Here is a 69532-nt window from a genome sequence, read left to right as displayed (position 1 = left end):
ATGGTAGTTGCAGATCAGAAGGAACTTATGTTTAGTAATAATCCACCAATAAACCAACCTTATATTAGTAATTATAGAAAGAATTAAATGGCAATGATCCAAATGTGCCTACAATGCCTTGTATTTAAGGAGAAATTTTGAATGTTTGGATGTCTTCTATTACCTGGCGGAGGGGGCATGTTTTATTGTGAGATTGGTCAAAGAGTGGAGATTTTGTCACAGAATCAAATGCAGTTATGAACTATTTTCTGTGTATATCTTTTATGTTTCAAATGTTTGATATCAAATTTTGCATATACCACATTTCAATGTTGCAAACTTGATATACGCTCTATGAGTGTTGAATGAAACATGACAGTCATATGTTACGGTGGAATTTACGATCCTAAATGGGATGGCATAGTCATTTTCATACATATTTTTCTATGTTGCAAGTGTGATCTTTTGTTGATTCTGATGTTAATTTTTAATGTTACGACCAAGATCAATTCAAGTAGCCTTTAATGGATATTCAATGAACATAATATACAAATCATGGATACAAATGGAATATCATCATCTCATGCTACAGCTTGTAAGGAGATGAATACGTATTTTGAGATTAAAAATATACAAATCATGGATACAAATGGAATATCATCATCTCAAGCTGTAGGTGCCATCTCCTTAATATACAAATCATGGATACAAATGGAATATCATCATCTCAAGCTGTAGGTGCCATCTCCCAAGAGATCACACTTGAACCATACAAGAGTTTCACACACAATTCACATAATTGCAAATCAATTCAAGTAGCCTTTAATGGATATTCAATGAACACAATATACAAATCATGGATACAAATGGAATATCATCATCTCTATGATTGCCTCTAGGGCATATCTCCAACAAATAGGAGCAATGACTCGTATTATGGTTTCATAGAGGAGATCTGGGAACTGTAATACAGACCGCTGAACATCGGACTGTTTCGTTGCCAATGGGTGAAGCTTATTGGAGGTGGTGTAATGAAAGATCAGTATGGAATGACAATAGTGGACCTAACCAAGAGTGGATACAATGATGAACCATTCATCATTGCCAATGATTTGCATTAGGTTTTGTATGTGAACGACATGTCTAACAAACCCAAGAAAAATTCAGAAGATAAAGAAAAACCATGGGAGCCAAAGCACCACATAGTTCTTCTAGGTAAAAGAAAAATCATAGGAGTCAAGGACAAAATAGACAAATCAGATGATTATGATCAGTTTGATAGCATGCCTCCATTTGCTTTTGAAGATGACCAAGCATCGTGCTAGCCAAAGAAGGGGCTCCATACTTACACCGTGATCATGACCAAGGAACTTTCATCAAGAAAAAGTTTTTAACGTTCCATTGTAATGCACTAAATATGGTGCACCTTTATATAATGGTCTATGGCCATCAAAACCTTTGAATTACATTGTAATGCTCTAGGTGAACCTTTATTCGATCATGTAAACAATGTTAACTTAACCACATACATCAATTGCATTTTTTTCGCGTTGAAATTATTTAATTGAAGAGTTTGTTAATGATAGTGATGCATTAAAATAATTATTTTAGACACTTAATCAACTAGAATAGAATTAACGACTGATTTAAACTTATTTTAAATATAACTACTAATTTAATATATTTTTGCATGTTCAAAATATGCAATGTTGTTATTTTTCTTTAACTAAACTAGTGCAAAATAACTTAAAATATACATAAATTCAAATTGCAAAAGAAGTAGGGAATGAAAACGGGGCCTTTAGTCTCGATTGCAAATTCCAACCAGGACTAAACGGTTGTTTTTCATCTCCCGCGCGAAAAGCATCCTTCAACCGGGAATAAGGGACGGGGGGCTTTAGTCCCAGTTGCAAAGTCAACCTAGGAGTAGGGGGTGTTAAAGCATAAGCCTCCTTCTTCCCTGCCTCGTCTTCCTCACTTCACTGCTGGATCTACCACCCCGCGTTGTCTCTGCTCGTCTCCGTGTACCATCCGCCCGCCGTCTTTTCCGACCGCCATTCCGCCGCCCGTGCCCTAGCCTCCGTCCACACCTCGACCGCCGTCCACCCGCGCACCGTCCGCCATCTGTACCCCGGCCGTCATCCACCATCCATGCCCCATTCGCTCATCCCATTGTGGCGGAACCGTCCAACTTAAACTGGTTTAAATGCGCCTAATTGCTGCCGACGCAGCAATTATCCGAAGAGCACTTAAAACAGTATAAGTCCGATCGTCCGTCGAGTGTCCCTAGGACTCCTCGAAAAATCCACGTCGTGTCTCATAGCCATACATTAGGATAGTATCCGCGATGGGATAGCATCAACAAATATTACACTTTTACATACATACAAGAGGTACGAGTTAATATAGAACATAGTTTGAAGCAAACTTAATAGTGCAGCATTAGACAGAGTTCTAGGACTTAAAACATAAAAGGTTCAAGTGGAGATGAGCATTATAAAACTTCTTCTAAGGGTATTGTGAGACTCATAACAATACCCTAGAGTTTCGGGGCCTCCTCCTCAGTGGACTCCTGCGGTGCTTCTGAAAAGATAGCCACAAGAGATAACCCTGAGTACGGTGTACTCAGCAAGTCTTACCCGACTAACCAATATAATATTTTTTCTTGGAAGTACATGATAGCTTTTTGGTGTACTTGGCTGATACATTTTTGCCGAAAAGCTTACTACAAGTGATGCCTTAGTTTTATCTTTTATTTGGGTTAAAGTGCTACCTAACCATTCTAGATGATGAGAAAAGATTAAATGCAACAATAAGGTATTAAGTCATACATCAATTATTATCAGAAGGATATAATATTCATGGATTTATGCTACGATGCTCAACAGTGATCAAGTGCATTCATAACCGAGAATTGCAGCAATCCGGATCATATTACATCCTGCAGGAGAGTACCCTGATCACCAGTTATATACGACTGTCCATGTCGTACGTAACGACTTTTCGATTAGCAAAACCAATGATTGGGAATAAGACTACCCGGACCCAGGGACGCACCCCCACATGGGACCCCACGTCTGGCCCGATCACCATGTGAGTTTCAAGCTACACCCCTGCCAATCTCCAGCATGTCAAGCCTGGGTACGAAGTATTCCCGATCAGAGAGTTTACTAACCTACTAAGCTTTACTGGTCCCATACCCAGTAAGTGATCAGATGATTATCACTTGATCAAAGGTTAAGACAACGAATCGGGCCTTAACCAAATTAATCTAGCAGACAGAACTACATCCCTAGCTTCTGTCCGCTTCTCAATTTCCAAGTCATCCTTCCATAAATAACATGCGTGACTCAAAAGTTTTCCTTAAGGTTGGTAAACCAAGCATTTAAGCAACTAAGCATTTCTAGACTTGGGTTATCTACTAAAGGTTTGAACAAGTGGCAAAGATGTCCTTAAAACAAGGTATGATCATGCACAAGAATAGGTTTCAAGCAACTCCAAGCTAATTACAGGACACATGAAATATTGACTTCAAAATAATAGGTGTAATGCACCGGGGCTTGCCTTGTTTGCTTAAAAAGTTAGCACTGTCCGAAGGGTTGGCCTCGCAGGGGACCAATTCAAAGATTTCCTCAAACTCCGAAGATCCTTCTGAATATTCCGAGTAATCTCCTTCTGGTGCTTCGGGGTCTATAGCACAACATATGCAGGGGTTAGGAATGCAATTTTTGAATAAAAGATTATACAACTTTCCTTCATGATAAAGTTGCAAGCCAACAAGGACTATACAATTTATCATGATAAAGTTGCAAGCCAACACACAAAAACCCGAAAAGATTAGCCCACAATTTTTATTTCCTTAATTAACCTTACTTAAGGCCTTTCTTTTATTTTTAGAAAAGGTTACAATTATTTTCTAACTTGAAAACCTAATTTCCTATGAGTTATGAATAATTTGTGATTATGAAAATGTTATCCCATATTTTATGCATTTTATAAAGATTAAGTATTTATTTAATCACCTTAAAAGAAAGGCATTAAATAAATACCCAAATTTTTATTATTTTTCTAGGGTATAAAAATTTTAATGCATAAAGGAAAATAAAATAAGCCTAACAAAATTGGTTTCACTAATTTTGGACACTTCTAGAAATTTCTGTGATTTAAATGGTGAGATTCGAATTTAAACTAATTATTCTATAAAGGAAATCTAAATTTTCCCGAAAAACTCCCCCGGCAACTTTTCTCACGTGACCTTACTCTACCCCCTCTCTTTCACGCTGGGCCCGCGGCGCAGACCCACCCCCTTCTCCTATTCCTTCTACCCGCCGGCCTACTTCTCCCCCGGCTGGGCCCTACTGGGCCGATTCTTCTCTCTCCTTCTTCTCTTTTCACCCGTGACGGCCCAACGGCCCATTTTTCTTTTTCTCTTTTTCCGCACGCCGGCCTGCTGGACCTCTGGGCCTCCGGCCGTTTTCTTTTATGGCCGACCAACACCGGCTCCCTAGGCCTCCGAAGCGCCGGCCCAACTGTTGTCTGCGCCCGACCGGCCTGCTCCCTCTCCTTCTCTTCTCCACTGACGCGCGGGCCCCTGACTCCCAGCACCTTCTTCTTCCTCCCGCCAAAACCGGCGTGACAAGGGGCGGCACGGCTCGCCGGCCGGCGCCCTACCGGCGACGGGGCTAGGTCGGAAAAGCACCTCTGCGCCCTCACGCACCCGCGCGTGGCAACAGCTCCTCGGGAGATGGCCGGAGCCACTCCCTCCACGGCGGCGGGCGGCGGCACCTACGACCGGTCGCGGCTACGCACGACGACGGCGCAACCTACCCCAACAACTACTACTACACCATCCTAGCATCCCAAGGACCTGCCTATGGCTACCCAAGAAGGAAGAGAGCAAGCGCAAGGGGGTGCTCACCGTGAGCGGGAGGTGCAGCGACAGAGGACAGAAACTACGGCAGGTTCTAGCACGCCGGCGGGGAAGCTGGGCAACAAGTGGCTAGGGGTGTTGGTGGGGTATGTGTGGAGATGTGGACGGAGGGAATCGATGAGAGCGGCGGTGTGGTGGGGGAATTTTACCCGGCGGCGGCGGCTTGGACAGAGATGCGGCGGCGGTGAAAAGAGCGGCGGTAAAATAGGCGGCGCGGGAGCGGTAGATATACAAAGGTTTTACTGCACGCATGGGCGACACCATGGTCTACTCGTAGGCTTGCGTGGTGAGGAGGTGGCGTAGCTGCCGCGCTGGCGGGCGACCGAGAGCGGCGGCAGCGACACGTCCTGCCTGCTCTGCTGCTCTTCCCCTTTCTTATCTCTTGTGCCCGAAAATTCAAAGCTCCATCACAGTCGATTTCAAATCCGACGGTTCACAAGTTGCTTAAACAAAGTTGTAGATAAACTTGAATCCTTCAACTTTTATTTTGGCTGTACCCCAGGATAAACATCCGAGCACAGTGAAATTTGAATTTTCCTTTCTTCTTCAACTGAATTTCTCTGAACTCAAAGTTCAGTTCGTCAGTTATCTGACAGTGCCATTTACCTCACTTTGTGAATGAGTTCAGTGATCCAAATCCTTTCCTTGTAGTCCAACTTCTTCCCATTTGTGTTCTACCATCTTCAAGGTTTCCATTTTGCACAAAAACACCTACACCTTTTGATCTACATTCCTCTGAAATCAACTCCAAAGTCGGCCATATACTGCTGTTTTCAGACTTAGCCATTTTCAGCAAGGCTGCCTACTGTGACAAAGTGCCGACTTTAGGCCTCCATTTGAAATGGTTCCCTCTACTATTCCTGATCAACAACACTCAATTCTAGGAGTCCAAAGTCCACACTTTAATATGGTATAGTTGTTAGGATCCGCTTATTTGAAAAATTCAACAGAATCTAATTTCCAAAAATGAACCTGATGCTGTTTTTCTGAAATTGCTGTTGTCGGATGTTGTCGGACGGGGAACAGTAACCTTGTTTCTCATTTTCTTTCTTTGATTTTCTTGAGGTATTCAGGACCAATCCTGGTCCCAATTGATGATCTTTAAGTTCTAATCACCCTTACACCTTCATTCCATATTTTTGTCGAATTTTTCTGAATTTCGAATTCAAAATTCAAATTTCGGTCAAATTTGACCCGAATTTGATTTTTGGCCAATTTCTTTTTCTTTTCTTCACGAATTGCTTCCATTTCTTCAAAGTCACTTTGATGACTAAAATGGCAGGTATTACACCCATCGCGCACCCCGGCCACCGTCACGCCGTCCGCACCTCGCCCGCCACGCCACCCTGCCGCCCGCCCGTCAAGCCGGTATGGGCACGCCCCGCGCCCCTCCTCCCCGAAACAGGGCGTTAGCCCGGGGCTTGCTGTTGCCAGCACCCTTTTCATGACTATTTTTAATGTGTAATTACTATTTTTAATGTGTAATTTGTATAAATTACATTTAATCCTTAGAAAATTTGTATGAACTAGTTTAAATACTTAAAAAATTGTACAAATTAGTTTAAATACTTAGAGAAATTAGTACAAATTAGTTTAAATACTTATAGAAAAATTGTACAAATTAGTGTAAATATTTAGAAAAATTGTATATTTCAAAAGTTTCTTTTAATTGTATATACATTTCATTAGTGTGCTATTGATTTTAGAAACTCGTTAGTAGTTGATGTGAACAAAAGGTCATTTAGAAAATAAACAATCATGCACCTAGCCTTTTTGGCAGCAATGTCCAAATATTAGGTATTTTATGAATTTATGGTCGATCAAAGTTATTTGCAGGTTACTATGAGAAATCTTATTAGAGCCATTTCAATTTTCTATATCTTGCATTTCAAATTTCAAGAGCAACTAAGACAATTTTAATGTTTGGATGTAAGCAACGATGTATTTCACAAGTATCTTATTAGAGACTTACTATGAAGATTTATCCTTCCAAATTAATGGGTCTCCATTATATTTCATGTGTATTTTCACAAGTTTCTTTTGTACGTTCTATGATACAATTTTCAATTTAATGCATCTATGATTACATGTGTGTTTAACAAATGTCATTATTAGTTGAGATGGGAGACCAAGAGGATGCAAGGTATATAATGGAGCAGATTATTACTAGCTGTAGTGGCTCCAATGTTCCAATAATCTACACCGAGGATGAGGGTAGCCAGGCGGACATGTTCCTCAACATGTCTAGTGATGGCAATGATGATTTTGAGCACCGCGTTGATGACAATGCGGAACAAAATCTTTCCGTGATGGAAGGTTCCGGCAAGGTATATATCATTTTCATTGTTTTACCCCATCTATAATTTCATATTCAATATTACTATGTACTAATTAAAGAATCTTGAACTGTTAGCTCTCTAGATCGATGAAGGGAAATAAGCCGTTAGGTCATACAAAGGTAATGGAGGGAAGGCTTCACATCACCGAAGTGACAGAAGAGGGCCAACCAATTTCTCCCAAAAATGTGGCTAGAAATTTCATGCGTCAATGCAGGGCTATTGTAAGGGACAACGTGCCCATCAGCATTAGACAATGGAAGGGTAAACAAAATGATCCATACGTACTCCTGCGAAGGATATGTTGCGGGAAGATGTCAAGAAACACTTCACACTTACTGAAGGTGTCAAAGAAAAAGTTGTGAAAGATTGGACACTGAAGAAGATGGCAACCCAATTCCAGACCTTCAAGAAAAATCTGGATGCCAACTTTATCAAGAAGGGCCGAACTCCAAATTTTAATGACCAATCAAAGTTAAGGGACCGTTGGAACTCATTTCTGGAATACAAGATAAGTGAAGATAGTGTGAACAAGGTTTGTGTCAACTCAACAAATGCCTAGAAGAAGGAGTACCGTCATCATCTAGGGTGAGGTGGTTACATGAGTGTAATTCCAAAATGGAAAAACATGGAACAAGACCTATTAGATCGAGCTATTGTACTAGCGACTATTGACTGGCCTGATCGATCGAAGAATTGGTATTATGCTCATAGAGGCAACCTGAGCCATGAGGATGGGACACTTATGTTCAATGAAACAATATGTCAGAATGCCAAAAGGCTTATCCAAAACATTAAAGATTCTAAAGGGGAAAAGTTGAAGGTTGATGGAGAGAACGATGAGCTCACTTTAGCGCTCGGGAATCCCAAACACCCAGGATGTTGCCGAGGCTTCGGGGTCGTTCTGTGGAAGTTTGCTTTCCGTAGGGACATCAACACATACAGAAGCCGCAAGAGAAGAAAGGAACAACAAGAGGAGAGCTGACGGCGCATGTTAGAAGCTAAAGTGCATTCACAAGAAGTAAGAATGCAGGAAAAAATTAATCGACGAGTGGTCTATAGTTACTGAGATGGCCCAATCTGGAGCACTGCTGGATCCCAACATCATCATCAGCCCTTCTCAACGCCGAAGTAGTTGTGCGTCCACAGGGGTTCCCGAAAAGAACATGCCAAGATTACCCGTGGTTGTGTAGGACAATCAACGGTACCTTGTGGATGACATCACTCAGCGCACCTCATGTGAGCTGTATAGACCATTTCGCAACATCACTGTGAAGGTATACATATAAATAATTTATGCAATTATCTCAATTGATTTATCCACGCCTCGGGAGTTTAATAACTTCTTTATTTCTCCTATATGTACAGGTGGCATACGGAAGTGCTTTACCAATCCTGCTAGGGTAGACAAGCCATGGCATGGAGATTCCACCTGGCTACTCCAGCGTTGGTCCAAAGCAGATTTGTGATAGTCAATATGAAGACCTAAAGCTCAACCTCTCGGGTGGTGACGGGGAAAGGAAACTAGAAGATGAACTTCACGGTATCATTCTATGGTGCAAACACAACATCATCATCCCCGGCAAGGAGGCATCATTGCTCCCCATTAATCCCTCACGACCACCAACTTCTTGGAACTGAAGACCATCATCTCTAGCAAATCCACCTGCAGGACCGTTGTCACCAATGGGACCGTCGCATCCAGCTCGATTACCATCTCCATCTCTATCGAATCCTGGTGGTGCAAGAGACGATGACCAAAACACCCCTCCCCGACCACCGTCGCTGGGACTAAACTCTGGTGCGAGCAAGGAACCTACAACACCTCTCAAGAAGTCACGACCACCGCCTTCCAAGCCAAGGCAGTCAAAGGCGAAAGAACCTATTAAGAAAATAAAGAAGTCTGAACCAATTCAGAATCTACCAGTCGATATCACTACTCAGGAATTGTGAGAGTCATCGCAAGCAACGGTGAGGGAGTTCTTCCTAGCATGTGCTGAACAAAGAAAAGCAAAGGAGATGGAGCCAAAGCCCGTAGATCTAGCAAAATTAAAAAAATTTATTGGCATAAAAAAAGAAGTAAAGAAGACTTTACTATCGAACTACGAGCGTTCGTTAGTTAAGTCTTATCAAAAGAAAAAATGAGGAGAGTCGTCTTCCAGTCCTACTGTCCCCCAGCTCGGGGAGCAAGCAAATAAAGACACTCAAGCTATAGCAGCAATGCCCTTAGAACAACAAATCCAAGTTGTTACATTTATGGAATATACAGGTGTGTCGCTTGCAGAAGTTGTAAGGCAAGTTGAATTGCCAGCTCTAGAAAAGATTGTACCTAAATGACCCTTTGAGTAGGAAAGCCTCTAGTAAGGCTTGAATTGGTACGGAAGCTCTCTACGAAGATGTACAAATTCCATCAATGGTACATGGAGCAGTCAGCCAAGGAAAGGCTCATGTTCGCTCTTCGTGTTAAACCAATTGTGTTTTTTTGGCAAAGGTGAGAAACTCCTGTGGTTGCAATTAAAGGATATATTTGAAGTGTACCATCAGGTTGCCCTTGATGTCGCTCTCATCAGCACCAGGGTTCTGTAAGTGTCTGGTTATCAAAATGTAAATTTTGGCTCAGATTATTATTTTGTGTGTGTGCGTCGCCCTACTAACTCTGTCTTGCCTTTTATGTAGGATGCCAATTCAGAGGTGCTGTAGAGAATCGTACTTCAACATTGGCTTCATGGATCCATCGCTCGTTAACCAAGATTAGATAGGGGATCAAGCAAAGCCTACATTGGACGCAATATATAATTTCTTGAAGAAAAAAATTACAAGCAATACATAGTACTGCCATACAAATTTAAGTAAGTGTGGGTACCGTCTACTTTCATTTTTCTTTTCCTTACCTAATTAATGATAGTTAGTTCTAACATGAATATTTATGTACACAATTTCCATTGGATTCTCCTAGTAATTATGATTGATAAAAGCAACGTTATTGTGTTCGATTCATTGAGGAAACCAACAGCAGAGTACAATGACATTCAAGACATGCTAAACATGTAATAATTATGTACCTTTATCTCTATGCAAAAGTTTGTTTCCTAAATTTTTAGCTAACACTATATCATTCAATATTTTAATTCGCAACGCATGGAAATGATTTTGTAAAACTCAACTATGTGAATTCAAAGAAAAACTTACATTCAATACAACTTTCCTAGTACGTATGAAGTTTGCACATTTTATACATTACTTGTTTTTTCCAAGTATAGTGCTTGAGACAGGAACAAGGTAATAATTTATGTGGATACTACGTCTGGGAGTAGATGAACAATTTTGTGCATGACAAGGTGATATCATCGGAAAACATACATATACGTAAAATAAACTATTAATAATTAATCATTTTCTAGCTCCTTATATTTAATTGTTCATGTAACATTCACATATGTCCAAATTACAGATGATGTGGGTTCAAGAAAAACTCTTGGAGAAGGAGAGGATTTTGGCAATCCAAAAAGGTCTGATAAGATTTCTGCTGGACAAGGTGATAAATCCTACGGGATAATTTTATTACGACGGACATTCAATAGCCGAACCGAGCAACACCACGACGGGAGGATCCTAAGAATGAAGAAGGCAAATTATTGTATATATAATAATTGTATAAATACTAGTTTGATGTGTATAATATACTAAGAATTGTAAATATATAGTACTATCATGAAATATATGTACGACTTGCATACAATACAACCATATACGTGTAAGTAGTGTACGCTAAGGATGTATACGTATATATATGTGAAGCAACAATTAGCATTAATAGGAAAAAGTATTTAAAAAAAGTCTTAAGGGGTACATGCATGGCACATGCACATACCTCCTTTAGTCCTGATTGGTTTAGCAACCGGAACTAAAGGAGGTCTTTAGTCTAGGGTGAATAATCCGGGACTAAAGGACCACCTTTTGTCTCGAATACTTAGTGCCAGTTGAATTTTCGGGACATATAGCCCTATCCAACTGGGACTAAGGGTGGATTTTCCAGTAGTGTGGTCAAAACTCCAATGCCTTCATTTCACTACTGTGGGATCTTCCAATGCTATAAGGTCTGACTACTCCTAGAAAACTTCAACTGCAGTCTGCATTGTGCTGACGAAGCATCGGATTTCCAGTGCTGCATAGAATCTAGCACCTCATCACTGCCAAAACTCTAATGCTCTCAAAAATGATGCTGTAGGGTCATCCGGAGTATGAATCTTGACTAACTCTATACCAATTCATCTGCTATATACAATTTAAAGCTCCGATAGGCCATTATAATGTTCATTCCTAAATCCTTTTTCTTGATTTGAATAGGAACATTTGGGTGCTGCCATTTGGATGCCATGACATGGACACCGTGACTTGGACACTAGGACTTGGATACCATCAAAATATTTCTACGTTTGTTCATTTTACCATGGCTTGGATCACTGGAATACCATGATTTAGATAGATTGCCGAGGCAAATTGCCGCCACCACCTTGCCCACCACCACCGCTGGGCAAACCGGCCGCCCCAATGTCCTTTCTAAGCCTGCAGACATCGGAGAACGCCAACCCCAACCCCGAAGCCCTAATCGCTCAGATTCTCACCAGAGCGGATGGTGGTGGTGGCGTGGCGCACAGCAGTCACAGTGCACTAGGGTTCTGAGGTAGGGGCTGGAGAAGAAGTTGATCCAACGGCCAGTAGCAGAAGCACGAATCTTAGACACCGGAAGATGACTTCTATTATTTCTTCCGAAAGATGGATAGGATCCCTGAAGTTCATCCATCCAGGATGAAGGGACTTTCATGAGCACGGGTGGGTGGGCCTCGCCGGGCTTTCCTTGATATTCATGCACAGCTGCACTTCTAACATGGAGGCCACATGCTTCGCCGCTGCCTTTGGGTTCCAACGCTCACGCCCATGCTGCCTGCTGTTTCTTCCGATCCAGACCAAATGCCCAGAATGCGCACCCAAAAAAGGACCCATCTGTGCTTGATCCATTCCATTTCTTGCGTGGTAGGTTGCTTGGTGAACTGAGTTGAAAGACGTTGAATCTGTTCTTCTAGTGCTTACGTAGAATGTGGACGAATCGACTGTTATGCCATCATATTTCAATTCAATAAAGAATATCATTTTACCAGTTTCTTAAAGTATTCACTATTCATTATTCACGTGTCAGCATGCGTGATTCACATTCATATCAAACAGTTGATGTAAAATCCTTATGACTTCGTCAAGTTGTAATAAGTATCAACGCTTGTCTCTATCAAGTATCAACGCACTCTGAAGGAGCTGGTAAGCTGTCCAGGTGTACATTCATATCAAACAGTTGATATTTAATAATCCGCATCTTTTGACTTGGTAAAGAAGAATACTAAAAACTCATTCGCAGCACATTGTTAATTATCATCTTTGACAATTCAGGTTTGATACTTTGATGTCATTAAGGCACATTATATATATCTTGCCTGACAAATTAATGGGTTACAATGACGTGCATAATCTTCGACGCTTGTTCACTGGTGATGGTGGATGGTTATTAGGTGGCATCTCTGCAGTACAATTTGCGCATATAACAGTATAAGGGGGCAACCTTGATTCCCAAACCAATTGAAATTTCGTAGGCAGAATCTTGGAGCCGGTAATTATATCTCCAAACGACATCTGAGGCAGTCCACCTTCTGATTTGTCAGTAGCATAAGTCGGAACGATTTACTAGACAGGGATGATAGAGAGAACCCGGTGACATCAACTGAACTCCCATCTTTCTCGAGAAGAGTTTTAGGATGCTCACCAAATATGGTCAGATTTTAATGTTCATTTGGAAGCTAATATCACTCTAAATAATTCCAGGACACCAGTCCAGAAACTAATGTTCATGTTGTTCTTCAGCACGGATGCGTACACATTTAACATAATGAGTGACCCCACCGTTGCCAACTCCTTCCCAACTAAACCTAACCCTGGGTGGTCCATCGGGTTTGCACTTCCAAATGCGAGCACCTTGAACAGGTAGCTGTACTCCTCTCGTGACAAGCTGTTCATTCGGATCGGGTTAACTGTTCCAAACCTGATGAGTTTCTCAAGCCTGCTTATGATGATCACCTTGCTTCCTTTACCTGTTAATGCTACTAATGAGTAAAATTTTATCCATTCCTTATTACACACATCAGAGACAAATTCAGTGGTAACCAAAGTCCTGACACATTTGAAGCTTTTGTGGCCAATTTTCTTAATATCATCTCCACTGAAATGTAATATAGAAGAGTAGTATGACCGGATCCTGTCATCACTACAGATATTGCCAACTAAAGTTTTCTTGCCAACCCTGCAACCTCCAATGATAGGCAGCACGGTTGGAGCTCTAGATGGGTTGTCCTGCAGCAAGATGTTGATCACTTGCTGTTTCTCAACCTGGCGACCAAACATGAAGTTGTCGATGTATATATAGCTACTATAGGGGCTGTGGAACATGCGTTTGCATCCCGTTAAAAGCACAACAAATTCAGTTATGTTAGTAACAGGGGTCTCTAAATTTTGAAGGGTGCTTTGTACTTGACAGCAAGCTCCTCCTCTGTCTCTCCGATCTTCAACACGGGCATGTAGGTGTCCAAGACAACATAGCCTCGAAACATAGCCTCTGTCAGAGTCTTGAGCTGTCCCTCGGCCTCCTCAACGATAGTATGAGCTCTGAGAAGGAGATGCTGCAACTTTTCTAGGTTTCCCTTGAGACACTATCGGAAACAGGAACGTTGCCGAGTGTAAAATCTTAGCCGAGTGCTTTATGTCGGGCACTCGGCAAACACACTGTTTGCCAAGTGTATACCTGCAGACACTCGGCATAAATAATACACTCGGCAAACGATAACTTTGCAGACACTCGGCAAACATCCACACGACACTCGGCAAGATTTGACACTCGGTAAATCTCCATCACGTGGCTCGCACGTGCACCGTCCGTTAGGGGAGTGGGCCGGCCGTTAGTACTTTGCCGAGTGTCCGACGCGGACACTCGGAAAAAAAGAGGGTTGCCGAGTGCCCCGTCCAGACACTCGGCAAACGTAGAAGTTTGTCGAGTGTCTTCCACAGACACTCGGCAAATGTTTCCACAAACACTCGGCAAACGTAGAAGTCTGCCGAGTGTTTGTGTTGAGACTCGGCAAAGACAAAAAAAAAATTTCCACCTCTGCCCTCCACACTTTTTCTACTCCCTACATACGACATTTGATAATGCATCTTAAAAGTTGTTCTATTTTTTGTCTGTTTGCTATTTTTAATGAATTGATAGCATTAATAGGAATTTGTTTATTTGAGTCAAATTTTAACTGCAAGTGATTGAAATAATGGATTAAAATTAGTGAAAAAATCATATTCATATTATTGAATCCGGATTGAAGTCTCAACCAGGAAATGAAAAGAAATTTTGAACATTTTTTAGGAAACACGACCACGAACGTGTGGTTGAATGGTTGTTAAATTCTAAAAAAAGCAAACGAAGTCTAAAAATCACAAGATTTGTCAAGATGTCATGATATTATATGTGGAGGCTGTGGTAAAAACTTGAGAAGGTTTCACCCAATTTCTGACATATGATGCTTACAAACCGACACATCTCCTGAAAAGATTCATAGAAGTTAGAAAGGATCCCATAAGATTTGGAGTCCAAGTGACACTTGAATTGGGTTTTGACTTCAAAACTTTTTGTATAGGCAACATACAACATAGATTGGTTCATGTCAAATTTTGGAAATTTTTCAAATCCGTTTAATATTTTTTATTGATTAAATGCAATTATAGATTTTTAATAGATATAAATTCAATTTGAGCTATAACTGCATGAAATAATGGAATAATATCAGTAGAAAAATCATATAACCATTGTTGAGTGAATTTGACACGGTTTTTCCCAAGTATATTAGAAAAAGGTTAGTAAAACATGTTATTGGAGAAGTGGACATGAAATGTAAGTATACTTTGCCGAGTGTCTAGCGAAAACACTCGGTAAACGTAATGTTTTCCCAAGTGTTTTGGCTAGACACTCGGCAAAGTAGGTACACGGGCCCACTGGCAGGCGCGTGTTCCGATTGAAAATTTGTTTAAAAAATTATAACTTAACTTTGCTGAGTGCCCACGATCTGGCACTCGGCAAACCTTCTGACTTTGCCGAGTGCTAGATCGCGGAAACTCGGCAAACCACCTGGCAGGCGCGTGTTTGGATTGAGAATTTTGGAAAAAAAATTAAACCTTCCGACTTTGCCGAGTGCCAGATCACAGGCACTCGGCAAACAACCTGACTTAAGTCTCGCGACCTTCTATCTGACTTGAACTCTCAGACGCCCAAACACATTTCTGCTGCCGCCGACGCCCTCCGCCGTCGCTGCCCGCCGCGCCCCGTGCCCTGCCACCCCGCGCCCCGTCCTGACCCCGACGCCCCGCCACCCAGCGCTCCCGGCCCGCCCATCGCCCCCGGCCCCGGCGCCCCCGGCCCGGCGCCCCACCCAGATGGCCACCCCGCCCCCGGCCCCGGCGCCCCCACCACCTGGCGGCCCCGCCACCGGTGCCCTCGAGCCCGGTGCCCCCGCCCCCGACGCGCCTGCCGCCGCCGAACGTCCCCTCGCTTCTCTAGGCCGGTGTCCCTCACCCTCCCGGTAATCAATATTTGTTTTTCAAGTTACAAAATTGGAATTAGAAATTAGTTTTTCTAGTTACAAAATTTGAATTAGAAATTAGAAAAGGGTAGAGAGGTGGTAGGATGAAATAGAAATTAGAAATTACAAAACTAATTAGTAATTAGGGAAGGATAAGATAGAGAGGTGGTAGGGCTTTTGTTTTAGAAATTAGAAAATGATGTTTGACTTGGCAATCTAAGGTATAAGAACTATATGTGGAAGTCGGCCATCGTGCCGTTCGGTTGCTGTAGATGTGGTCGTCACTTTGTACGATAGCAAGGTGAGGCATCCTATACCTCTCTTTCCGTATGAAGTTCGTATATCACGTAACCTAGTTAGGCATCTCCCGTTCGAAAGAGATACAATTGGAAATATGCAGATATTTGCATATTTATAACCGTATCTGTTTCGAATTGTCCATATTTTTTGGACAGCCCGAGGATGTGTAGGTGGGTTTAGTTTCCATGGTCTACTCCGACCCAAGATAGAGTTTCGGCAGCACCTTCCTAGAGTTCCGGCAGCATCGAAGGGTCGAGGGAGGTGTCGAGGTAGGGGTGGAGGCAGGGGTGATGCACTAGTCCAGGAAACAGAGCAGGCACAGGTCCTGGGTAGAGGCAGGGGTGATGCACTGGTCGAGGAAATAGAGGAGGCATAGGTCCTGGGTCGAGGCAGGGGTTGAGGAAAGGGTAAAGGGGTGAGGTCCCGTCGCCTGTACCTTCGCCCCGGTCATCTGAGGAGGAGGAGATACCTTCCGCGCACACCTCTAGTGACGAGGTGGAGGTATAGGAGGAGCAAGCACAGGAGCAGGAGCAGGAGCAGGAGAGGGAGGAAGGGGAGGAGGCAGGGGATTCGCAGTCTAAGATTTGGTTGCGAGGTCCCTCGTCCCTACCGAGGCAACTGATCCCTCTTAATAGACGCCCACTGATTCAACCCACTGGGGCAAAGTAAGTTCCTTTACATATTCTTAGTACTTTTGATATGTTGAAAATTACAATAGAAACTAATAATTTATATTAATCACTTGTGTAGGAGTTGGATTAAGCTCAGTGGGGGTGGCCACAACCGCAAGGTCAACAGCATCCTTGGTCTTTTGTGTAGGCTACACTTCCCTGGTCTAGTGGTCTTCGCCGGACAGGAGGAGCCGGCCTACACATGGGACCACCACGTCGCCGCCGCCGACATCCGTGATCGTGACCACTGGACATTCGCGAACAAGACGGAGCGGGTGAAGGCCAAGCTGTGGGTAAGTATTCGCAGCACTACATTGGTTAATACATCAGCTTCGCTGGACATTCTTGCAATAATAATTGTATGCAACGTGTCTATACGCAGGACTTGTATAGATGCCAGGAGGGATTTGAGGCTAGGGCGGCCTCCGTCACTGAACAAGCCGCCAAGAAGCTCGTCAAGGACATGCACTACGAGGTACGGGTTCAGGCCATCATCGACTTCTATGCTGAATTCAGAAGGATGAAGGTCAAAAAAGAAGAGGCAAGGACAATGAACCTGACCAAGGAAGAATTCATGGTGGTACGTACAGAAAATTAATATTTACTATTTCTGTTAATTTCTTTTGTTATATGTGACACACTTGATGATGTAGGTACCTCCGTGGTGGTGCCGAGCCTATACCCGGTGCTGGGAACAAATGGTGGAGGTGTGGTTGCAGCCTGGGTGGTTGGAGAACCACCTTGCTTGCCGGTAGCGACGTCTGCAGATGCCATATGCATCACACCATCAAGGAAGCCTGAGCCTTGATGAATACAAGGAAAAATGGGTACGTGAATTCATTTCTTTATTCTCACACTCAATACTGCATACTTTCTAATCCTTTTTGCATTTTTGCTACAGACGTCATCACATGATGGCCAGGAGTGCTCCCGGTTCAAGGCATGGGTTATGTCCAAAAAGGGCAAGGTGACGGTCGACATCGACTTCAACCCGGAGGACCCGCCCGAGGCGTACAGCCATCCTAGCATCCACAGCCACGTCATCGAGTACACATCAATGGCAAGGGAGGTTCATGGTCCAGAGTTCGATCCGAGCTCTCAAGATATTGATGCAGAAATTGTAATGAGGTTGGGAGGAGGCAAGAAGCATGGCCAGTATTGGATTGGAGATAGCGTGATAGACACTGCCAGTACTCCTAGTCTCTCGCAGATCCGAGCAAGGAGCACGGACTCTAGCCATGCGATATGGGCACGGCCGACCAATGCACAGTTACAGATGCAGGCTCTGCAGGTTATTTCTATTTGTTTCATCTTTCGTTGATTTTTACGTACCTTTTGCTTTGCAATAAGACATTGGGATGAAATATTGTAGGCCCAGGTGGAAGTAGAACGGAAGCGATGGGAGGACCTAGAGGCGAGGATCGAGGCGGATCGGCAGCTAGAAAGGCAGAGGACGGAGTCGATGTTCCATTACATGCAGAGTGTTTTTCAGACTTTAGGTCAACTCCACCACCTATGCCACTTAAACTATTCCCGCCACCTCCACCTCCTGCAGCTACTCCTGTGAGTCACTCTCAACCTTACAATTAATCTAGAATTAAACTAGAAACTACAAGCACTAGAAACTTGCACTAGAAAAGTGACTAATGCAATCTCTTTAACTTTGTGCAGAATCAATCGGCAGCATCCAATGCAGAATCATCTTGGGGGCAGTGGCCACCTACACATCCTCCTCAATGACTTGTTTGAACGATTATTGTGTTAAGCAAACTTGTGAATTACTTGTTTAGACTAGAACCTATCTGTACTTCTAAATGTTATTTGTGTGCTTGTGATGCAATCTATATGCCTGTGATGCTTCTATGGTTGTTTTTTGAGAGAGGTCCTTTATACATAACGAATCTATTTTACAGGTGGTGGAAGGACACTTTGCCAAGTGTTAACACTCGGCAAAGAGGCTAGTTTCTGTTATTCTGTGACTACTTTGGTGAGTGTTTGGACACAACACTTGGCAAAGGCGCCATAAAAAGCTGGCGGAAGCGACTTATTTGCCAAGTGCCATGAAACTGGCACTCGGCAAACACCACAAGTTCACCGAGTGTCATGACTGCGACACTCGGCAAAAGTTGAATCTTCGCCAAGTGTCTGTGAGGCAGCACTCGGCAAAAGTTAGACTCTTCGCCGAGTGTCTTCCATCTGGTACTCGGCAAAGGTGCCGTTACCGTGACAGTTCGTCAACGCCTTTTTACCGAGTGTTTTGTTTTGCCGAGTGTTTTTTGGCACTCGGCAAAGCGTTTGCCGAGTGCCCAACTTTTGGCACTCAGCAAGCCCACTGTTTGCCTAGGGAAAGTTCGCCAAGTCCAGTTCGCCAACTGTTACACTCGGCAAACTCTTTGCCGAGTGTTTTTTGGCCTTCGCCGAGTGCCTGGGGCACTCGGCAAACATCCTATTTCCGGTAGTGCGATGTGTTATTCTGTAGTCCAAATCCAGCCTACGCGAATCCTTTTTGCTTTCGGTCTTCTCCCTGGTTCCTAAGAAAAACAAGAGTGCACGTGTCTCCATGATCTAAATATGATGGACATGAACTCAACACTGTACCCACCTGATGGTTGAGTCGACGTGCAGGAGCGCGAGTAATGAGATCAGAAATTGGTACTTGTGTCCGTGTGGATGTATTGTTAGTGTTGATGTCCTCATCATCTTCCCCTTCTTGCATTTGAGTCGTCTTTGATTTAAGCTCAGCTTCCTCTCCCAAATTGGAATGATAAAGGTGGGACTAACCATAATGTCTATAGGTAGATCTAGCCTACATGCATTGTCATTAATTTTCTCTAGCACTTTAAATGGTCCATCAGCCTAAGGTAGCAATTTAGATTTTTGCAATTCAGGAAACATTTCGTTTCTCAAATGCAACCAAACTAAATCTCCAGGTTCATACTTTAGGTCCTTTCTACCTTTATCACCAGCAAGCTTATATTTAAGATTCATACGCTCTATGTTTTCTTTAGTTGTTTCATGCAGTTTTAACATCAATTCAGCATGCTTAGTAGCATCAAATTTAGTTTTTCAGAAGATGGCAAAGGTATTAAATCAATAGGAGTACGAGGGAACAAACCATAAACAATCTGAAATGGGCACATCTTTGTAGTAGAATGCATCGAACGATGATAAGCAAATTCAATATGAGGCAAACAATCATCCCACATCTTAATGTTGTTCTTTAAAACAACCCTTAACATAGTAGATAAATTTCTATTCACATCTTCAGTTTGACAATCAGTTTGGGGATAACATGTAGTAGCTTAGTCCCCAATTTTTCCCATAAAGTCTTTCAAAAATGACTAAGAAATTTGGCATCACGATCAGAAATAATTGTGTTGGGCACACCATGCAAACGAACAATTTCTCGAAAGAACAAATCAGCAATATGAGTATCATCATCAGTTTTATGACATGATATGAAATGTGGCATCTTAGAAAATCTATCAACAACCACAAACACACTATCACGTCCCTTCCTAGTCCTTGGCAATCCCAACATAAAATCTATAGAAATATCTTCCCAAACAGCACTAGGAACAGGTAGAGGCAAATACAAACCATGCGGATTTAACTGTGACTTAGCCTTTTGACATGTCATGCAACGAGCAACAAATCTCTCCACATCTCTTCTCATCTTTGGCCAAAAGAAATGACCAACAAGTATGTCCTCCATTTTCTTTGCTCCAAAATGCCCCATCAAGCCACCTCCATGCGCTTCCTCCAGCAACAACAAACGAACGGAGCTAGCTGGAATGCATAACTTGTTAGCTCTAAACACAAACCCATCACTAATGATGAATTCGTTCCATCCTTTCCCATCTTTATAATGCCGCAACATATCTTTAAAATTAGCATCATGAACATATTGGTCTTTAATTATTTCTAATCCAAAGATTTTGTAATCATGTTGATTCAGCAAGGTATATCTCCTAGACAAAACATCAGCAATAATATTCTCTTTCCAATTCTTGTGCTTAATAACATAAGGAAAATATTCAATAAATTCAACCCACTTGGAATGTCTACGGTTCAATTTTCCTTGACTACGAATATGCTTCAAAGATTCATGATCATAATAGATAACAAACTCTTTGTGCGACATGTAATGCTACCATGTTTCCAATGTGCGAACAAGAGCATACAATTCCTTATCACAAGTAGAATAATTCAGAACAGGCCCGCTCAATTTTTACAAAAATATGCAGCAGGTTTGCCTTCTCATAACAAAACACACCTAATCCAATTCCACTAGCATCACATTCAAGCTGAAAAGTCTTATCAAAATCGGGAAGTTGGAGCAGGGGTGCATGCGTCAACTTATCTTTTTAGCATGTTGAAGGAGTTCTCTTGTACTTTGCCCCAACTAAAAGGCACTCCCTTCTTTGTAACGTCATTCAAAGGTGTAGCAATGGTGCTAAATTCCTTCACAAAACAATGATATAATCCAGCAAATCCTAGGAAACTCCGCACCTATGTGATAGTCTTCGGTACAGGCCATCCCTATATAGCTTTTACCTTGGCTTGATCAACCTTAATTCCCTGTGGAGTCACAACATAGCCAAGAAAAGACACTTGATCGGTGCAAAACGTGCACTTCTCAAGGTTACCAAAAAAACATGCATCTCGCAAAGCATTAAAAACAACATGTAAGTGATCAAGATGTTCATCCATAGATTTGTTGTAAATCAGTATATCATCAAAGTAGACTACAACAACTTTTCTAATGAAAGCATGCAAAACGTCGTTCATTAATCTCATGAAAGTACAATCTGCACTAGTTAACCCAAAAGGTATGACTAACCACTCATATAAACTGAGCTTAGTTTTGAAAGCAATTTTCCGTTCATCTCCCAATTTCATATGAATCTAGTGGTACTCACTACGCAAATCAACCTTGGAAAACACAACAGCACCACTCAATTCATCAAGCATATCATCTAAACATGGAATAGGGTGTCGATATCGAATGGTGATATTATTAATAGCTCTACAATCAACACACATACGCCATGTTCCATCTTTCTTTCGCACTAAAATAACTGGAATAACACAAGGACTAAGAGATTCATGGACATAACCTTTGTCTAGTAGTTCTTGCACTTGTTGCTGAATTTCTTTTGTTTCCTCCGAATTTGTTCTGTATTGCACATGGTTTGGTAAAGATGCACCAGGATAAGATCAATTTGGTACTCAATCCCACGTATTTGTGGCAAACCCGCTGGTATCTCACTTGGAAAAATATCAGAATACTTCTACAAAATGTTAGAAATAGCAGGGGGCAAAGAATGTCGCATATCGTGAATTGAAATCAAAGCATCCTTGCATACCAAAGTATAGGCAATAGAAGTGGAAGCAACCAATTCATTAATATCAGATTTAGTAGTAAGCAAGCAATGTCCTTTCAATATTATTTCATCTTTCTTACTACCAACAGATTTTTCATTTTTATTGCTCTCAGTTTTAGCTTTTGTAGCTTTAGCAACATCATCATGCACTAACTTTAGGAGACATAGGAAGCAAAAGAATTTTCTTATCATGGTGTATGAGGGAATATTAATTTGATATACCATGATGCATACATTCCGTATCAAATTGCTATGGTCTATCTAGCAGAATATTACAAGCTTCCATAGGCACAACGTCACATTCAACAACATCACAATATGAGCCAATAGCAAAATTAAGTTGTACCAGCTTGGTTACCTTTACCTTACTACTATTGTTTAGCCATCGAATATGATATGGATGTGGGTGCAGTTTGGTTGTAAGTGCAAGCTTCTCCACCATATCGCTACTAGCCAAATTGTTGCAACTACCTCCATCAATGATCAAACGACACAAACGCTCTTTTAATGACACACTTTGTTTGAAACAGTGTATGCCATTGATTCTGCTCCACCTTCCCCATTTGTGCACTAAGCACACGCTGCACAATGAGGCTCTTATAATGCTCTATATCCTCTACTCTAATCTGCTCTACTGATTGTTCCTCACTACTTGCATGGTTAGCAGCAAGCAAAGCAAGTGGATCTTCATCAAAATCACTAGCAGAGGAATACCAACCATCCTCTTTGACTACCAAAACACACTTGCTAGGACAGTCACACTGCACGTGTCCATAGCCCTTGCAACGATGGCACTGAACATCTCTTGTTCTACCCGTGGATGCAACTGAAGTGGCGCTAGTGGCTAGTTTCTGGATAGACTTGGTTGCTGAATTTGTGGGAGAACCATGTGGTTTGTCGCTGGAGGGAGGTGGTGGTCTTGCTCAACTCGGTGGGGGAGTGGATGGAGGTTCACATCCGGTCAAGGAAGTAGTCATGCATGGCTGTCATGATGTAGATCTTCCTGCAGAAATGTTAGAGTTTGTGCTAGCACGTCGTCCCTTCACTTCCCTTTCAACTTTACAAACAAAATGAAACAAGTGAGATAGGTTATTACAATCTTTATAAGCAAGAATGTCATAAATTTCTCTATTTAACCCGCCCAGAAATCTGGCCATAGCAGGTTCGTCACCCTCCTCTAAATTGCAATGTAACATACCTATTTGTAAGTCCCTATAATACTCCTCTACACTTTTAGTACCCTATCTCAATTGTTGCAACTTTTTTAACAGATCTCGTGCATAGTAAGAAGGAACAAATCTTGCCCGCATGACCCATTTCAAAGCATCCCGATTTGTGTGGCAGGTTATTAGGATTTTTCTTGTCATGTTCTATCCACCAAACAGAAGCAAAATCAGTGAACTCACTAGTAGTAGCCCTAACACGTGTATTCTCAGAAAATTCATGACATGCAAACTTTTGATCAATAGCAATCTCCCAAGTAATGTATGCATCAAGATCATATTTACCATCAAAATGAGGTATCTTAAATTTTATCTTACTAAAAGCATCATCATTATTATATACCTCACATCACCGGTAACCACCCAGACCTCTACGATTAGTACATAGCCGTTGGCGATCATGAGCATCTTGGTCATTTTGTTTAGTATCAGCAACATAGTCATCCCATTATTTCCTTGACGCGCTCATCCTTCTTATTATCTTGATCACGCACATCAATGGTTTTAGCATGCATCGCATCAAAACGCCTCAAAAGAGTAGCTAGACTCTTGTCAATACAAGCAACCGACACCTCCACCCCATTAAGCTTGGTGTTGGTGTCGATCTATGTGACCTCCAATTGCTCAATCTTGTTATTCGTCACCTACAAGTCATTATCATGTCCTTCTGTGTGCCCCTTCACTAGCTTTTCAAAATTTTATATGATGCCCTTGGTGCGGGGAGAATGTGGCATATTCTCACCATCCTCTGATTCTATCATGGTTAGATGAATAAAGACAACATGAAAATAGATGAAGAAATAAAAACCTTACAGCTATTAGGATGTAGCTACTGCAAGGCGCTCACTCTCAACCTATTATACAAGCTCTTACCAATTCTTACCTTGCTCAATAGGAGGGGATGACAACCAACAAGTCTGCAACTGTGGAATGAAGTGTATCAGTGCCGCAACAACAAGAGCTGTCAAACTATAGTCGAATATGTGGAGCTGTAGGTGGGTTGAAGCAAGGAAGTACTAGCACCACATTAGTCACAAAAGCAAGCCGAGGAAACGTTTAACGATGGTACTATGTTGGTCCCTAGGCTAAACCATGCTATAGACGTAAGCCTAGGCACAAAGGTAGTTACGAAAAATGAGCGACTAGCACAGCATGAAAAAAAACAACAGATTCACAGATTCAGCCCCTTCTTTCTTCTCCTTCTCTTATCTTTTTTTTGCTTTTTTTTCTTCTTTTTCTTTCTTTTTGTTTTTTTGCAGGAGCCTAAATCTTTTGTTTGGTACTATGACAATCCAAACAATAAGGCTGTTCCACATAGCCCCTTCAAATTCATATTTAACAACTCTTGTTAATACAGCAGATGCAGAAGTCTCTAGAAAGATTGTGGAGCGCTCAGAACGAATTTAGCTGCATGGTCAGATCCGTTAGAAAGAAGACAACTTTAACTTTCGGGATTATATTTAAACTACCAAATTGGACATTCTATGGATCCGTGGTGGCAAAAATGCAGCCAAGGTGTATATGGTGATTGTGGATCTCATGGTGACCAAAATGCGATAAAACTCAAAACTCTAAAGGAATAGACACTAAGACCAGCAGTTTGACACAACCGATGCAACCGAAGACTCAATAAGCCCTAACTATGAAGCACTAGTAAAAGGCTCAAAGGGTCTTTAGGAATAAGGGAAACTAATTTATTAAATTTTTTGGGCTTTTTCTGGACTATAGGAAATTAAAAGTAGCAGAGAACTGGAAGTCTCTCACCAATCAATCTTATCTGATCACCAACTGATGTGAACCCGTTGGGTTGAATCACGATCTTTCGACGAGAGGGGAGGGGATTACTTGATTGGTGGATAGAGATGACATTCACGACTCGACTACAGCCTTCGAAGGACGCTGCGTCTTAGCAACCGATACACTACCTTCAATGGCTACTGCGATCTTGTGGAGCGCGGCACGCCAGCCACTAGGGCACTCTTCCTGTGAGCAATTGAAGAACTAGCAAGAACAAAAACAAAAAGCACTGAATTAATAGATATAAATGAAGGTTTCAAACTCAATCTCCAATATGGTGGGGTTCCAAAGACAAGAAGACGGATGATTGATCCATCACGGGCGCTTACAAACAAGTAGCGAAAGCTAAACTTAATCTAAACAAAACCCGAGTGTTCCTGGTGGCAGCTAAGGGGTATAAGAATGTGGGAGGATGACCACAAGGTTGCTAGGGTTGTGCTCCAACGTCAGGATGCATCCCTAATGGACCCAACTTAATACACGGCCCATTGGGCAAAACTAACAGGACGCAACACCTTGGATAGAAAAACCTCTCGGTAGTAATTTGATCATTGCGGCCGCCTCTGAATAGATATGAATATGAGTCCACATCCATATAAAAATAGACTTCGTAAGGATTCCATGAAGTACTTGAACACCCCAATCCGAATTCGTATGTGACCATTGTGGACGTCACAAGTTGGTGTTGTTCTGCAGTCCGAATTCAACGTGCGTGAATCCTTCTCCCTTTCAGTTTTCTCCTTGATTCCTAAGCAAAATAAAAATACACATGTTTCCATGGTATAAATATGATGGACATGAACCTGATGATAGTTGTGTTGACGAGCACGAGCGTGAGTATTGGGACTATCGGTGTGCATGTAACGTCACGTCTGGATGCTATACTTTTTGGAAATGAAGGAGAGGAAAAGGCAGACTGGTTCACCTGCTACTGCAGAAATGACAACGTCCATCTTCACTGTTTGTTTCTAGTTTGTATTGAGAGAGACGCAGAGCGCTATGAAGCCTTGTAGTTTGTTGGTACTATGAATCGGGTCTGTTTATAAACCCCGAACGTGCAGGTCAAACAAGCAATAATGCTAGAACAAACTAATACGGAACGGACAGCCTTGCTGGTGCAAGCATGACCAATCATAACATTCGACTATTGACTTGTGGGACCACGTGGCAGATATGCAATTTACAAAGGAGCGACAGCTCACACATTTGGTCTTGGAAGTATTATAGGACTATGGACCGCTTGACTCCGTGTTTTTTCAGCTCAACTCCATCAATTTCTAAAATACGACTAGCTACTGACGCGTGGAGACGTGGCCGAAATGCAATTTACCTAGGACTGACAGCTCACACATTTGGTCATGAAAAGTATTTTAGGCCCCTATTGACCGTTTGGCTCCGTGTTTTTCACGGAGCAGTAGGCGAGTAGCTCCATTAATTTCTAAATTACGCATTTACCACTTCTATGAAATTAAATAAAATAAACTAGGGAAACTTCCGGCTGTATAGAGTTGGCTGTTCCAAAGTTTAACAATTTGTATGTTTCGACGGGAGTCCACTCTACGGATCTAAAAAACAAAGTGGAGCAGCCTCAAGATATGGCTAGAGTAGACTATTTACTGAATACAAACACCATAGGATACAAAACAATTTAACAAATCTAAAAATTTCCCATCATTTCTGAAACTGCCTGCATTGCCTCCGAATTCCCTATCATTCTCTCCATTTCCTCAAACAGCATCCATCTCTAGGGAAACAGAAAATGAAATCGCAAGGAAACAACTACACGGATCACGGATGCTAGCTTCTGGTTTAGTGGATATTATTTGTGTGGCATAGAATTAATAACATCAAACATAGTTCAGTTCCCTCTCGCAACCATCACTGTTCCAGACTTGCGGGGGTGTTTGGAAGGCATGGGTTAAATTTTAACCCCTATCACATCGGATGTTTGAACACTAATTAGGATTATTAAACATAGCCTAATTACAAAACTAATTGCACAACCTCTAAGGTAAATCGCGAGACGAATCTATTAAGCCTAATTAGTCCATGATTTGACAATGTGGTGCTACAGTAACCATTCGCTAATGATGGATTAATTAGGCTTAAAAGATTCGTCTCACGATTTAACCTAGGGGTTCTTTTTATAATTAGCTTATGTTTAGTCCTTCTAATTAGCATCTGAACATCCGATGTGACAGGACTAAACTTTAGCACTGCTATCCAAACACCCGAGCGTGCAAATTTTATGGCTGCTCCAAACAATCAAAACTACCAACCGCTACCGCAGCCCCTCGGGATGGATCTATGACATTTCGTCGACAAAAAATCGCCAAAAATCAAATCAAGAGACGGGGGAATCGCGCTAACAAAACAAGACTCAAGTGAGACGCGGTAGAGCATGGCCAACCTAAGAACAGCGCGCCACTCGCCGGCGCACCACCGTTGCAGGAAACAACACTTCTACATCTCTTTCTGCATGTTTAGACTCGAAAGTTCGAGACTGAGGTGCAGTAAGCAACAGGAATGGTTGGCAAGCTGAACAGGTGCTCGTACATAAAGTCCGGAAGGTGGAGAAGCGTCGCATGACATAACATACTGATTTAACCTTATAAATCGTGGCGGGCACGGCGGGCAGCCAGGTGGCCACGTCAGCCGAAATTATTTCAGACGTCATATGGCCATCCAATGGCCGGTGGATTAGCAGTGTCCAAGAACTTTTGCATTAAGATCCTCGCGTTATCAAGAAATCATCTCGCGCTTCCAGTTATATTACTAGCATTCTGCGTTAAGATCCTCGCATTATTAAGAAATCATCCCGATCTTCCAAATCCGCTTCCAGTTATATTACTAGCAGTGTCCAAGGCATTTTGCATTAAGATCCTCACGCTATCAAGAAATCATCTCACACTTCCAGTTACATTACTAGCATTTTGTGTTAAGATCCTCGCATTATCAAGAAATTATCCCACTTTTGTGTTAAGGTCTTCGTGTTATCACGAAATCATCTCGTGCTTCCAGTTATATTACTAACATTTTGCATTAAGATCCTCATAATCAAGAAATCATCCCACGCTTCCAAATAAATTACTACAGAATGGCCATCTACTGGCTAGTGGCTTAGCAATGCCCAAAGCGTTTTGCATTAAGGTCCTCTCATTATCAAGAAATCATCCCACTCTTCCAAATATATTAGTAGGCATTTTGTGTTAATGTCCTTACATTATCAAGAAATCATCCTGCGCTTACAAACATATTACTATATATGAAACCGGCGGCAAATCATGCTAGCCACATCAGCGGAAATTCTTTCAGCCGTCGAATGGGCATCCAATGGCTAGTGGCTTACCAGTGCCAAAGGCATTTTGCACTAAGGTCCTCACATTATCAAAAAATCATCTAGCGCTTCCAAATATATTACTAGGCATTTTGCGTTAAGGTCCTCGCATTATCAAGAAATCATCGCGCGCTTCCAAATATATTACTACAGAATGGCTATCCAATGGCTAGTGACTTAGTGTACGGCTCTTAAGTGCCAATTCTAGGTTGTCAACTCCTGCATAAATACCAGAAAGATGAACATCAACCTAGTGATAGGGGTTTATTACTAACCAATTCCACAAGTGTTGGCAAATATTTGTATGCAGTTAACTTAAAAATTAGAAAGGAGGAGGAAACACACCCAAGAGGCAAAGAAATACAACTCCAGTCAATCAGGACAGAGCACACGGATCCATGGGCCCACATCAAGGGATAAAATGCCATAATTTGGTGCGTGCACCTGACACCAACTGAGAGCCCACCAGACAGATCGACCATTAGCTTACCTCAAGTGCTACCTTAGGAATCCTCTCTACCCTCGCCACATATCATGGTGTGTCCTTGGACTGACTAGTACAGAGTTAGTGCACACACGTTCTCTTGGATTCAATACCCTTAGAATACTCTGAGGTGAAAGCTACAACGGTACCCGTGCGCTTGCAGATTTATTCGCTATCGCTAAAATACCGAACACTTAGCAGTGCCAAGGTATTTTGCATTAAGGTCATCTCACTATCAAGAAATCATCTCGTGCTTTCAAATATATTACCAGCTATTTTGTGTTAAGGTCCTCACATTATCAAAAAATCATCATGTGATACCATATATATTACTATATATGAAACCGGCAGCCAGCCAAGCTAGCCACATCAGCTGAAATTTTTTCGGCCGTCGAATGGCCATCCAATGGCTATTGGCTTAGCAGTGCCCGAGATATTTTGCGTTAAGGTTCTTGCATTATTAAGAAATCATCACGTGCTTCCAATTATACATCCTGCACTCCCAAATATAGGTGTTGGCTTCTCGTTCACCTAGAACTCGCTCGACACCAACCGCTTCTTCTCCAAAGTAGAGAAAAAAAGCTCAATATTCCTCCTCTTCTCCTCCCATCTGCTCCGACCGACATCGCTTTTCTCACCAGTGACGCGCTGCTCAATGGTTTGTGCAAGGGGTCCAGTGGACCACACGGGTAGATGGCAGTAGCGGCAGCGGTGCATGATTGGTTCAACAACGGACGCGCCCGCCATGGCGTGCCCTCCAAGCCTCGCATTCTTCCGCACCTGAGCTCTGCCCACGCGACCGTGATGCGTTCATGAGGTAAAAATTAATCCTTGATATTAGAATTGTTCCTTCTAGCACATATATTTTCTTTTCCTTGTCAAGGATCTCACTGCTGTTTTGGCTTCTCAAGCTGCAGGATTCGGATGGAGCGGATGTGATGTTGCCATGCAGAATGGAACCCTACATAAAAAGTTGCTGTTTCATGGATTCCAGAGTTGCAAATTGCTTCTTCTCTAGGCTGCATCATGACTAAGGATAAATAATTAACTCTGGTATATTGTCATATATCAGGATATACTAACTAAAAAATCATAGCCCTTCTATACAGGCAGAACTTGATTATTAACATTTTGCCATTATCCATCAGTTCATCACCATACTGAGAACATTATGTAGCATTTAAATTTTGTCATGACAATAATTTAATTCAGCATTTTAGTTGTTATCCATTGAACTGCTTCCCAATTTTATGAGTCCTCATTTTTGTATTAGGCCCTAATATTCCATTAAAATCTTCAACTTATGCATCAATAATGGTTTCCTAAAGATTTTGCGAGAGCTTATATAGAAGGCTTAAAACTGCAATTTTAGCCTGTGTCTAGCCAAAGGAAGCACTACAAGAAATCTTCCGGTCCATGATGAACCAAAAAGTGTCATAAATGCATTTTTTTTGCGTCACAAACTGTGATTTATGACGCGGGAATGACGAAAACCCTTTGTCATTAGTCGAGCATCATAAACCGTGACTTGTGATGTCCCTTATTTCGCTGCGTCACTAAGATTATGATGCCTACGAATCCTCAAACAGAAATGTTATAAATTGGTTCCTACTATTTTGCCACGATGGACAGAATCTGATGTGGAATCTAATATGGCATGACAACTATGACAAATTGTTTCATCATAAAATGAATTTGGCCCATTTATTGTTGGGTCGAGCACAAAATTGTTCCCACAGGCCAATGTTGTTCAGATAGCCCACAATTGATTTCGGTAGGCCCAATTGGGTCGAGCTCAAATTTATTCCCACAAGCCAATGTTGTTCAGATAGCCCAAAATTGATTCTGGTAGGTCCATTTATTGTTGGGTCGAGCTCAAAAGTTGTGCAAATTGTTTGCGGCCCTTTTAGTCCCAACTTATGAATGAAATTAACTTTTGGCCCAATTTTATGTGGGCTAAGCCCACTTAAGGAAAACATAAATTTAACCAATCGGGCCTGACAAATAATTGATTTCATCTCCATTCTAATCCGGTTGGCAAAATAATAAACAGAACAGACATATTTATGTATACAAGAAAATAAATTATTATTCCCTATCAAGACCACCAATACCATATTGTTCATCACATATCACAAACTATTACAAGATAACTATATCACAAAGAATAGACATTAACAAAGTTGCATGTAGATCATAATCTCTTGAGACAAAGTAGAGCATTGATCTTAACCTCTTCCTCTTGTATAGGTTAGCAGTCAACGAAGGAGTGCTTCACTATCTTGTGTTACCTTGTTCAAGTTCTCAACCTCCGTTGACTGCAATTTGAGAGTTGATTCTAATTCTTCTATCTTCTTCAATGTAGCTAACTTTTACTGGTGAGCAACAAACCATTGTCGAAGTTGTACCCCATCTTGTTGTCGAGTTTAGTAGCCTAGTAGTCCACTAGGAGGTTACCCAAGAGGTTGATTTGTAGGTGAGGGTGATTGCAAAACCAAGAACTCGAAGGTGATCCCGAGAATACAAAGGGGGACACGAGGGTTTTAGACAGGTTCGGGCCTCTGGAGGGTAATACCCTATGTCATGTATTTTGGTGGATTGTATTGCTCAATGATTCGATGCCCCCAGGGGGCTCCCTTGGCCGCCTTATATAGGCTGACGACCAAGAGTTACAGGTCAGTTTGAACTTAATCTACTTGGTAGTTACATGGAAGGTAATTTAAGTCGGATTACAATACACGTTCCATGATATCCGGGTAGACTGGTACTGTCTAGTTGCCTTGACGTGTACTCCAAGTAACTTAATGTCCTCGGCCCACACGTCCTAGTCGGGCGGGCCCACTTGTTAGGTCCGGACAATATCCCGATCGGTGGGGACCCATGGGGTACCCATATCCCTCAAGCCCCCAAGCAATGTGTAGGCAAACAGGAACTTGAGACCATCACAGCGAATCTTGAAATTAAGTCTGCTGAAGCTGCGCAGTGCTAAAGAAAACAAAATCTGAGCGAACGCAGAGCCAACATGTAGAGTGAAGATTAGTGCCGAGTTGATGGACACCGACGTCCACTAGGTTGGAGCGATGGGTGCGGAGGGCATCACAAGACGCGCTCCGTAGGAGTAGCCCCCGAGCATTGAAGCGATTAGAACAATCGGTCCAATGGTCAAGAAGAAGGAAGTTATCTCTTCAAGTAGATCCTAGTGTCCGATCACAAAAGATAGATACAGCCACGAAGGCCCGCCGACCAAAAATGTGCACCTAAATCTCTCAAGATAAGGACTGAAGCAATGATAGGTAGGTGACAAAAAGTCCTTGTTCATGGGAGTATCGCTTCGCCGGAGCAGCTGCACGGGAGTATTATCCTCCATTACTTGAAGCCGATCATCACATGAGTACCGTGGAGGCACGATGCTATGGATGAGCTCTATCGTGCACCCTCATAGGTTTATAGTAGCATCTTGGATGCTAGCTGACGGTCCGGCTATAAATAAGCCACCTTTCATCTTGGAGAGTCATGGCTCGAGTAATAGCGCTTGTAGGCTTGAAACTTGTAGTTTTTGATAGGCGTAGCAGCTGCCCAGAAGCCTGATGCTAGAAGAATTATCGTGAGGAACACCCGGTTGCTCCTTCCCTTCGCAGTCTCTGAGATAGAGTCGGGGGTAGCGATGCTAGAAGAATAGTCGTGAGGAGGCTGTATTGTGAATCCTGCCAACTTTGTCCAGGATACCGCTAGGGAAGCCTGAAGCGTAGCTTTCTTGTATTGAGTTTTTTTCTTTTTTTGCGTTGTAGCTTCTTATCCTGGTATGTTAGCTATCCCAGAGCTGTTCACAGGCCTTTGTAATATGTAATACTGGAAATTTGATTTTAGCTAACTGAAAACATGCCTTTGCATCTGTTTCTGGTGTTTCATGGGGCCGTAGAGGCGTGCTTTCTTGGAAGTGGACTACTGATCCCTAGAGTTGAAAAAACTAGCCTTGCCATAGAGGCTAGCCAAATAGAATCAGGCACCCAACCATTGAGGATGAGGACTAGCAGAGTCGCGGAGGTGCGTCGAGTAGAATTACACTCGCAGCCTTCGAGGTGAAGGACTGGCAGAGCCATGGAGGTGCACCAAGTAGAATTAGGCGCCCAACCTCGAGGACGAGGACTGGCGGAGCTACGAAGATGTGCCGAGTAGATTTAGGCGCCTAGCCCCCGAGGATGAGGACTGGCGGAGCCACGGAGGCGCGCCGAGTAGATTTAGGCGCCCAGCCCCCGAGGATGAGGACTGACGGAACCACGGAGGCGCGCCGAGTAGAATTAGACGCCCAGCCCCTAAGGACGAAGCCCCATTCTCTCCATGAGTGCCACATCATCATGCTATTTCCAATAAATTAATTTCATTTCACAGTTTCCAATACACATCAATGGCCCTTTCGTATTTCCAATACAATAATTTCATTTTGTGATAACATTTATTTATAGAAACTAATTGCTCCACATAATGCAAAGTTTCATTAGCTTTTGTTTCCAAGGCATACAAGCCATAGCATTTAAACAAGCAATAAATGTGCCCATGAATAGCTAAATATCATCATTATATAGGAAATTCTTGTCTGGTAAACAGTAGTTAAATAAGACGATCCGGTGTATATGAATAGACAGATGCAGTTGTTACTCAAGAAGGTCCTTTCTGCAAAACATCATTACACCGGACCTTCGCCAACCGCTTCCACTTGCTGATCATTTGTCTTTCTTGGAACTGCAACCTCTGCCTTATCCATAACTTCCCCCTTCTCTATCTATTATGAATCCTCCATTGTTATCCCTCTACCTTTTTCTTCGACTGTCTAGTCAATCTCTCATCAATCATGGCTCCTTCCTGAGCAAATCTTATGCCAGATCTTGTTGTCAGCATCATAAATAAGATTAGTGATGCAAGAGATTTCATCAGGTTCAAAGCAGTTTGCAAGAGTTGGAACTGCGCTCATTCAAGTGAGGCACGCCCGTTTGACCCTTGGATTCTAAAATTCGAAGGTATCGATGAACATAGAGCAGTGACTTTCGCATCCGTCATGGATCACCGGATTTTTCAGGTCTCCTTTCGAGGAACTAAGAGGTCTCCTTTCCAAGATCACATTTACTTCCTAGGAACTTATCGGCATGATGAACAGGGGCAATATTGGATCTACCAGCAGGGACTAAGAAATATGGCAGGCATCAACAATGATCCTGCAATCAGCATTATGCAGGTTTCTGGGAACTGGATTTGGTCACGAGGAACATGGATGTTGCCTAGCTATTAGTAAATTAGTGATGTTTCATTTTGTAACACATGTAATGCATTTGTATATATACTACCAATATCTATATTATTAGTGTTCTCCAATTATGCAGTGTATGTGAATTTTGAATAGTAAATATTCTGGAATCAAATTGAAAGTAGATTAAACCAAAGTGGCATAATCAGATGGCATGTCATAGCCATTCATCACTACAAAGTTCATAGCAACAACAAGTAGCAAACATCACAGCAGCAATAAGTTTCATAAGATGGCATGTTATAGCCATTCATCCCTACAAAGTTCATAGCAGCAACATGCAGCAAACATCACAGCACCAACAAGTTTCATAAGATGGCATGTTATAGCCATTCATCATAATTTGGCCTAATGAGTGACATTATACCTTCAATTGCCGTCCCTGACGAGTTTCCTTCTATATTTGGCCTCTAGCATCTATTGCTTGATCCTTTTCACCGCATTGGTGGCTTGGCCCAAGTGTCCCTTCACCATTTGCAGCTCCATGCTAGTCTCTTCAAGTTCCATGCTAGCCTTTGCCTATTCTTCCTTCCACTTCCTTGCATTGCAATCGCTTTAAAGATTTTTCATTTTTAGCTGCTTCAGCACTGCATCGTTTCTCATTTTCTTCCTCGTCTTAATAAGTGAATTGGTTGCCTCCCCAAAGTATCGCTTCATCAAGTGCATCTCATTGGTTGTCATTGGCCTCCTTCTTAGCAATTCTTCATGCTTCTTCCCACAACCTTGATTCCTCTTCAGCTTTTTCCTTCCTCTTCATCAGCTTCACCGAAACTTTTTTAGTCCTTTGATCCCATTTGGGATCAACCCATCTAAAACGACACACATTTCATCCATTCATTCTGCAGACACCAATTATGTTCATACAATTTGTTGGTGTTTTAGATCGGCAACCCGCCTAGGGGGTACCCTAGGTGGTCTTTTGTGTGGCGGGTGTCGTCGAGAATGAAGGAGCCGATGGTGACGTAAGAAACATGATTTAGACAGGTTCGGGCCACTAGATCACATAATACCCTACGTTCTATGTGTTGATTGTATTGTATTGTAGACGAGTTGTTTGGAGGGAGTCCCTGCCCGCCCTTAGATGATCGGGGAGCAGGGTTATAGGGTAGAAACCTAGTCGGGTACGGTTATAGAGTCCTACTCGGTCTAGACAGAGTAGTTTTCTTACATATTCCAACTAGTCTTCAGGAGTCCAAGTGGGCCATGCTTGCCTGCCACGTAGCCCCCGAGCCCTGATTACGTCCGAGTACGCCCCTGAGCGAGCCGTACAGGGCCTACTCATGGGCCTGGGATGTATGCCCGACAAGCCCCTGAGTAATTTGTAGTCGAGTGGAACAGTTTCGAGTACTCAAAAGTCATTATCCGAGTAAATTCTGGTGCTTACTAAGTGGTTGTTGTGATGTCTTCAAGTACTCGAGTACTCATGTCGCTGGAAGGTACTCTTTGTCTATCTTGCTTCGAGTCACTTTTGCCTTGGAGACATTATATGGTAGTGCGATGACAATCGCACTCCATATGGATTAGCCCCTGAGCCTTAGGTTAAATCAAAGAATCAGGCTAAGGGTCAATCCTGTGTTTTGGTTTTTGGCTTTAGTAGTCTTTAGAAAAAGAAAAACTTTGTCCAGTGGGTACAATATCCGCAGCCCCCGAGCACTTAGGTGATTTTTCGTAGTCGATGAAGTGGTCAAATCTCTTGGTCAGAGTATCCCTTGGGAATTATGGTGATAAATCTGATTTATATCTGACCGTTGCTTAATTGACGCTTGGAATCTGGAGGTGATGGAGATATAACGGGGCAGGCCCAATACATTCTTTTTTAGCAAATCTATTTTTGTGCGCTTCTTTCCTGTTCATCTTTGTGCCGCCACCCTTTCCTGTGCCGCCGCCACCATTGTTGCATTCTCCTTTCCCTTGAGTGAGATCTGCTGCTGATCCTTCTCCTCTTCATGTTTCCCAAGGCCGACTGATGCGCGTCAAGAAGATGGGGAAGAAACCAGAGAAAACCCAAGGGCAAGCTGCGTCCACCAATAAGGTGAGATTCAAATCCAAAAAGGGGAAAGAGCTCGTGTTGCTGGCGCTGAAGTATGGCTCGACAAATCAGACTACACCGCCACAACCTGGGATCACCTGGTGTGGTGGAACCGCCCAAATTAACCTGACTAAAATGCACTTAAGTCACCTGACACGCGATCATGCACTTTAAGCAAGTTAACTTGGTCGACCGTCGGATTTCATCCGATAAACCACTTACACAGGATCGAGAAGCATTGGTCACACGGAGGTGAGTAGCACAGAGATTACAACATTCCCATCACATTAACGTAGTTCAACACATTATTACATTAGAGTTTTCGAAATTCGAACAAGTTTGCAAGGTTCGACCAGACGAAGTAAAACAAGCGGAAGCTAAACGTCGATACACGATATCATGATGAAGCCGATCATGACATCAATAATCCCTGCCCTCGCCGTCCGAGGAGGGATCCCACTCGACTGTCCAGCCCGGAGGGAGCTAGGTAGACCAAGTGGTGCTAGCAGTCAAACTATTAACATCACCTAAAAAGTTAAGCCACAACAAGGCTGAGCAACTAATACTTAGCAAGACTGACCCATCGGGTGATAACTATTTTCACCAAAACCTAGACATGCAAGGCTTTTTGGCTTTGGGTTTGCTTTGCCAAAAGCGTCTATAGTCGGTCATTACTTTCAATATTTTAGCTGAAGTTCTACGTTCTTTAACCAATCTAGATTAGCAATTATACTAAGCAAGCATAATTTCCAAACAATTAAAGAACAAGCATCAAGATTAATATCATCATCATGTTCCATCTTCACTCAGTGCAGAATAGCGATCAAGCAGTCCCAAACTATGAGACATAGATTAATCGATTCGAATTTATTAACCATGCATGGCAAACCTAATCTCACGACATCCGCGCAACACGAAGGGTCGCTTCACTTGTCAGCCGTCCCCATCGATTCCCAAGTACGTGTCAGGGCCAAACTACCTTCGGCATGCAATGCTCCACAGTCCCGGCCTCTGCCGTACTGTGACCGCCATTGCACCCACATGATGCACCATGGGAATGGCATTCCAAGGACAGCAGGAGTATAAGCCACGTCCCAGTTCAATCAGGTACTAGGCTTCCCCATCCCATACTAGGTATCAGATTAGTACTTTCAAACAATTGATCATGAACACTGACACATTTTGACCTTAGTCCAATTTTGTTTAGACAGATGGGTCAAACCACCAAGTATCGAACATAAGCCTGACCCCGTCCATCGTCCTTATAGTTGCAACATAAGTAAAACATTCAACTCCTATAACTCGCGAGTGACAGGAAATCGCTCGACTTTTACCGAGACCTATTAAGCATTGCAACTACTCGACCTTAGCAACTAGTATTCAGATCAAGGTACTAAGTTCATGCATCTATGGTTTCAATCAACTCCTACAAACGTAAATCCACAATCATAAGCACCAACAACTTGCATAAATTTAAAATAGGGGATTCATGCGCCAGGGCTTTCCTTCAGGAAAAGTTAGCGGTTCCTCGGGGTCTTGATCTAGCTCGAGCTCGCCCTCCAAGTGATGAAGTTCCGCAGCAGGTTCTTCCTCCGGTGCAGGGTGGAGCTCGTAGGTTCCGTCGGCGAGATTAGCTTCTATACAACATGCACATGCAAGAGTTTAGTTGTATTCGTGCGTGTACCCACGCGATGCAAGGCATGGCTTAAAGTAGAAAGGAAGTTGCATCTAGGCCACATTCGCCTCGACAAGGTTTTTAACTTTCTTTAACTTCATAAAGGATGGTGGTCGGTTTAAACTTGACGTTGACTTTGGTGGCGATTGTGTACATATATAGCTTCTTACAACTTAGAGTTGCACAAAGAGAGTGGAAGGTTGTGTTGGGGTGGTTTAGGTGCGTTAGGAGAGTTACTTACTTCTGAATTTTTTTATGTACCTCTTCCAAAATCACTTATTTAGCGTATTAGAATTTGTGCTTCTTTTTATTCCTTTAAGTCGATTAATTAACCAAAAATGATTTCATAACCAAACAGCAGCTAAAAGTATTGAGAAAATTACAGCACCTCACTTAAGTCATTAATATGTTACTGTAAAATTTTGGAAGCCAACGGATCACCACAAAAAGAATTACATGCATTTCATTATTAAAGCTAGCATGCACTTAAACTATTTTTGTCTCCAAACCTACAGTGATTCTGGGGTGAAATTTTACCAATATGTTGAAGGAAATTATAGCACCTCACTTAAGTCATTAATGATTTCATAACCAAACAGCAGCTTTGGTGAATTTTTCATGATTTTTGGAGAAGTACAACTATTTTTCCTATTTACCTTCTAATTAAACATGCTTTACAAGGAAGATGGGTTTCTTTCTGATTCTGACCACAACTCATATTTTTCCGGTAAATTATACCTCAAAACTGAGCTACTCCAAGTAGTTTCATATTTTTCTTAGCTTTGGATTAAAACTTATGCAAAAAGTAAGATTTAACCCTAGATTTCAAATATAAGGTTAAAACAGGAACTTTAAGTTCTACTCCAGGGCCCTAATTATTTTTCTAAGCTTCTACTCATAGAAACATTCACCATAGAGTTGGATTTACCTATTTAGCATTTTTCTTCTATTTACTATGATTTAAAAGACCTAAGCAATCCCCGGCGGTTCGCCGGCGGGGACCGGGCAACAAGTTGCCGGAGAGGCTCAGGGGCTCACCTGAGCTCGATTTGGCGGAGTTGGGGCGACTGAGATGGCCGGCAAGGGTCGGAACATGGTGGCGGCAACTGGGCTTGGCGGGTGCGGTGCAGGCAGCGTTCCAGCACACCAGCGACTTCGGGAAGGCCACAAGCTGCTCGGAGATGTGCGCGGAGGGCTGGCGAAGCGGGTAGAGAAGTCATCGGAGCGCGGGATGGTGCAGACGTGGGAGCTCCACGGGAGCCTAGCAGCGGTGCAAAGGAAAAGCAGGGGCGCGATGAGCGGGAGGTGGCAAAGGGTGGTGCTAACGGCAAGCTCGGCCCTTTTATAGGGTAGAGGTGGAGCAAAGGGTCGAGGCAGGGCTCCGGTGGCGGGAGGATAAGGCCGGGGGAAGGCGGGTGCGTGGGTGAGGCGGCCATTGGCCAGCGGCGCCATTGGCCCTAGGAAGGGGAGCTCCGGGTGCGCTCTTGCCGTGGTTGGCCACGGGCGAAGCGTGGCGTGTGCATCCGGTCTGTCGGGCGGGTGAAGCGGAGTGCCAAGGCTCTGGTTGGGCGAGCGGGCGAAGGCGTGGGATGACGGCGGCATGGCGGCTTCTCTGACGAGTGGGCAAAGCTCCGATTGGGGGAAGCGGATGCACGGCAGGAGCGAGGGATGTGCTCGGCCGGCGACCGGCCAGCACGGCGCTCGCCCCGTCTTGTCGTGGGCGCGGGTTGGGCGTTGAGGCTCCCGCCCTGTCGCTTCCTCACCGGGGATAGGGCACCGGCGAGCTGCCGGTTGTCGGCGGCCACGCGACGTGTGGCGCGCGGGCAAACATGCCCTGGCGCGCTGGCGTTGAGGCAATGTTGGGCAGCAACTTGACCGGCTTTGGGAGCTCTCCTCTCAAGATTTTCAAACTAAACGTTCGAATACCCCTTAAGCAAACTTGTAGAACTCTGGCCGTAGTTCAAATTTTATTAAAGGTATCTGCTCAGATTTTGAGATAACTCGAGCTAAAGTTTGCCAAAAACCACAGTTCTCAAACTTAGGCATTTTAGCCGAGTGGGTGAGATTTCAGCGGTTTGGCTATCTTTGAGTCGACTATAGGGCAGCTTCTGAGTGGAATTAGACCAAAGTGTTCTTGAAGGAGTTGCTCTTATGTCTGAGGACTTCAACTTCTATTAAGGGTTTTTCTTGAGTTCAGTTAAAAAATTTGGAGGAACACCTTCACCAAGAGGCGCACTCTGGACGGTTTCCAGACTTGGAGTTGGAATGTGCAGAGGGCTGAGTTGACTGTTTTACCCGACTTTGACCAAGATTTTGAGCAGGTTTGGGTTTGATTTGGACCTAGCTAAGTGTAACAAAGTTGGAACACACTCAAGGGACTACAACTTTTACTAAAGGTCTGACTTGAGGTTAGATGTGAAATTGTAAGATAACAGGTTGCAAAGTTGAAGGAAAACTTGAATTCCAGGACTTTGGTTGTTTATAGGGTTCTATAATACTCCTATTTTGATTCTTGTTTTTGACCTTCTTCCACTCCGAATTATCCAAAGTGTATTTAACAAAAGTTGTTTGAAATTAAAAGTTTTACAACTCTTATTTGGGCAAAAATTTAAGTTTGCATACAAAATCTCAAGTTTTATTTTAAACTCCAAAAAGAGCTTCTTAGGGTCAAAATGGACATTTCACCTCTTTTGCTTAGTGACTAACAACTTGTTTAACTTCAAGTACACCTAATTAAGGCAGAGTTGTTACACCTGGCAACACTCCGTGATGAGGGAACCAGCAGTCCAGGCTTTGCTTGATGCTAAACTTCTTCAATCAAAGCTTGAATTCGAGTGGAGGCCTGCTTTTTGCAATGCATGGCAATTTGAGGAGCACCCGAAGGAGACTGTCATGCTTGCACACTTCATCGAGAGGGGATTGGCAGTGCCCACTTCTGACTTCTTTAGAGGTATTCTTGGGTACTACAATCTTAAGTTAGTTCACTTGAACCCCAATGGTGTACTTGGGTGTTTCTCCTAGTCTTGAGCTTTTTAGGAAGTTGTTTCGCTGTAAGCTGCAGCCTAGTGTGACTAGAACAGAGGTTTTCGGAGGGGCTGGGTTTCAGCTAAGGAACTCGAGTGCTTATCTCGAGTATGACTTGCCTGATTCTCATGGCAACTGGAAAAAAAGATGGTTTTATGTTGAGAATCATGATCCTATTCTGCCAGTGGTCATTGGTCACGCTCCCAAGCATGCGGATAATTGGGTGAGTAAGCCTGAGGATACTCCTGAAATTGCTGACCTGCTGACTCAAATTGCTGACTTGAAGTCATTCGGCTTGACTGGCATCAATATGGCCACCAGTTTTCTCAAGCGGAGGGTTCAGCCTTTGCAGCAGCGGGCTCACTAAGGCTCGGAATACTCGGGTTTTGATGACCCGTCGCGGATATCTCTTGATGATATATCTGATGATGATGTGGAGGCGTTGCTGGGGAAGTTTTTCAGGAACTATCAGGGGGTACCGGTGATTCTGGGAGTTCTCCATCAATTTGAAAGTTGGTATGGGCCAATAGAGCTATGTTATTTTGCTTTGACTTGTATATTTCGAGACATGCCAATACTTTCGAGTAACAATTTTGTTTGCAGTCCCGAGTTCTTTTCGGCTTCTTGCCGCAGTATGAGGCAGCGGAGATAGTCGTGGCTGACACTGATGATGAACCTTCTCCTCCTGCTAAGAAACAGCGAGTAGTTCAAAAGAAAGCTACTGTGTAGCCTATTTCGTCGTCGAGTTTGACCCCTGAGGGGTCGCAGAGCACCAAGGTACATATTCGATGTCTAAGGTAATTTTTTTGGAGAATTGTCTTTGAGCAATGCTGACATTTTTAGCTGATTGGGAAGGCTGATGACTCGACTACAGGCGTTGACGAGGCTACTTCTGCTGAGGTAGTCGCGATTGCTAAGGACACCGTTGTTAGTGTCACGGCTGTTGAAGAGTTGCCGGTAGGGGTGCCACTCGTAAACTTGGGGACAGCTGCCTCCGAGTCTGTAGCTCTGGCCTCGGCAAGTCCTGAGATGGCAGCCCTGGCACCGGCAGGTCCGGCAGGTCCCGAGTTAGCAGCCTTGGCACCAGCAGGTCCCGAGTTGGCAGCCGGGGGTGCATCTTCTGAGATGACTGATGTCGCGAAGTCACCAGTGGTTGCTGTTAGAGCCTTGTTGTCCAATGTTATTGCTAGTGGTGAGTTTTTTGATTATTTGGTAATCTGAAACTTTGCAGTCTAATCCTTGATTTTTTTAGGACTTGGCGAGAAAGTTAGGGTCGTACCTCCGACAGACCTTGTGGTGCTGAGTACTCAACTGGTAGCCTCTGAGAAGAAATGTGTGCGATTGCCGCCGTGGTCATCTCGGTGAGTTTTTGTGTATTCTTCCTTTTGATCGTATTTTTGATCTTTTGAAGAACAAGTGATGACCTCGTGTTTTGACTCAGGGATGCTGAGGATACCATTCCTGTGGACACATGAGTAGATGTTGGTCTTCCGACTACACTTTCTGGTCCCTTAGTTGATTTGTCGATGGATGATGCGCCTGAGGTTGAAGACGCAAGCCGTCTTGGTGCCACTATTTCAATGCTTCAAGAGGTTATCCGGGCAGTGGAGGTTCCTACGGTTTCCTCGAGTTCTAGGGGTGTGCCGTCTTCAATGATTGTTGGTGGCACAATGGCTTTAGTTGGTGCGACCAAAGTGGGTGAAGTCCGCGTGGAGGGTATGTGGTGAGCGACCAGGTTCTTTTTGAAGTCTGTATTTTGTATGTTGTAATGATTCATTAGTTTTGTTTGTCAGGGGCTTTTTTGGGTGGAGCTCCGGAGCCTCAGATTGCTAAGAATACCGAGGGTCCAATGCTCGAGCTGCCGTCGGAGTTAGAGTTTCGAAGAGCTATCCAGAGCTTTCAGGTGTGTGATCTTATTGTACTTTGACTGACTATATTTTGACGAATCTTGACAACTTGCTTTGGATAGCAGGATGCTTGGATCAACTTCAACAGCGAATGGGGGCATGCCATCAAACTGATCATAATCATCTGATTGGTCTTTTTTATCCTCGACTCCCACGATTTTTCTTTTACCTGGAAGAACTATGTGGCACTTTGGCTCCCATGTCTCTTCTGGATTCCTCTTGGGTTTGCTACACATGTCCTTCACATAGAACACCTGATGCACATCATTGGCAAGTACGAATGGGTCATCACTGTATCCAGTCTTGCTCAGATCTACTATTGTCATTCCGTACTGATCTTTGGTTACGGCAGTTAGCTTCACCCAATTGCAAAGAAATAGAGGGATGTACAGCGGTCCGTATTCAAGTTCCCACATCTCCTGTATGAAACCATAATACGACTCCTTGCTATTATTTCTGTCCATGGGATCTATGCGGACACCACTATTCTAGTTCGTGCTTTTCTGGTCCTGGGCTCTCGTGTAAAATGTATAACCATTTATCTCATAGCCTTGGAATTTGACGATTGTGCTAGCAGGTCCCCTGGCTAACCAGGCAAGCTGTGAGTGAATCTCAGAGTTACCCATAAGTTGTTGGCGCAACCAGGAGGGAAAAGTTTCCATGTGATGACGGGTAAGCCAAGCATCGGATTTGGTCGGGTTTTTGGAAACTACCATCTGCCTGTGCTGCTCGATATACGGAGACACAAAGGATGACTGTTGTAGAACAGTGTAGTGTGCCTTGTCGAACAAATTAGTATCATTGCTCAAACTTGATTTCCTTCCAAGGGTGCCCATTCCTCGGAGCCTCCCCTCGTGGCGTGAAGTTGGAACCCCAATCGAGTCAATTGAATCAATAAAATCAACACAAAACTCGATCACCTCCTCTGTTCCATATCCCTTGGCGATGCTTCCTTCTAGACGGGCACGATTAAGAACATAGTTTTTTAGGACTGCCATGAACCTCTTGAAAGGCCACATATTGTGCAGGTATACAGGTCCGAGAATACCAATCTCTTTTACTAGGTGAACCAGTAAGTGCGTCATAATATTGAAGAAGGATGGTGGAAATAACAACTCAAAACTGACAAGACATTGCACCACATCGTTCTGTAGCTTTGATAGCTTGGATGGTTCGATTGCCTTCTGTGAAATCGCATTGAGAAACGCGCATAGCTTTACGAGCGGCAACCGGATATTTTCTGGTAGAACACCCCTCAATGCAACCGGAAGCAATTGGGTCATCAACATGTGGCAGTCATGAGCCTTGAGATTTGTAAACTTCTTTTGTTTCATATTTATTATTCCCTATATATTTGAGGAGTACCCAAACGGGACCTTCATACTATTCAAGCATTCAAACATGCTATCCTTCTCTTCCTTGCTGAGAGTGTAACTGGCAGGACGTAAGTAGTGCTGTCCATTATCTCTCTTTTCCGGATGTAGGTTATCTCGTTGCCCCATGGCTTTCAGGTCCTGTCGTGTTTCTAATGTATCTTTTGAGGTCCCATAAACACCCATGAAGCCTAGCACGTTCACGCAAAGATTCTTCGTCAGGTGCATCACGTTTATTGCATTGCGAACCTCTAGGATTTCCCAATAAGGTAGCTCCCAAAATATTGACTTTTTCTTCCACATGGGTGCATGTCCATTATCGTCGTTCGGAACAGGTTGGCTACCAAGACCCTTTCCAAAGACTACATTTACATCCTTCATCATCTCGAAGACACGCTTTCCATTACGGTGTGCAGGTTTTTTACGATGGTCTGGCGCCCCTTTGAAATGCATCCCGCTCTTTCTCAGCTAGTGGTGAGTAGGGAGAAATCGACGATGACCCATATAGACGACCTTCTTACAATGCTTCAAATACATGCTGTCTGTGTCGTCTAAACAATGGGTGCATGCCTGATATCCTGTATTTGTCTGTCCTGAAAGGTTACTCAATGCAGGCCAATCATTGATGGTTACGAACAACAATGCTCGTAGATTAAAGATCTCTTGTCTATCCTCATCCCACACACGTACACCTTCTTCCTTCCAGAGCTGTAAAAGGTCATCAACCAATGGTCTTAGGTACACGTCAATATCGTTGCCGGGTTGTTTTGGGCCTTGGATAAGCGCCGGCATCATAATGAACTTCCGCTTCATGCACAGCCAAGGAGAAAGGTTGAACATAGAAAGGGTCACAGGCCAAGTACTATGGCCACTACTCAACTCATCGAATGGATTGAATCCATCAGTACTTAAACCAAACCTTATGTTCCTTGCTTCACTTTCAAAGTCCGAGAATGTTCTATCAATTGATCTCCACTGTGCCCCATCTGCGGGGTGTCTCAGCATCTCATCTTCCTTACGGTCTTCTTTGTGCCATCGCATCAACTTAGCATTCGCCTTGTTCCTGAACAAGCGCTTCAAGCGTGGTATTATAGGGAAATACCACATCACCTTCGCGAGAACTCTCTTCTTGGGAGATTGCCCCTCGACATCACCAGGATCATCTCGCCTGATCTTATACCACAGGGCTTCGCAGATGGGAGAAACATCCAATTTCTCGTATTTATCACCACGATAGAGGATACAGTCATTAGGGCATGCGTGTATCTTCTGAACATCCAATCCGAGAGGGCAAATAATCTGTTTAGCTTCATATGTTGTGGACGGTAATTCATTATTCTCGGGGAGAATCTTCTTCAGAATGTTCAACATCCCCTGAAATGCCTTATCGGACACACCATTTTTTGTCTTCCATTGCACAAATTCTAGTGTCGTACCTAGTTTTTTATGGCCCTGCTGTCAACCTGGGTACAACATTTTTTGGTGATCATCTATCATGCGCTGCAACTTTGCTGCTTCCTTCTCAGTTTCGCAATCTCTATATGCATCTCGTATCACCTGACCAAGGTCATCAGTAGGGCCATTTTCTGCAAACTCATCTTCATCAGCCTCGCCCATTGTAGTACCTGCAAAAGCTTGGCCTGCAACCCAGTCCGAAATGGTGTCATCTTCCTCCTCCTCCTCGCCATCTTCCATTACGACCCCTAGTTCACCGTGCTTGGTCCAAACCAAATAGTTAGGCATGAAACCGTATTTAAACAAGTGGCTGTGAATAGTCCCCCAGGAATCCTTTGAATACTCCTTCTTGTTATTGCATTGGAAGCATGGTCAACATACGAACCCATTCTCTGGCTTATTCGCTTTGACCACTTCGAGAAAATAATGCAAGCCATCAATAAACACCTTGCTCCACCTGTCTACATTATACATCCATTGCCAGTCCATCTGCATTGTATTACGCATGAAAATGGATTACACTTGACAATGGATTACACGTGAAAATTGATTAAAGATCCAAACAACATGGTACAATACAACAACATGAAGATCCAAATACACATATTTAAATTAAAGATCCAAACAACATGATACAATACAACAAGCCATCCACTGGTTATTATCTAGGAGGACTTTAAGCATCCTTGGATGGTGAAGATGAAGGTTCCGCTGACCCAGCCTCATCCTTAGGTTTATTTGTGCTGCCTGAAATGGTAGTACTAACTGGACATGAAACACCCGGGACTGACGGTGGAGCATAACGGCCACCAAAAGGAGGTTCCAAACCCGCGGCAACAGCTTCTTCATGACGTTGCTGCAAATAACGAAGCATTGCTTTTTCCAGCGCGCTCTTTTTCTTCGGCTTATGCTGAGGGCCAACTATGATTTTCCCCTTGCCAAAATAGGAACCACGATCGCCCCCACCATCGCCACTTCCTCCAGTAGCAGAAGCCATCTATGTACAGAAATTATTACCTTAACACTGCATAAGTTGTTGAACTTGAAGACCGTGATCATCTCGCGAGCATGTCCTCAACTGGGCAGCACCGCACTTCATCATGAAAGAGGTTCAATTCTACGGAAAAGGGGACACGGTCACGATGTCCGTATCCACTCTTTCTCGTAGAATCGAACCTCCTTCTTGACATACGTTGCTGCTCGGCGGAGAACATCCTCGGAGAGATGAACACGGTATGCAAGTTCAATAAGTATGGATTTGAAAAACCTTATTGAATTTGATAAGTTCAACAAGTAGTAGAAGTCATCTATGTATAAAAATTCTTTCCTTACCACTGCAGAAGTTGTTGAACTTGAAGACCGTGATCATCTCGCGAGCATGTTCTCAACTGGGTGGCACCGCACTTCGTCATGAAAGAGGTTAGATGCTACGGAAAAGGGGACATGGTCACGATGTCCGTATCCACTCTTTCTCGTAGAATTGAACCTCCTTCTTGACATACGTTGCTGCTCGGCGGAGAACATCCTCGCAGATATGACCACAGTATGCAAGTTCAACAAGTATGGATTTGAAAAATCATATTGAATTTGATAAGATAAACCGTCTAGACAAGGTAGCATCATTCTAAAACCACTGCAAGAATGCATACTATATATGACACATCAATCTCCCTCACATTCTACCTCAAAATACCTCTCCATTTTCTACTTCATCACATTCTAGCAAATAATCTTTTCATCTCCAAAGCATAAATCAAAGCATAACACAAGGATGAAGTAGCAAACCTTCACAACACTTGTGTTGGCTGAGTCAAATTCCCACGAAAATGAGGGAAAAAACTTCAGGCAACACCTCCCTTGCTTCGGCACCACCGGAGAGTAGGTGAAGCTCAGCTCTCTGTCAATGTGCTGGACTGGCTCGAGCTGGAGGAGGAAGAAAGTCCTCTGTCTCGGGATATAATGGGGGATGAGGTTTTATCCCGGTTAAAAACTCCAACCGAGACAAAAGGGAACACCTTTTGTCCCGGTTGAAAGTTTAGTCCCGGTTGGAGGCTCCAACCGGGACAAAAGGAACACCCTTTTATCCCGGTTGGAGGCTCCAACCGGGATAAAATGGTACCGCCATCGACGCGCCCCAGCTAGCCGTTGTAACCAAGGACTAAAGGGGGGCCTTTAGTCCCGGTTGCAATTACCAACCGGGACTAACTCCCCCCTCCATTTTTGCCTACCGTGGCGCACCCCCTTTTGTCCCGAGCCAACTTTAAACCGGGACAAAAGGGGGCGCATCGAAAGCCAATTCTCTACTAGTGAGACCTGTTCGTATGTGTGACTTATTCTAATCGATAGAATACCGAATGTACGAGCTATTCTAACTGGTGCCTTACTGGGATGGTTTGGATGTATGCAGCATTCTAACTAGTGCATTACTGGGCCATTTAGAATGTTTGTCTATATATAGGCTGACGGTTACCCTAAACACTTATCCACTTCCGTTTTTCCCTCCACTATTACTCTGCCACCGCTTTCTCCACGACTCCTACTCCTCCACTGCCACTCCCTCCACTCCTCTTCTGTAGCCGCCCCTCCACCTTACTCCTCTCTACCTCCGTCGATGGCACCCGCCATGGAATAAGAGGCCAATGATGCTGCGGTTGCAGAGACCATGGCGACAGGAGTCGCTGAGGCCACAGCGCCCGCGACTGTTGTGGCAGCGTTGAATGAGGTGGTCCTCTACTGCTTGGCATGGGTTGCCTCCAAATCCACTGCCTCCTTCACCGGATGCGAGGCCAAGGGAATGAGCTTGCATCCTCTGCTCGTGTTGCGGTGGCTGCGGTAGTGACTGCTGTGGGAAGGTAGGCCGCACTCGAGTCTCAGGCCAGATCCTCTGTAGTGGTGGCTGACTAAGTAGTGGAAAAGGCCCATGCTCGCGTGGCCTTGGAGTGGGACCTCGACATCCAACACCTTCAACCGTGAATTTCGTCACCATGGTGGCGATGGCAATGGGATGGCCGGTGGTGGCAGTGGTGTAATCCAGCAATGTAAATGTCAGGTTTTTTAATGAACGACTTGTCCTTTTACTTAGTTTAGGCTTTCTCGTTCTAAATGCGTCTATATATCAACAGGATGTTGATGATGAACTTTTTAGTTTAAGTTGTTCTATTTCTGATGTGATGAGGAACTTCTTAGTTTAAGTTGTTCTATTTTTGATGTTGATGATGAACCATACTTAGTTTAAGTTTCTTCAAGTTTTGTTTCTGATGTTGATGTTTGAACTACAAGAACTGCATGAGGGTATGTAGCATGGCCATGTCTATACGTATCCGAACAAGAGATTCGGAATCATATTTTTAATAAGTACACCTACACTTATGCCATGTCTATACGTATCCGAACCCATAGGGTCACACACTTAAGGAGCTGGAAGCCCAATTCGGATGTGATCTGAGTTGGATTAGGTTTAGAAGTACTAATGGGCCTCGGACCCAGAGGCCCGTTAGGAACCTCTATAAATAGAGGGGTGGGGGCGCACTAGGGTTTACACTTTTGGCGAAACACATCTGCCGCGCCTCCCACACCCTCGCCTGTTGCAACTCTCGAATCTAGCAGTCCGGCTTGCGACGCTTCCTCCCTGCATGTGTGGATACCTTGGAGGTGTTGTGCCTGCAGCACTTGGATGAGCCGCCGACGAGCCACGACGAGCCACCGACGAGCCGACGACGAGCCGCGGCACGAGGGCGATCTTGCTGCACGTGGACGAGCTACTGAGGAGCTGCTGGACGTTGACGTGATCGACTACGTATGACTACGTTGATCGTCTTCGCTGCATCGACGCAAATCTACATCTTCCGCACCAGTAGTGCGTCGAGTGGTAATCCCGTGATCCTTATACGGCAGTTCTTCCTGGTTTTACGTGGTAGAAATTTTGATTTGCGCTAGTGTAGCCTACCTCATATCCCATCAGTGGTATCAGAGCCGTAGCTGTTTAGTTTTGGATTCGGGAAGTGTGCATATGGAGATATGCGAGTTTTCAGTTTGATCTATGTCCTGGTTTCATGATCTTGCTGCAATGGTAGTGTAACGACATACTTCTACCGGTCGGTTTCCGCCATCGGAGTTAAGTGATACACGTAATTCCAGTTGCAGTGAGCGAAGATCAATATGATTGGTCAAATCAAAATCCAGGGTCATACGCCAGGCGCATTAGATGTACAATAGTAGATGGGATCTACTGCCGGGGTCGGGATTTTTGCCGTATGCGTATGCTTCGGTAAATCAGCCGTAACTTTTCGGTACAATCTCGGATCGGGGCGAATCTTATATGAAAATTGATCTACAGAAAAAGTTACACATGAAATTCAATTTCTTTGCTATTTTTGGCGAAATTAGATTTCCCAAATTCGGCTTGGAAGATGGAGTTTCGGGCATCCGAAGTTTGGAACGTTAGGACGCTTAACTCTGTTTTGCAGGATGTATGTACCTTGTGATCAGTATGACCCTTTGTGTATGTGATGCATGTGTGTAACTCATTCGTGACCTGCGTGTCGCGCGTACGGCAACACGGCAGGAGCCATATGTGTGGTCACTTTATTGTATTTAATGGTCTGCGTACCAATCTGTGATGATCCAAGCAACTATGTAATCTTCATTACTAGCTTCTTTACTAGCTATTAGGTGTAATAGCATATTTTAGTTCTTGGAGGACTCATCACCAGGAGGATGGCGCACATGGAACATGGAGATGGAGATCACCATGGTGAACAGGTTCTATGGAGATGGAGATCACCATATGAAAACGGTCCATACTGTGTCACAACTGTGTGAATGCTATTCTGTTTATGTTTTACTTTCTGCATGCTGTGATGTTAGAAGTAGAACGATCCCTCACAAAGTTTAAGTTAGCATGCCCTCCCAACTAAAACTTGCACCGTCCCATGTCTTGTACAATTAGTGGTGGGTCTATGAAATTAGGGTACCACTAGTTTTCCTTGACTAGACGGGTTTGTGTCGGACACTTACATGCATAAGGGTGGGTTTGCTTAACAAGGTTATCTTAACGGTTAAGGACCTTGGGGCATAAAGGTTGGGCGCCGAGACATAGAGATGTCACCCAACAACAGGAGTCATATGTGATATGATTAGCAAAAGTTGCTTACCGATCTACCTTGTTTGCTAGCGGTGATGCTAAAGCTCACTAGTAGACTTGTTAGTTGTGGATCCTGAATCACTAAGTTTCAATAGAGGGATATTGATTTTAGTGGGAGTAGATTCTGTTAAAATAGTTTAATGTGATTTGCTCTATCATGGATACGTTTGTCTTAGTGTATTTTGCATTACTTTTGTTGTAGATTAAATGGCACCTAGCAGCACTACACCGTTTGCTTTGCGTTCGGTCCTTGAGAAGGACAAGTTGAATGGAACAAATTACTCGGATTGGATCCATAACCTGAGAATTGTTCTCAGGGCTGAGAAAAAGGAAGATGTTCTAGACAACCCACTACCAGAAGAACCTGCTGATGATGCACCCGCTGCTGCTAAGAATGCTTACAAGAAAGCATGTGATGCTAACCTCAAAGTAAGCTGCCTTATGCTTGCTTGCATGGAACCCGAGCTGCAGATGCAGTTCGAAACAAACCATGAGGCGCACGATATGATCGTGGCGCTTAGAGACATGTTCCAAACACAGGCCAAGACTGAAAGGTTCAATGTATCTAAGGCCTTTGTGGAGAGCAAGCTAGCAGAAGGCGCAGCAGTAGGACCACACATAATCAAGATGGTTGGTTACACTCAACGGTTGGAGAAGCTGGGCTTCCCACTGGGCCAAGAGTTGGCCACTAATTTCATTCTTTCATCTCTTCCGCCTAGCTATGGGAACTTCATCTCGAACTACCATATGCATGGGACGGAGAAGGGTCTGAATGAGCTGTGTGGCATGCTTAAAAATAGCAGAGGCTGACATCAAGAAAAGCGCTAGTACCAGCCATGTGATGGCTATACAGAACAAGCCTAGCTTTAAGAAGAAGGGCAATTCTTGGAAGAAGAAGAGCAAGGCTGGAACGTCCAAGCCAAACCCAGCGCCCAAGGTTAAAGCTGGACCTGGACCTGCTCCAGACAAAGAGTGCTTTTACAGTCATGAACTTGGTCACTGGAAGAGAAACTGCAAGCAGTACCTAGCTTCGTTGAAGAATGGTGGAAGTAAGAGTACTTCTACCTCAGGTACGCTTGTTGTTAATGTTATAGACAACATTTTTCTCGCTGATACAATTATTAATTCTTGGGTATTTGATACCGGATCGGTTGCTCATATTTGCAATTCGATGCAGGGAATGATAAGAAGTAGAAGCGTGGAAAGAGGAGAAGTTGATTTCCGCGTGGGCAACAATGCAAGAGTTGCTGCGTTGACCGTCGGGACGATGCAACTCCACCTCCCGTCAGGATTTATTATGGAGTTGAATAATTGTTATTTTGTTCCTAGTTTAAGTCGAAACATTTTGTCTCCTTCATGCTTGATGAAGGATGGTTATTCATTTGTGAGTGAAAACAATGGTTGTGTGATCTCTAAGAATGATATTTTTATGGCTTTTGCACCCATTGTGAATGGATTATTTGTTTTAAATCTTGATGGTTCACCTGTCTATAACGTAAGTGCTAAAAGGCCTCGGCCTAATGATTTGAGTCCTACCTACTTGTGGCATTGTCGTTTGGGTCATATAAGTGAAAAGCGCATGAAGAAGCTCCATTCTGATGGACTTCTAACTTCATTTGATTTTGAATCATACGAGACATGTGAGGCTTGCTTGCTAGTCAAGATGACCAAGATGCCTTTCACAGGATTTCCTGAGAGAGCAGTAGACTTGTTGGAACTCGTACATAGTGATGTATGCGGACCAATGAGCACGACGGCTAGAGGAGGATTCCAATACTTCATAACTTTCACTGATGATTTTAGTAGATATGGCTATGTCTACTTGATGAGGCACAAGTCTGAAACCTTTGAAAAGTTCAAGGAATTTCAGAATGAAGTTGAAAATTAGCGTGGCAAGAAAATTAAGGCCTTACGATCTGATCGTGGAGGCGAGTATTTGAGCCACGAGTTTAGCAATCATCTAAAGAGTTGCGGAATTGTTCCACAACTTACGCCGCCTAGAACACCTCAGAGAAACGGTGTATCCGAGCGACGTAATCAAACTTTGTTAGACATGGTTCGATCAATGATGAGCCAGTCAGACCTACCGTTGTCATTTTGGGGATACGCTCTAGAAACAGCAGCTTTCACACTTAATAGGGTACCATCTAAATCCGTAGTTAAGAAACCATATGAGATATGGATTGGAAAGGTTCCTAGTTTGTCTTTTCTAAAGATTTGGGGATGTGAAGTGTTTGTCAAGCGACTTCAGTCGGACAAGATCACACCCAAGTCGGATAAGTGCATTTTCGTGGGATATCCAAAGGAAACTTTGGATATTATTTCTACAACCGATCAGAAGGCAAAGTGTTTGTCGCTCGGAACGGGGTTTTCCTAGAGAAAGAGTTTCTCAAAGGAGAAAAGAGTGGAATGATAGTGCATCTTGACGAAGTTCAAGATGAGCCGATCGGGCAAGAATCAATGAGTGATGCTAACGTAGCAGAACAAGTTGAGATACCCATGGCAAGAGAAGCACCGCCACAACCACGAAGGTCGGCAACGCTCCGCGAAATGCGGGAAATATTATTGTTGGACAATGATGAGCCTGCGACATATGCAAAAGCAATGATGGACCCAGACTCCAAAAAATGGCAGAGTGTCATGCAATCTGAAATAGAGTCCATGGGAGACAATCAAGTTTGGAACTTGGTTGACCCGCTTGATGGTGTTAAAGCCATAGAGTGCAAGTGGATCTATAAGAAGAAAAAGGACATGGATGGAAATGTTCACATCTATAAAGCACGACTTGTTGCAAAAGGTTTTCAACAAGTTCAAGGAGTTGACTACGACGAGACCTTCTCGCCCGTAGTGATGCTTAAGTCCATTCAGATTATTCTAGCTATAGCTGCATATTTCGATTATAAGATATGGCAGATGGATGTCAAGACAACTTTCCTGAATGGAAACCTAGCTGAGGACATGTATATGATACAGCCCGAGGGTTTTGTCAATCCAAAAAATGCTGGAAAGGTATGCAAGCTTCAAAGATCCATATATGGATTGAAGCAAGCATCTAGGAGTTGGAACATTCGTTTTGATGAAGTGGTCAAAGGGTTTGACTTCACCAAGAACGAAGAAGAGTCTTGTATTTACAAGAAGGTTAGTGGGAGCTCTGTAGTATTTCTAATCTTATATGTGGATGACATATTACTGATTGGAAATAACATTCCTATGCTTGAGTCCGTAAAGACTTCACTGAAAAATAGTTTTTCGATGAAGGACTTAGGGGAAGCGGCATATATTCTAGGCATTAAGATATATAGAGATAGATCGAGAAGGCTTATAGGTTTAAGCCAAGATACTTACATTGACAAAGTGTTGAAGCGGTTCAGCATGGAAGAGGCAAAGAAAGGGTTCTTGCCTATGTCACACGGCATACATCTCAGCAAGACTCAGTGTCCTTCAACTGCTGATGAGCGGGATCGCATGAGTAGAGTGCCATATGCCTCGGCTATTGGATCTATCATGTATGAAATGATAAGTACTCGCCCAGATGTTTCATATGCGCTAAGTATGACAAGCAGACACCAATCTGATCCAGGTGAGAGTGACTGGACAGCAGTGAAAAACATTCTTAAGTACTTGAGAAGGACTAAAGATATATTCCTCGTCTATGGAGGTGAGGAGGAGGTCGTTGTAACAGGTTACACCGATGCTAGTTTCCAAACCGATAGAGATGATTCAAAGTCACAATCAGGATTTGTGTTCACGCTAATTGGTGGTGCTGTTAGTTGGAAGAGTTCCAAACAGGAGACGGTGGCCGATTCTACGACAGAAGCTGAGTACATCGCGGCTTCGAAAGCCGCGAAGGAAGGTGTTTGGATAAGGAATTTCCTCATTAAGCTTGGTGTGTTCCCGAATGCGTCCAGCCCATTGAATCTCTACTGTGATAATAATGGGGCAATTGTGCAAGCAAAGGAGCCAAGGAACCACCAGAAGAACAAACACGTAATGCGGCGATTTCATCTCATTCGAGACTTCGTTAACCGGGGTGAGATCAAGATATGCAAAATACACACGGATTTGAACATTTCTGATCCGTTGACAAAACCACTCCCGCAGCCTAAGCATGATGCGCATGTAAGAGCTATGGGTATTAGGTACCTTCTAGATTGAATCTAGTGCAAGTGGGAGACTGTTGGAGGTATTCCCTAGAGGCAATCATAGAGATGATGATATTCCATTTGTATCCATGATTTGTATATTGTGTTCATTGAATATCCATTAAAGGCTACTTGAATTGATTTGCAATTATGTGAATTGTATGTGAAACTCTTTACTTGTATAGTTATTCTAAAGTTGTCCCTAGTCGGAGTTCATGTGAGGACACACATGAATATTAGACTAGCACATGTATTAGTTGATGACTATGTTTCACAAGTCATGGACATGGAGATGTTGAACTAATAATGTGGACACATGTGGAGACATGTGCTAGGACTGACCCAACACGAGAAGTAGTTCTCTCTTTAAACAACATATACGCTTTGTCCTTAGACCTGAGATTGTCGCATGTATTCAAGATGTGGATCGACCTACTTAGGGGCTATCAAACGCTACGCCGTAACAGGGTAGTTATAAAGGTAGCTTTCGGGTTTGTCAAGAAGCATGCTATGAGACATGGTCAATCAAGATGGGATTTGCCCCTCTCTGATTGAGAGTGATATCTCTGGGCCCCTTGAGTGATTGGATCCGAAAATGCATGGCCATGCTACGTACGGTTAAGAGTTAACCTACAAAGGGATTCCGAATCACAGGATCGAGAAAGAGCGGTCAGCTTGAAGCTATACCAAATATCATGAGGTAAAGGGAATAACATGTATATTATGTTGTGATGGTTCGTCTGATATGATCTTCGTGTGCGTATAGGAGTTGGCACGTCTTGCTAGAGGCCGCTACCGACTATTGGGCCGAGTAGGAGTACTCGGGCCATGTCTATACGTATCCGAACCCATAGGGTCACACACTTAAGGAGCTGGAAGCCCAATTCGGATGTGATCCGACTTGGATTAGGTTTAGAAGTACTAATGGGCCTCGAACCTAGAGGCCCGTTAGGAACCTCTATAAATAGAGGGATGGGGGCACCCTAGGGTTTACACTTTTGGCGAAACACATCTGCTGCGCCTCCCACGCCCTCGCCTGTTGCAACTCGCGGATCTAGCAGTCCGGCTTGCGACGCTTCCTCCCTACACGTGTGGATACCTTGGAGGTGTTGCGCCTGCAGCACTTGGATGAGCCGCCGACGAGCCACGACGAGCCGCGGCACGAGGGCGATCTTGCTGCACGTGGACGAGCTGCTGAGGAGCTACTGGACGTTGACGTGATCGACTACGTACGACTACGTTGATCGACTACGTACGACTACGTTGATCGTCTTCGCTGCATCGACGCAAATCTACATATTCCGCACCAGTAGTGCGTCGAGTGGTAATCCCGTGATCCTTATACGGTAGTTCTTCCTAGTTTTACGTGGTAGAAATTTTGATTTGCGCTAGTGTAGCCTACCTCGTATCCCATCACTATTGCTATCTATGGCATCCATACGGACCCCACTATTTTGGTTGGTGCTTTTTTGGTCTTGGGCTCTTATGTAAAATGTATAACCATTTATCTCATAACCTTGGAATTTCACAATTGTGCTAGATGGTCCCCTGGCTAACCAAGTGGGTTGTTTATGAATCGTAGAGTTATCCATAATATGTTGATGCAACCAAGAGGGAAAAGTTTCCATGTGATGATCTATAATCTAGGCATTGGATTTTGTCGGGTATTGGGAAAATAGAATCTGCTTGTGTTCTTCGATATACGGAGCCACAAAGGATGATTGTTGTAGAACATTGAAGTTTGCTTTATGGAACAAATCACTATCATTGCTCAAACTTGATTTCCTTCCAAGGGTGCACGTTCCTCATAGCCTCCCCTCGTGGCGTGATGTTGGAACCCCAAATGAATTAATTGAGTCACTAAAATCAACACAAAACTCAATGACCTCCTCTGTTCCATATCCCTTGGTGATGCTTCCTTCTGGATGAGCACGATTATAAACATAATTTTTTAGGATTGACATGAACCTCTTGAAAGGTCACATAATGTGCAGGAATATTGGATTGAGAATAGCAATCTCTTTGACTACGTGAACCAGGAGGTGCATCATAATATTGAAGAAGGATGGTGGAAATACCAACTCAAAACTGACAAGACATTATACAACATCGTTCTATAGCTTTAGTAGCTTGGTTGGATCGGCCTTCTGCGAACAAGACAAGACAATTATCCTAGAATGTTCACCCTCCAATCCATCTCTGCATATGACTCAATCTTCTACGAAGTGTATGGAGAACCACCTTCGCTCCTCCAGTACTAGAGAATAGTATAAGCACATTCATACCATGTGCAGACACTGTTTTCTGGTATTAGAGGAGCACAGGAACCAGGTCTTTAGAATCTTCCTCCAACACCAGAGAATGGAGAGCCACCTCAGCTCCACCAATACCAAAGAATAGTGTAAGCACGTTCATGCCATGTGCAGACACTGTTCTTTAGGATTGGAGGAGCGGAGGTAGTACCTCCATTGCCAGTCCATCTGCATCGTATTACGTCAAAAATGAATGTAGGGCTTCGTATTAGATAAAAAACTTGATCAATATTAGGTAGGGAAAAATAGAGTAAATGTGTTTATAATATTTAGTTCTTGCAATAAACATGCGATAAATAAATTATTGGTCAAAGAAATACAATTATTGTTAAATTACAGTGACATGCAAAATTGTAGCAATGACCAAATTCTATTTCTTACACCTACAATTTATTTATCTTAATTTATTGCAATGACTAAATATTAAAAACACATTTTACTCTATTTTTTTCCTATACCTAATATTGATCAAGTTCTTTACCAAATACAAATCATCTACAAAATTCAAGCTAAAAATCCTCTCCATTTTGTGTCATTTTAAAAAACTCATTTTTCTCTATCTCTAAAGCATAAAACAAAGAATAATAACAATAAAGGAAGAGAGGATGAAGTAGCTAACCTTTACAACACTTTGGATGAGTAAAATCCCCACGGAAATGAGGGAAAAAATCGGGCAGCACCTCCCTAATGTTGCTTGCTCGCCATGGAGAGGAGGAGGAAGAAGCTCTCGATCTGGTGGAATGGCTTGGGCTCGGGGAGGAAGAAGCAAGGGGAATTTATAGGCGAGGAGCTTTTGTGCCGGTTGCAAATTCCAACTGGGACAAAAGCCCCCCCTTTTGACCCAGTTGGTAATTCCAAGCGGGACTAATCTTTAGTTCCGGTTGGTTGGAATTTCCAACCGGGACAAAAGCTCCCACCGTCAGTGCCAAATGTTTTAGCCATTACTACCAAGACTAAAGGGGGGGCTTTTGTCCGTGTTGGCCTTTCCAACCGGGACTAAAGCTCCCCCCGTCGGTGGCCTTCGGTGGCTCATTTTTGAAGTCCCGGGTCCAAAGTCAACCAGGACAAAAAAGGTTGGATGAAAGGTGAGTGAGTTCTCTAGTAGTGCCAAATGAACATCCAGAGATGGTCAAGTTGAAGAAGTTTCTTCAGCACCGGATGATACACTAGCCAAGTGGAGTAATCACCTAACAAATGATTAGAGAGCATGCTAGTTTGATTGTAGAAGAAAGAGTGTCACCAGAAGTTCCTATGACCCATCAGAGTAATGCGCAACACAAATGGGTAGTGTGGGAGGCTATGGTTATATGGCTCAAAAGGGTGCACTAGATGATGCGATGCCTACACATATCTGACCATGGGATCATCTCGTGCTCACTACTTTTACTAACCATTGGAGCAATGACACTTTGAGTTACTTGGGCTATTTATAACCCCCTTTACACATCCAGTTGGTGTTGCTAGAGTGTGGAGAAGACCATTATATTGTAAGATATATCAAAAACACATCCATGCCACCTAGAGTACTAAACTCATCATCCAAGGAAATTAGCATAAGCTTTGCAGAGTGATTTGTGATATATTAGGTATAGAGTGCACCAGCACCTTGGGGTCTTGGTAGCTCGCTGGCGTTACTACCTTGCGTGGGGTTCTAGGGGTCAACCACTCTTTGTAAGCTTGGTGCACCGGAACCTTAGAGCCTTTGTGGCTCAGCGGTAAGTCTTTGACCCTCCAAACTGATGTGAAGCGGTGATGACAACCATATGCTAGGTACAAGGAGACCTATTCCTTAATGGAGAAGCTCCATAGTATGATGTCAAGTTAACCGGGGAACAGGGAGTGGTGAACCTTGCCTTTATGGCAAGCCTCTCATCTAACTTGGCGATAGCCTTTTTGGCAAGCCCAAAACCTAGACTAGGAGAGATATGGTGATCGGGAGAATATCCTTGGTGGAGCTAACTTACACTAGACTAGGGGAAGCATTTACAAATGATACCATAGGAAAAATCGATGTACCGAGTATTCTTTAACACACTCTTTTACATTTCTGCATTTCATAGTTGCAAATTTAGTGCCTTTATTCTTAGAGTAATACTTGCTAGGATTGGCTCTAAGTTGCAAAATATTTTGTGAGTGGGATTTTTCACACTAGATCAACTATATATGCATATATATAGATTTTATGATCAACATTATATTCTTGCAATTAGTGAAAACCATAGGCTTAATGTTTTAAGTTGCCTAATTCATTCCCTACCCTTCTTTGGCTATATGAGCACCCATTTTCTTCAGCTAGCCACAGGCGTCTAAATTAAGCGAGTCAAACAATACCTTAGAGCTCCTGCAGCGAGATACACACATTCACTACAACAGAACTAGTCATCACCATCAATTGACTTAAAACCGACAGTGATATAGTATCACCGCCAGTTAAAAAGAAAATAGGGCGTTACAAAGGATGGTTAGAAGGGCTCCAGCCCTCCTACCAACCCATAGCTCATGGAGACACCCCTGAGCCCCCTTCCCCCTCGAAATTGTTGGACCAAATATTAAGGAGTGGAAGAAGAAAACAAAGAGGAAGAAGGAGAGAAAGAGAAAGGAGAGAAGAAAGATGAAGAAAGAAAAGGTAGGTGAGCCCCCTAGCTTTCAGGCTACGTTCTCCACTAGCTGTGGATTGTTAGAATTGGCAGTGAAAATGACTATCACACTGCCATTTCCAATCACAAACCAGCGGTGAAGAATTTCATAAAAGGTTCACAATAAAATCCATTGGTAAAGGAGTTCGGCCTGACCATAAATTTTATTCAATCGCATCCAATCAACTTTGAGTCCGGCTCCCTCCAGTTCTCCACCTTATCTACTCCCCCTCCCTCACAGCCCTCCTCCCTCCCTACTCCACTTCTATCCTCTCCGCCGCCCTATGCTCCTTCCTCCCCCAATCCCCTCCTCTCTAGTGCCACATCTCTCTCCCTTCTCCACTTATGTCCTCCTGGGCATCATATCCCATCACCGCCCCTCTCTTCCCTCCTCCACTCCCCCCTCACCTAGTTCCTGTGGTGAGGAGTGTGGTGGGGCAAGGTGAGGCAGCGGCCAGCAGGGCAAGGAGCTAGCGGCGGCGATGGGGGAGCATGTTAAGGAGCGGTGGCAGTGCCAACAATGCAATGAGCCAATGGCAGTTGGGCATGGCGTAGTGCCTCTCTCTTCCTAGTTCTCCACTCATGCCCTCTTCCTCCTCTCTCTCTCTCTCTACGGTGATCGGATCTTGCACTCCTAGGGATCTAGGCTAGCTCTGGCAACAATTGCATGACGACTGGCTATGCGGGGCTTCTAGCTTCGACGGTGGGGCACTACAAAGGCGTGGCTGCTAGATCTGGGCTACTACAGTGGCTGGCAATGGGGCTGCAACATTCATTTTATTTACTTTTTTAGTAAGTTTCACCGCCGATTCATGGTCCGACGGTGATAGGGTTTTCCATACTACTAGTCTATATCCAACCACTGGTGGAAAACTGACCTTTAGTCCTGGCTGGTAAGCCTCATAGCTCCTGAAAAACCAACTGGGACTAACTATTCGGGACTAAAGGTCCCTCTCTTTAGTCCCGGGTCATCCACCTAGGACTAAAGGGCCCACCAGCAGGTGCATGCACGTGGCCCCTACCAACCGAAACTAAAGGGGGTACATGCATGCGCATACGGGTGCATGCACGTACCCCCTTTTAGTCCCGATTGGTATTACGAACAGGGACTAAAGACCTTTTTTATTTTTAAATTCTTTTCCATATTAATGCTAATTGTTGCTTCGCATATATATAGGTATACATCCTTAGCGTACACTATTTACATGTATACGCTCATATTGTATGCATATCGTGTATATATTTCATGATACTATATCCATAATATTAATTATAACTACTATATATATACAATTCTTAGTATATTATACACATCAAACTAGTATTTATACAATTACTATATATACAATAATTTGTCCTCTTCATTCTTACGATCTTCCCGTTGTGGTGTTGCTCCGTTCGGCCGCTGAATGTCCATCGTAATAAAATTCTGCTTCAGGATTTATCACCTTGTCCACCAGAAATCCTATGAGAGCTTCTTGGATTGCCAAAAACCTCTCCTTCTCCAAGAGTTCTTCTCTAATCCGCAACATCTGTAATTTGCAAATATGTGAATGTTACACGAACAATTTAATATAAGGAGCTAGAAAACAATTAATTATTAATATTTTTATTTTACGTAGTTATATTGTCTAATATCACCTTGTCCCGCAAAAAATGGTACATGCGCTCACAGACGTAGAATCCACATAAATTATTGCCTTGTTCCTATCTCAAGCACTTTAGTGGGAACAAAACAAGTTATGAAATATTTGTGTTATAGAATGTACAAAATGTGCAAACTTCATACATACTGGGAACGTTGTATTGAATGTAAGTTTTTCTTTGAATTCAACATGGTGAGTCTTATGGAATCGTTTTCATGCTCTGCGAATAAAAAAGAAGGAATTATGTAGTGGTAGGTGAAAATTTAGGAAATAAACTTTTGCATAGAGATAAAGGTCTAGAATTATTACAAGTTTAGCATGTCTTGAATGTCTTTGTACTCCACTGGTGGTTTCCTCAATGAATCGAACAAATAACGTTGCACTTATCAATAATAATTACAAGGAGAATCTAGGGGAAACTACGTACATGAATGTTCATATTAGAACTAACTAACATTAATTTGGTAAGGAAAAGGAAAAAAATAAGACAGTACGCACACTTACTTAAAGTTGTATGGCAGTAGTATGTATTGCTTGGAATTTTGTTGCTCCAAGAATTTGTATATTGCGTCCAATGTAGGATTTGGTTGATCTTATATCTGAGCTTAGTTAACAAGCGATGGATCCATGAAGCCAATATAGAAGTAGGATTCTCTACGACACTTTAGAATTAGCATCCTACATAAAATGAAACACAAAGTTAGTAGGGTGATGGACACACACAAAATAATGATCTAAGATAAAATTTACATCTTGATAACTACACACTTACATAACCCACGTGCTGATGAGAGAGACATCAAGGGCATCCTGATGGTACACTTCATATATATATCCTTGAATTGCAACCACATGAGTTTCTCACCTTCACCGAAAAAAATCAATAGGTTTAACACGAAGAGCGAACATGACCCTTTCCTTGGCCGACTACTCCATGTACCATACATCTTTGTAGAGAGCTCCCGTACCAATTCAGGCCTAACCAGAAGCTTTCCTAACTCAAAGGGCCATTTAGATACAATCTTTTCTGGAGCTGGCGGTTTAGTTTACCCTAGAACTTCAACAAGCGACAGACTTGTGTCTTCCATAAACGTAATGACTTGGATTTTTTGTTCTTAGGGCAAAGCTACTATAGCTTGAACATCTTTATCTACTTGCTACCTGAGTTGGGGGACAGTCCGACTGGAAGACGACTCTCCTAATTTTTTCTTTTGATAAGACTTAACTAACGAATGATCATAGTTCAATAGTAAAGTCTTCTTTACTTCTTTTTTCATGCCAATAAAAAACATTAATTTCACTGGATCTTCGCTTTTCTTTGTTCAGTGCATCTTTGGAAAGACTCCCTTACTTGTGCTTGCGATGCCTCCTGCAATTCCTTAGGAGTCATATCGCCTGCTAGCTTCTTAATGGGTTCAGACATCTTTGTTTTCTTAACAGGTTCCTTCACCTTTGGCTGCCTTGGCTTTGAAGCTGGTGGTCACGACTTCTTGAGAGGTGCTACAGGTTCATTTCTCGCACAAGAGTTTAGTCCCAGCGATGCAGACGGTGATCAGGGAGGGGTGTTTTGGTCGTCATCGCTCGAACCACCAGGATCCGATGGTGCTGGAGACGATGATCGAGCAGGATGCGATGGTCCCGGTGGTGGCGACGGTCCTGTAGGTGGATGTGCTGGAGATTACAGTCTGGAGTTCTGAGGAGATGGTGGCTGCAAGGGCCCTATGGGAAGCAATGATGCCTCCTTGCCAACGATGATGATGTAGCATTTGCACCATAGAATGATACTGTGAAGTGCATATCCTAGTGCCATTTCCCAATCATCTCCCGGGAGGTCAAGCTCTAGGCCTTCTTATTGACTATTACAAATCTGCTCTAGGCCAACCCTAGAGTAGCTAGGTGGAATCTCCATGCCATGGCTTGACCACCCTGCAAGGATTGGAAAAGCACTTCCATATGCCACATGTTCATATAGGAGAAATAAAGAAGTTATTAAACTCCTAAGGTGTGGATCAATTGAGATAATTGCATAGATTATATATATGTATACCTTAATGGTGAGGTTGCCAAATGTTCTGTACAGCTCACATGAGGTGCGCTAAGTGATGTCATCCACAAGGTACCATTAGTTGTCCTGCGCAACCATGGGTAATCTTGGCATGTTCTCATCGGGGACCCTTGTTGAGAAGGGCTGACGATGACGTTAGGATCTGGTAGTGCTCCAGATTGGGCTATCTCAGTAACTGCCAGGGCCACTCGTCGATTAATTTCTTCCTGCGTTCTTCTTGTGCATGCACTTTAGCCTCTAACATGCACCACCGACTCTCCTCTCGCTCCTCCTTCTGTCTCTTCTGGCTTCTGTACGTGTCGAAGTCCCTATGGAAAGCAAACTTCCACGGAACGATCCCGATGCCTTGACAATGTCCTGGGTGTTTGGATTCCCAAGTGCCAAAGTGAGCTCATCGTTCTCTCTATCAACCTTCAACTTTCCCGCTTTAGTATCTTCAATATTTTTGATAAGCTTGAGGGCCATCTGACATATTGTTTTATTGAAAATAAGTGTCCCATCCTCATGGCTAAGGTTGCCTCCGTGAGCTTAATGCAAATTCTTTGATCAATTGGGCCAGACAATAGTTGCTGGTACGATACCTCGATCAAATAGGTCTTGTTCCATCTTTCTCCATTTAGGAATTGCACTCATGTAATCACCTCACCCTAGACAATGATAGTACTACTTCTTTTGGGCATTGGTTGAGTTTATAAGAACCTTGTTCGTACTACCTTTACTCATCTTGTATTTCAGAAATGAGTTCCAATGATAACTTAACTTTGGCCAGTCATTAAAATCTGGAGTTCGGTCCTCCTTGATAAAGATGGTATCCAGATTCTTCTTGAAGGTTTGGAATTGGGTTGCCATCTTCCTCAACGTCCATTCTTTCACAACTTTTTCATCGATGCCATTGGGAAGTGTGAAGTGTTTCTTGACATCTTCCCACAATATATCTTTCTGTGTCTGCGGAAGCGCGTATGGATCATCTTTCTTACCCTTCCAGTTTCGAATGTTGATGGGCATGTTATCCCTTACAATAGCCCCGCACTGACTCATGAATTTTCTAGCGACTTTTTGGGAGCAATTGGTTGGCCCTCTTCTGTCACTTCGGTGATGTGAAGCCTTCCCTCCATTATCTTTGTACGACCTCGCGGCTTATTTTGCTTCATCAATCCAGGACTAAAAGTTCAAAATTCATTAATTAGTACATAGTAATGATGAATATGAAATTATAGATGGGGTAAAACAATGAAAATGATATATACCTTGCTCTAATCTTCTATCATGGCAAGGTCTTGTTCCGCATTGTTGTCAACGCCATCCTCGAGCTCATGATTACCGTCACCGGACATGTTGAGGAACATGTCCGCCTGGCTACCCTCATCCTCGGTGTAGGTCCTTGGAATGTTTGAGCCACTACCGCCAGCAATAATCTTCTTCATTATATACGTTGCATCGTCTTCGTCTCCAATCTCAACTAATAATGACATAAATTAATCAAACATGTAATCATATGTATATTAAATTAAAAATTGTATCAAGTAGTACAATTAATATATAAACATGAAATCATAGAATATCGATTAAATAAAAGAAACTTCTAAAATATACACATGAAACCATACATTAAATTATATACGCATGAATTGAAATATACAATAAATTGAAATATATAATCTACCAAATATACTAATTTGTACTAATTTTTCTAAGTATTAAAACTAATTTGTGCAATTTTTCTAAGTATTTAAACTAGTTCATACTAATTTTCTAAGGATTTAATGTAATTTATACAATTTACACATTAAAAAATCTAAAAAAGGGGCTTGTGTCAGCAAGCCTCGTTTGGAGGGGGGGACGAGGGGCGCGCCCGTACCTCGCAACTAGCCAGGGTGCACCGGCGCTAGTGCACAGTAGCATGCAGTGGCGGACGGTGGGCTGGTCGGTGCGGAGGGCCACGCGACGGTGGACAGTGGGGCGGAAGGGTGGGCGGATGGTGGGACGGGGGGGGTGGTGGAGCTGGTGAACGGTGGGGCGGAGGATGGCGGATGGTGGGGCGGGTGGATGGCAGGGCAGCGTGAAAGGACCGAGATGTCACCTAGAAGGGGGTGAATACGCGATTTGACCAATTTATAAAATTTCAACCCACTCAGCAGCACTAACCAGGCCAAACTGATCAGCCCAGTTCAACAGACTGGTCAGACCTGTCCAGGCAGGGTGGCACACCAAGTGCTGCTTGAGTCCCTCCTTGACTTCTAGCACCAACCAAACTTGAAGAGTGGCTTCTGTAGATGATTTCCAAACGGGCAAAGTTGTCCCTCCACACAGGGCAAGAACACCCAAGTAGATCGAAGCGGAAGCATAAGTAATTTGCTAGAAATCAACAAGTGAAGCAAAGTAAATCAAGCCACGAGGATTTGTTTATCCAAAGTTCAGATTCGCCGCAATGAATCCTTGGTCTCCATTGAGGAGCCTATTGGAAGACGAGTCTATTTCAACTTCCTTCCAACAAGCCAGGTCTCTTTCAACCACTTTTCTCGTCTCCACTAGTTGATCTTTTTCCTTGCGGAGGCAAGATCGCAGCCAACACAAATTTGATGTTGCTCACCACACCTTTGGAGCTAGCCAGTGATGCCTAACCGTCTAGGAGGCACACCTCCAAGAGTAACAAATACTTCAAAGGCTTTCTCGACGCGAACCACAAGTACTCAAGTTGTGGATTGCTCTTTTCAGCTCACTAATGCTCACTCTCTCAACCTGTAACACCCAAAATTTTGAATAATTTAAATTTATTAAAATTTGCTCAAATTAGGGTGTCATTTAAATTCTAGGCATTTAATTTCATTTTCTTTAATTCAATTAAGTCATCATAGGATTTATTTGTGCATTCATGCTGGTGCATTTATTTTGATTGCTTTAGTTTGAATCAAAGTTTGAATTTCCAAATTTAAATTCAAATTCCAAACCTTTTCCTTTTTCTCTTTCTTTTTCTTTTTCCTTCTTCTCCTCCTGGGCCGAAACTTCTTTCCCCTTCCCTTTCCCTTTCTTCTTTCGGCCCAGCCGCAGTATCCCCACCGGCCCGCATCAGCTCCGCCGGCCCTCCTCCTTTTCTTCTTCTCGCGGCCCAGCTGCGCCGGCCCAGCTCCCCACCTCCGCAGCTCGCCCGCTCGCCCGCTCGCGCTCCCTCCGCGGCCCGCCACCCGACGCCGGCCCACTGCTCCGCCCCGGCCTGCCACTCACCCGACGCCGCGCAGCCCGCGAACGCGCGCCGGCCCACGAAGTCGCGCCGGCCCGCCACCCGCCTTCTCCTTCCTCCGGCCGGACTCCGCTCCATCCCGCAACCGCCGCTCCGCCATCTCCGGAGTCCCGCCGGCCCCCGCTCCGATTTCTTTGGGGATTCAAACTCGGGGCTCTATCTCCAAGCCCCTATAAAAGCCGCCGCCTCCTCCCGGTCTCCTCCGCCAAGCACCAGCGCCGCAGCTCACCCGAAACCCTAGCCGCCCGAGCTCTAGCGCCGCCGCCCCTTCCCCGCCGCCGTTCGCCGTCTCCGGTGAGCTCCCGTCGGCGAGAACCCCCAAAATGAGTTCGCCGCACCCTCCTCTTTCTTCTGGTGCCTTCCGCGCATTAAACCGTGCATCGTGGCGTGATTTCGCCCAACTCCGGCGACCCGCCGTCGCTCGCCGTCGCGCGCCGCCGCCGCTCTGGTTTCCGCCGCCGTCGCGAGTCGTCGTCGACCGCAGCCGTCGGATCAAGATCCGACCGTCAATCATGGGTCAATCCGGCCGCGTACCGGTCAACCGAGCCGCGCTGCGCCGCTTTTGCACTTAAGCCCCCGCCTTTTCCGCAAATCCACCCGCGGTCCAGATCGCGTTGAAAATAATTACAGATCTGCCCTCGCATTTTTTGGTTTAACCCTTGAGCTTTCCAGAAATCAACCCGCCGTCCGGGTTTGATGTTTTTACGCGTCAGACCCTCGGTTTATACGCATAATTACGTATAAGCCCTCGGTTTTCGCGGATAGGCCCTAAAAGTTTGGTTTTTCTCACAGAAAAGTCCCTGGATCTTGTTTTAATCATATCTTTTGCATCTTAACTCCGTTTTTCGCGTTCTTTATATCCACGTGTTCGTTTTAAAGCGTAGATCATCTTTTAAAGCTTATTTTTCTGTTTAACTATGTTTGGTGTACTGTTTTCTTACTTTTGCCCATGTTTGCTTGTATGTGCTCGTGTGACGCGTGTAGACGCCCCGCAGTTCGAGGGAGTTGCAGATCAAGCCTTCGAGGAGTACGAACAGCAGGAGCAAGGCCAAGAAGGCAAGTCGTGTCCTTGATCACTACCTTGTTGTCCTATACACCTTTACTTTCTCGTACTCAACATTATGCCATGCACATGTTAAGATTAAATTGAGGGGTCCCAATTAAGGTTCGCCTAGATTGATTTACCTTTGCCTTGACCAACCGGTTTACTTTATGTTGGGTAGCTCATGCTTAGTGCTTACTTGGTACATGGTGGTTTAACTAAACATAATGATTAATCTTGCTTTACTCCTGTTATACCTTTCATTAAGACAAGATCATTATTTGTTAATCGGAACATGGAGAACCACACAGGAAAACAGTGCTACCACAAGACTAAATGGCTCTGGTCTTGGCTGATTAATTAGAAACCTTAGTCTGGGGTGACCTTACTTGTGATGAGGCAAGAGGGGGGACTGAGTCGTTGCACTTTACCTGGGATGGGTGGTGCACGCCAGACACCGAAACCTTAGCGGGTTACCACTGACTAATGAGTCTTTGTAAAGGCCTCGTAGCGTCCCTATGCAATCACACCTCGGAAGTGTGGTATGGTGCCTTGCAAACACCGCATGGTTGGGTCCAAAGTTCTTTTGAACTTTTACGCGACTTGTGGGTAAAGATGTGCCACCTCTGCAGAGTGTTAAACTGATCGATCAGCCATGCTCACGATTAAGAGCGGCCTGGACCCTCACATGATAATAATATCGGAAGATGGATTTAACTTGTTATCATTTCATGCATATGTTGTTTACTTTATTTATGATCATGTTTAATTTCGGGTGGTATGAACTTATACTTAGTTAATTGCTAATAAAACTTGACCAACTTAATTAAAAGCAAATGCTAATTATGCCTTAGCCATACCTTGAATTAGCCTTACACTACACTACTCCCCACGACTTGTTGAGTACCAACCATAAGTGTACTCACCCTTGCAAAACCGCTGTTCAGACCAAGATAATTGGGAAGAGGAGTACCTACACGACTTCGAGGAGTTCTAGGCGTACGTTTCTTCAGTTAGCTGCCTGTGGAGTCGTCGTCGTCTTTGGAGTTCCGCTGCGTAATAATTAGACTTTGTGGTTTATTTGAGACTTTCGGTGATGTAATAATGGTTAATACTCTCTTTATTCGATTTAACACTGTCTTTGTTATTCACTATTGTCATACATGTGTGTAACTTGATCCTGGCGCACATGTATTTAATGCACTCGATTTTGTCCTTAAAATCGGGTGTGACAAAAGTGGTATCAGAGCCGTGTTGACTGTAGGACGTTAGCCTAGTTAGAAAATGGTCGTATTTAAGGATTATAATAATCTAGTAGCCATTCCTACCTTTCTTAATTTAAATCTACTTAAATATTCTTAAACTTGATTTGTCTCATCCTTGTTGCTATTTTAATCTTTTATTACCTTGGTTCGTTCAAAATTTTTATTCTAAAA

At 43.5% G+C, this 69532-nt stretch overlaps 1 pseudogene; it reads right to left on the bottom strand.

Moving 5' to 3' along the window:
• Positions 1 to 12747: 12747 nt before the first annotated feature.
• Positions 12748 to 67154, bottom strand: LOC140221177 (uncharacterized; annotated as a pseudogene).
• Positions 67155 to 69532: the final 2378 nt, after the last annotated feature.

The sequence above is a fragment of the Setaria viridis genome, chromosome 9 (assembly GCF_005286985.2).
Source record: "Setaria viridis chromosome 9, Setaria_viridis_v4.0, whole genome shotgun sequence".
NCBI classification, from domain to species: Eukaryota; Viridiplantae; Streptophyta; class Magnoliopsida; order Poales; family Poaceae; genus Setaria; species Setaria viridis.
The sequence above is the reverse complement of the archived record's forward strand: the minus strand, read 5'-3'. Positions and strand labels throughout refer to the sequence as shown.